Below are 72089 nucleotides of genomic sequence, written 5' to 3' on the forward strand. Positions count from 1 at the left end.
GACAGCCTTGCATCCCTCTAATAAAGATGCTTGTGATTGTGTCCCCTGAGATGATCTAGAATCATTTTCTAGTCACGTGATCATTAGTCACATCTTTACCATAGAAGGTACTATATTCATGGGCTCTAGAGACTAAGATATGGAACTGTTGTTGTTATGTGCCACTGAGTTGCTTCTGACTCATTGTGAGCCTATGCACAACAGGCCAAAACCCTGACCAGTTTTGTTCCATTCCTATGATTGTCATGTCTGAGGCCATCGCGGCCACCACTGTGTCATTCAATTTCCTTCATCATCATATTCTTTTTCTGGTGACTTCTATTTTCCCCAGTATGATGGCTGTTGCCATGGAGTAATCGCTCCTGCTAATCTGTCCACATAACCTTACATAGAGCCTCACCATCTTCTCCACTAAAGAGCTTTCTGTTGAAAGGGCGGTTCTGTTGGCAGTCATGTTAGTTTCAGTGCTCTTCACCAACACCACAGTTCAAGTGCATTCATTCCACTACAGTCTTTCTTACTCAGTGTCCAACTTTCATCTGCATCTGAGGTGATTGAAAATACCATGGCTTGGGTCAGGCGCACCTCAGTTTACGAAGAGACACACTGCCCTTTAGCACTTTAAAGAGGTCTTGGGCAACCGATTTGCCCAATGCAATGTCACAGGGCTTCTTGATTGTTGCTTCCATAAGCTTTGATTCAAGAAAGAGGAAACCCTGAACAACTTTAATTGTTTTCTCCGTTTATTAGAGAAAAATGTTACTTATGATGTAGGGGTGAGAATTTTTGGTTTTTTGCATTGAGCTGTGTGTGAGCTGTACCTACTCTAAAATGTAGGTTGTTTTTAAAGACAGTTCAATTGGGATATAATTCGCATATCATACAAGTCAATAATTCAATCATATCAAGAAGAGTTGTACCATCATTATTGTTATTAGTGCCAGAATAGGTTCTTACCCATCGTGGCGCCATGCACAACAGAACAAAACCCTGCCCAGTCCTGCACCATCCTCACACTGGTTCCTGTGCCTGAGCCCATTGATGCGGCCACTCTGTCAACCCATCTCATTGAGGGCCTTCCTCTTCTTCACAGCCCTGCCTCTTTACCAAACATGATGTCCTTCCCCAGGGACTGGTCTCTCCTGACAATATGTCTGAAGTATGTAAGCTGAAGTCTTGTCAGCCTTGCCTCTCAGGATAACTCTGGCTTTACTTCTTTCAATAACGATTGGTTTGTCCTTTTAGCCATCCATGGTACTTTCAATATTCTCCACCAGCACCACATCTCAGGTGCATCCATACTTCTACGATTTTCTTTATTCAATGTCACACTTTCACAATCATATGATGCAATGGAGAATAGTATGGCTTGGGTCAGGCACACCTTTGCCCTCAAAGTAACATCTTGCTCTTCAATATTTTAAAGAACTCTTAGGCAGCAGATTTACCTAATGCAATGCAGCTTTTGGTTTCTGAGCATTGACTGTCGATCCAAGCGATATGAAATCCTTGACAATCTCAACCTTTTCTCTTTTTATCGTGATGTTTCCTCTAGGTCCAGTTGTGAGGATTTTGGTCTTCCTTTGATTAACAAGTCTTCCTTGATTCCCGAGGCCATTCTCAGATTATTTGCTCAGCATCCAGGGTGCTAAGAATGGTGAAAGACTACAACCCTTATGTACAGCTTTCCTGATTGTAAACCAAGCACTATTCCTTTTTCCTTTCACACAACTGCCTCATCCACGGGCGCACTTCGAGGTGTCCTGGAATTCCCATTCTTCTCAATGTTACCCATAGTTTTTTATGAAACATAGTTTTTAGTCAAATGCGTTTGCACAGTCAGTAAAGCACAAGGAAACATTTTTCTGCTGTCAGCTAAGATCTAGCTGATGTCAGCAATGCTGTCCATTGTTCCATGTCCTGTTCTATGTCTTGGCTGAATTTCTGACAGCTCCTTATCTATGTATTACTGCAGCCACTGCTGAATAGTCTTACATGCAAGATTATGATCTTGTTTCCACATTGTTGGATCACCTTTCTTTGGCATGAGCCCAGGTATGAACCTCATTACTTGAATGGTCGGGGAAATGTCTTCCCAATGTCTTGGTTTATTTGAGTGAGTTCCTCCAGGGCTACATCAGTTTGTTGAAAGATTTCTGTTGCTATTCCATCTCAACCTTTGGAGCCTGCTTTTTCATTGATGCTTACAGTGCAGCTTGGATTTCCCCCTTCAATATTTGTTTTTGTTTTCTTTTTTCAATCAATTTTTTTATCATAAGCAATCTCTTGAAAGTGAATGAATGTCCACCAGTTATTTTTGGTACAGTGACGGTGTTGTATTCTTTCCATCACGTTTTGATGCTTCCTACGTTGTTTAATATTTTGCCCATGGAAGCCTTTAATATTGCAAATGAAGTCTAAATTTTTTCTTATATTTTTTCATCTTGTGATATGCAACATATATTCCTCCCTGTTGGCTTTCTAATTTAAGTACTTTGTGCATTTCTTTATAATCTTGGTCTTCTTAAAATGACCTTTGAAATATTCTCTTCAGCCCTTTCATGGCCTCATTTGCCCATGTGTCTTAATTACTCTACAATTGGGGGCAAGTTTCAGAGGCTCTTCTGGCGTCCCCTTGGATGTTCCTTCTTTCCTGTCCTCTTAGTGACCTTGTGCTTTCTTGTGTATGATGTTCTTGAGGTCCTCCCGCAGCTCATCGGGTCTTCTTTGATTAATATTCAGTGAGACAGAACTGTTACTGAGATGTTCTTAAAATTCAAGTGACATATAGTCAAGGTTGTAGTTTGGCTTTCATGGATTACTTTTAATTTTCTTTAGCTTCAGCCTGAACTTAAATATGACCAGTTAATTATCTGTTTCACAGTTTGGCCCCTGGTCTGGCATGAGAAGGAGCTTCTCAATTATCTCTTCCAATAGACCTTGTCAATTTTATTCTCTGATATCCTTTGGTGAAGTCTATGTACTTATATTGTTGAAAAAAAGTATTTGCAATGAAGACTTTATTGGTCTTGAAACATTCTATCATGCAATCTCCAGCCTCCTTTCTATTAATAGGACCATATTTTCCAACTATACTTTCCTTTTTGTTTCCAACTTTTGCATTCCAATCATCAATACTTATTGCTGGTGTGTGTGATCAATTTTAGACTGGAGAAGTTGGTAGAATTCTTCCATTTTTTTCATCACTACCTGTTTGTCAGTTTGTCATACTGTGGCAGCTTCCAGCATACTTTGTATGATGCTAGAAGATATTTCTTAAGTATTTCAAATGCCGGCAGGGTCATACAATGCAAATGGATTTCATGGGAGCTTCTAGACTTAGAACAGACTAGGAAGGAGGAACACATTGTCCAGTTCAGGGGGATTATCCATGAAACACTTTATGAGTAGCAGTGAAACATTGTCAGATATAGTGCTGGAAGATGTGCCTCTCTGGTTGAAAAGGCACTCAAATCATGACTAGGAAGATATGCCTCCTGTGTTCTTCTGGATAGACTAGAGAAAAAAATTCATAGACACACATCTGTGTATAAGAAAGAGGTTTGGATACAAGAGCAGTTGAACATTGAGAAAACATTCCAGCCCAGTCCAGATCAAGTCCATAAGTATGATATTAGACCATATATCCAACACTGATCTATAAAGTCCTCTTCAGACTCATAAAACACAGGCAATGATGCCAAATACAGGAAGATCAGAGGCCACGAATGAGAAAAATAGCTGTTCGTCAACTAATCATAACTCTCTCTTATGAAGAACTTATAAAAAGAGAAAGGTTCTAGTGTATAATAATTTTAACATGAACCTTGGAACAAGGAGACTTTAGCGCCAATCTTAAATCTGGCATTACACCTGCTATTAGATCTTTAATGAAGCATTTTGTTTATCTGAGTTGTACCCTGGGAATTTTGGATTAGCCCAATAATATCTTATCCAGCTATAAGATTGTATAATTGAATACATGTATTTACATTAAAATATAAATTACCTTGAAGCGATTTTATTCTAAAAGTTACATTTCTTGAAACATGATGAAACATGACGTAAGAGGTTTTTTTCTTTAGACAAATAAACATATTCAGGGCTACCAAAACAGTATCATATAGGCAAACCGGTTATTTCTTCAACATAAAGCCCTACTAAGGCCTCTCCAGCTTGGAAGCTCACCATGTATGTAAGTAAATAGGCCAACGTTTCTCAGAGTGATGTCTATGGGTAAATTCCATAAGTATAACCTCAGAGACTAGTCGGAAACAAACATTCCAGGGTTCCCGTCATAAACCTGTAGTATCAAGACTCATCACTGGAGTGTAGCAAGTACCGTAAAGTGACTCGCTTGCACAATAAGATTTGAGAATGACTGAAAAATGACTTACAATTACCAGTTACAATTTGTAGCTTTATTAAAATCCCAGATTTTAGAACAGACTATTTGCATCCCTATATGTTATCTCCATCTTCATTATGCTGATAAAAAACTAACACAGGAAGGATCTGAGTCTTTCTACATATTATTTAGAACCCATTGAGGGTTGTGCTCTTTAAACTATTCTTCTAGGAAAAAACATCATTTTGACCACATTACTCTTCTCTAGAGATGCTGTTATATGGTTACAACTCATAGTGAGACACTGTAACAGGACGAAACACTGGCTGGTCCTATACCATCCCCACAATTTTTAAAAAAATTTTATTTGGAGCTCATACAATTCTTATCATAATCCATGCATACATCCATTGTGTCAAGAACATATGTACATTTGTTGCCATCATCATTCTCAAAACATTTGCCTTGTACTTGAGCCCTTAATATCAGCTGCTCATTTTCCCCCTCCCTCCCTACTCCCCCCACCTCATGAAACCTTCATCATTCATAAATTATTTTTGTCTTTTGTTACACTGTCCAAGGTCTCCCCGCCTTCTTCTCTGCTGTCCCTCCCCCAGGGAGGAGGCTATGCATAGATTCTTGTAATAAGTTCCCCCTTTCTACCCCACATTCTCTCCACCCTCCAGGCATCACCACTCTCACCACTGGTCCTGAAGGAGTCATCTGTCCTGGATTCCCTGTGTTTCCAGTTGCTATCTGTACCAATGTACATCCTCTGGTCTAGACAGAATTGTAAGGTGGAATTGGGATCATGATAGTGGGGGGAGGAAGCATTTAAGAACTAGAGGAAAGTTATATGTTTAATCATTGCTACCCTGCACCCTGCCTGGCTCATCTCCTCCCCACAACCCTTCAGTAAGGGGTGTCTGGTTTGCTACCAATTGGCTTTGAGTCTCTGCTCTGAACTCACCCACATTTTCAATGATATGATTTTTAGTTCCTTGATGCTTGATACCTGATCCCTTCGATGGCTCATGGTCACACAGGCTGGTGTGTTTCTTCCATGTGGGCTTTGTTGCTTCTGAGCTAGATGACCACTTGTTTATCTTCGAGCCTTTAAGACCCCAGACGCTATATCTTTTGATAGCTGGGCACCATCAGCTTTCTTCACCACATTTGCTTATGCATATATTTGTTTTCATTGATCATATAAGGGATGTGGGTACCCATTGATATGATTTTTAGTTCTTTCATGTCTGATAACTGGTCCCTTCTGCCCCTTGTGGTCAGACAGGCAGGTGTGCTTCTTCCATGTGGGCTTTGATGCTTCTCAGCTAGATGGCCGCTTGTTTATCTTCAAGCCTTTAAAAACCCACATGCTATATCTTTTAATAGCCGGGCACCATTAGCTTTCTTCACTGCATTTGCTTATGCACATGTTTGTCTTCAGTGGTTGTATCAGGAAGGTGGGCACCCGCTGATATGATTTTTAGTTCTTTCATGTCTGATAACTGGTCCCTTCTGCACCTCGTGGTCAATCAAGCTGGTGTGCTTCTTCCATGTGGGCTTTGATGTTTCTCAGCTAGATGGCTCCTTGTTTACCTTCAAGCCTTCAAGATCCCAGATGTTATATCTTTTGATAGCCGGGCACCATCAGTTTTCTTCACCATATTTGCTTATGCACCCATTTGTTTTCAGTGATCATATCGGGGAGGTGAGAACACAATGATATGATTTTTTTGTTCTTTGATGCCTGATACCTGATTCCTTTGGCATCTCATGATCACACAGACTGGTGTGCTTCTTCCATGTGGACTTTGTTGCTTCTGAGCTAGATGGCCACTTGTTTACTTTCAAGTCTTTAGCATTCTAACTTCTAAAGACCATTCTGGCTGTACTTTCTCCAAGATATATATTTTTTCTTTCTTTTGTCAGGATATACCCACTGTCATTGGTTACACTATAATTGAAGTGCATCAATTATTCTCCAGTCTTTCTTATGCAATGTTCAGCTTTCACAGGTATACAGTGTAATTGAAAATACCATGACTTGGGTTAATTTTTTCTTCTCTTATCATGTTGTTGCTTATTCATCCAATTCTAAGGATTTTTGTTTTCTTTATATTGAGTTATAATCCATACTGCAGGCTGCAATCCTCAATCTTCATCAGCAAGTGCTTCAGGTCTTTTACAAGTTTCTTCAATTTCAACAAATCTCATGCTGTTAATGAGCCTTTCTTTAACCCTAATACCACATTCTTCTCTATATAGTCCAGTTTCTAAGTTTCGTTGTTTATCATACTGATTGAATAACTATGGACAAAAGAATAGAACCACGACACACACCTTTCTTGATTTCCAACTATTTGGTATCACGACGTTCTGTTCAAATGATTGCCTTTGGTCTATTCATAAGTTCTACAGGAGCACAATTAAGTGTGCTCCTATGTGTTGGAATTTCCGTTCTTGGCATTGTTATCAATAGTTTCGTGTGATCCATACAGCTGAATATCTTTGCATGGTCAAGGTTAATTGTTGTTAGATGCCAACAGGTGGCTCTGACTCTTAGTGGCACTATGTAGAACAGATGAAAACAATGCCTAGACAGTCTTACAATTGCTGTGCTTTAGCTCATTGTTGTAATCCCTGTGTCAGTCTAGATCATCCATCATCTACTTCTTCAATGACCCTCTACCAAGCCTGGTATCCTTTCCCAGGGACTGATGCCTTTGAATAACATAGCCAACATCTGTGAGATGACGTCTTTCCACCCTCCCTTCTAAGATAAATTCCAGTTGTACTTCCTCCAAGACTGATTTATTTGTGCTTCTGGTTGCCCAGGGTTGTGATGGGTGGATTTTTTGTGCCAACATAGCACCTGCAAGAAGATATGGTTAGAGTCTAGCTTGCTATCAATTTTTCTTTGAAAATGTTCGCATTCTTTTAGGTCACCGTTCTTTAGAATAGTACAAATATGGATGTCTTCCATCAGTAGGAGACAGGCTATCACTGGCAATGCTGTACTGCTGGATAGATCTTGAAATGTACGTTTTGATGATGAATGCAATGTAATTTCTCGTAAAATTGTCATTCATGGCTTAGTAAATCATGATTGTCAGATTCAATGTGGTCAATGCTAGTCTATTTCAGCTTACTAATCCTTAGGATATGGATCATTGTCTGTTACATTTTTTTTGTAAGTAGCTTTATTGGGACATAGTCCAAATATTATACAATTCAATTGTTCAATCATATCAAGAAGAGTTGTACAACCATTAACACGATTTTAGAACACTTCTATTCCTTGTTATTAGGTCCCCATTTTCCCCCAACCTCTCATGCCATAACCCCATTACTCTAGTCTATTGTATTTATTTTTTGATGACTTACAATTTCCTATATTCACAATGAGTACATTACACATTTGCAGCTGTTAATTCTTGAGTCATATCAGCAAATGAGGGTTTCTAAAGCTTTATTCCATCCACATTATCCCATCAACTTGAGGCAGTTTTTGCCCAATTTTATTTTCAGTTTCTTCTAAGCTGATGGGTTCATTTTGTGGCTCAGTAACAGATAGGGGTCTGCTGCCATCTGTTTCTTTACCTTATCCTGTCTTATCCCAGAAGCTCTGCTGAGGATCTAAAATCCCGATGGCATAGCTTTCAGCATCACAGTAACATGCATGCCACTGCAGCACAGACGGAAAGACAAGTGGTGAGTCAATAACCATAAAGCAGCAGCATCTCACACAGTGTAATCTCCGATGAATTCTCACCCGAGACTCAGTCTCTTCTCTAAAGTCAGGAACTAGTGCTGTTCACCTTCGCACATCCTGCAAAAGCAAAACCCCACAACAACAGCAAAGCCTCCCCTTGGCCATGGAGTTAATTCTGACTCGTGGCAACCCATGTGTTATACAGTAGAACTGCCCAACAGGATTTTCTTGGTTGTAATTTTTACAGAAGTAGTTCACCACCTCTCTTGGCAGTCCTGTCCCCCAAATACACTGCCAACCACAAATTGCCAACTCCTGAAAGCCTATGTAGAGGCTTGAAACTGTAAATCTTTAACATATGTGTGCGTGTGTGTATTATTGTGTTTTGGTGAGTTTACATAGCAAATTAGGATCCCACTGAACAATTTCTATTCAAGGAAATCACTTTTGGAGCAGGCAGCCTTATCTTCTTCGTATTGGTGGGTTCGGACCACGGCTTTGTGGTACAGCCTGCTATAGAAGCCACAGCACCAACATGGCTCCTTGGACAACTCATTATTTATAATGATGCAGTTTAGTTTTAAAGCTGTTTTTTTCTTTTCTTGCTTGTGGAGTTATTGAGTTATATAGCCCTGTGAAAACTGTTTATTTATAAATAATTTTAGGAAGATATTTGATCTTGATATGAAAACATCTTCATATTCTAAAGCCTAGAGTAGAAACAGCTAAACAAGGTAAGAGCAAAGCCTCCCAGCTCTTTTGATCACCTCCTGTGTTCTAGACTCATTGGCTTGTTTTCTTTCCAGTGGGCAATCCATACAAATCATATGCAGTCAATCAAAATTGAATTGATAAATTGCATGAGTCAAACTTTAAAGGGTCTTTAAAAAGTCAAGATATATTATGTTACCATTTATAACAATACCTATGTAATACTGAACTCATGTAATCATATTAGCTTATAATTTCATTTTTGAAAATCAAATATATTTCACATTATTTCTTACTGTCTAAATACCAGTGTAATTTGTTGCTATTGGATTCTCATATAAGCTTTCTTTTTTTATTAGGTTCGTGATATTTCCAAGAATTAAAGCTAGTCCTGAGGGAAGTTCATGAATGTTAAATGTTGCTCTGTGGTAAGTCCTCAGTCTTTTACTATTTTTGCTTAACTTAGTCAATCCTACTTCCAGGTAGGGGTTAGTTAAAAACAGAATTAGTGACTTTCATGAATGTTACAGCCCCTTGTAGGATATTTCAAGATATATTACATCTATCAACCACAAATACAATTTTGTTTCCATTTCCCCTTAAAAACGTTATTGTGGTTATAATAGAGTTATTGAGAGGAATTTTTCTGTTAACGTGAACATGTTGCTGAAATATATTTATATATTTTTCACAACACTATACTATGGAAACTTGCAGACATGTTGAAAGCTGAGAGCATATTATTTTGAAAACCCATCTATTCAGCATCGCAATGCTACCATCAACAAATTACTATACTTGCTAATTCTCCTCTCAAATCAAAGGAAGCTCACAGCGAGGAGGCTAATTCTGACACAGAGTTGCTGAGACTGTAAATCCTTATGATCAGACATTCTGATAGTTTTCCCAAGAAGTAGCTCATTGGTTTGAACTATGGTTAGCAGCCCAATGCCTAATCCACAGCACCACTAGGCCATTTTGCTTACCCACCTATTTACTTAATGAGCTTGGATTTTCTAGATGAACAATGAAACATTGTGCAAACAATCACTGTTCTCTTGCTAAAGTGTGACATCTATGTTCTAGTGGGTTGATTGGAGGAATGTTTCTTAAAATCGTGGTTACTGTTGACTTGCTCTCCTCAATAAGAATATGTCCGAGATTTACTCTATGGTGTCCTGGACAACAGCACACCGTAGTCTTTTTAAAATTAAGGAAGTATATTCATTCATAGCACTAAAATCTCTTTCATCATAAATAGATACAGAATGTTTATTAATTAAAGTGTTCCTCTTTTGATTTTTAATTGACTATTTATAAAATAGCTGTTAGAAATCTTCACTGTCTGAGCCCCTCTGCTTGGCACTGAATACATAATGACAAAGTCATGGTTCCTGCTCCCTTACAGATTAGACTATAGTGGAGTTATTAAAATAAATTATGAGTACAGATATTCTAGTATTAAGGCATTGTATATTAATTGACTAAAACCTACTTGGACTGAGTATTTTATTCTTCAACATATGCATGAATTATATTTCTAAATATATTGCATTTTTTCTATAAATGCAATTTATCAGTGACTTCAATTTTTTTTAATTTGCTTTTGCTAAACTTTTTTCCTAGTTCCATACACAAGCTATGCTTCATTTTATGATTTTTCTTCTTTTGTTAGTTGAAAATATGCATGGTATAACATTAGAATTATGTATTCTTTGGATATATGACAGAATTATTCCATACAAACTTCTGGTTTAATTTTTAAAATTCAGAATAATTATTTTCACAAAAATAATGAAACATTGTAAAAATGTCCACTTATTTCCTACTTCAAAGTATTATACCTCTTAATTAGTGGATGAATTGAAGAAATGCTTTAAAAAATAATGGCTATTGTTGGACTTGCTCTCCTCAATAAGAAGAATGTGCCCAATATTTACTGTTCTCAATATTTCATTGGTGATAGTATACCATAGCTAGGCTTTCTTGTTGTTGTTTTTAACCATCACTAGTCCGTCAGTTTGTCATACTGTGGTGGCTGGCGTGTTGCTGTGATGCAGGAAGCCACAGTATTTCCATGGCCTCATGTGCTTGTGAAAGTTGGACATTGAATAAGGAAGACAAAGAAGAACCAGTGCTTTGGAATTGTAGTTCTGGAGAAGAATATTGAAAGTACCATGGACAGCAAGGACACACTGGTCTGTCTTAGAAGTAAGGACAGAGTACTCCTTAGAGACAAAGAGGGAAAGGATTTGTCTTACATACTTTGGACAATGTCAGCGGGGATCAGTCCCGGAGAAGGACACCATGCTTGGTAAAGTGTATGGGTAGCAAGGGAGAGGAAGGCCCTCACAAGATGATTGACACAGTGGCTGCACCGTGGGCTGAGGCACAGGGACAATTGTGCGGATGGCGCATGGCTGTGCAGTGTTGGGTTCTGTCGTGCACAGGTTCTCTAGGGTTGTAGCTGACTGCATGGCACTTAACAGTAAGAAGCCTTTTAAAAATTAAATTAAGGGAGTATGTTTATTCATAATATTAAAAGGAAGCTCTTTGGATCTTAAGCGAGAGGATTATATGGGATTCAGTGTTAAAGATCATGAAAGTGTGCCCTTCATAAGACTGTGGCCCCAATGCTTTTCACTTTCTGCCTCTATCCTCAGTCTAGAAAAAGATGTGAGAAAAAAAGGCAATAAAATTCTCTATAAACCTTAAAAATTCTCCTGGATCATAGGCTTGGGCAAAACAACATTGATCTAATTTGATGAATTTTTAACTCATTTATGGTGACTTTGAACCTGGATTATTTTCTCTGGGGATAATTTAGTGAATGTGTAAACTGAATTAAAGGTCTATCTCAAAGGACTTAAATTTTAAAGAGCATATTTTATATTACAAACTTAATTAAAAGCTGAAAATGCAAATAAGCATGTGGCTGGAGAAACATGAAGTCTGTATATTAAATTAGGTTTTATCTTTCAGCCTGAACTGAAACAATTCCTGAAATGATGACTAACACCAGCTAAGGATCTGGCACAAGGGCAGATTACTTCAAAAGGTGTTATTTCTATATGTGATAATGGGGTCTGTCTCCACCCCCTACTTAGTTCAGAGAAAGTAATTCCTCTCATTGGTTACATTTCTTATACTGCAGAACTGAGAAGATAGAAATTAATGTGATAAGATAGCTGAGGCGTGAGTCCCTTCTGTTTGATTTCACATGAGAAGGCAGGAATGAAGTTATTGGGGGAGAGTCAAGGAGGTGCTGATTCAGTGAGAAGACAAATATTTCCTAAGCCCATGGAAAACCTCTGGTGGAATCCATTGGTTCCTTTTGTATATTTATATCCAACATTTCCTCGGTGGAAGACATTGCTAAAGATTCTATAGACATGACTGAGGATACTAAACAGACAACTAAACCATGCCCTCCCTCTTGGACCACAAATAAAGTGGGGGTAATTGTACAAGTGATTCTAGAAATAGGGAAGGGAATTAATACCTTGCTGATCTAGTTGCTTTCAGTAAGCAAACCAGGCCTGGGAGTCTTATAATCAATTGCTCAACCAACACTTGTGGAGTGTCCCCTTAAGCCAAGCATCGGGCTCTTACAAATCTTGCAAGTCAGCCAAGAAGAGGAAACCAAGGCGTCAATTATGAAATTAGAACCTACAACCATCCAACGATGTCCTAAGGCATCGTAAGTTCAGCTGAATGGGTTGCATTAACTATTTATTAGTTCACCGCTAGAACTTCGGAGGGAATGTATACGAAATGATGTCACAGAGTAAGTCCATTTCCCTTCACAGTGTTGGTTGATAGGATATACATGATGTAAACGTTTGATTCCTGCACACATTCCTGTCAAATAGTAGGATTCCTGTGGTTACATGGTGTGGAAAAGTTTATTCTTTTTGCAGGATCAGTTTAATAAGATGCCAGCCTTTCATTACATTTACTAAAGTTAGTGATTATTCCAGATGGATACATTATAAATTGTATGCTTCAGAACAACAGAAAGTGGACAGTAATTTAGATATTACAGGGATTTTTGAACTGTTTTAATTCATGTAAATATTTTTTCTTTAACTTACAGTTAAATATCTTATTAAATACTAATCATTTTTTACCTGCAAATTATGATTACTGTTCCTCAGACACTGGCTAGCATTCTGCAAACTATGATGATAACAAATTAAAATTCCTTGCTATAGGTTCACAACTGGAAACCTGACATGAAGGCACTTGAATGCATAATGCACATGATAAAGCCTTCTGAAAATCCTATCTAATTACTTGGTTAGCTTTAATTACCCTTCATGAAAAACTGAGAGTAAAGTTAACATTGCTATGAGAATGTTCTTTCTAGCATCTGTTGTTGTCCAGACTTCTAAAATTTTACTATATTGTTTGAATTACATGTGGCTATCTGCCACTGACAAGCCCTTGTGGAGTCGTGAACTAGGCTTTGAACTGCTAGTCACCAGGTCAGCAACTGGAAACCATCTGTTTCAGGAGAAAGATGAGGCTCTCTCTTCCCACAAAGATTTATACCCTCAGGAACCCCAAGGAGCATTTCTCCCTGCCTTACAAGACCACCAGGAGTCAAACTTGACTCAATGACAGTTGTTGGTTAGCGGTGACTTGAGGAATGACCAGTAGGATGACTTAGGACATTTTGACACAGTGAGGACCGAAAGGAAGAAGGACGTTGTAGTAGAGAATTTTTGGAATATTACTCTCTTTTCTGATGTTTGATCTCCGTCTTACAAGGAATAGGTCCCCAGTGTTGTACGAATATTAACACCAGTATTCTTTGTAATAGCCACTTAGTCAGTGGTAAAATGATATGCGCTTGTTGGAATCTTGTTCTAGGACATTTAGAATTGAGATATAAACCCTGGAAGGTATTTGCATGAAACTGAGGATGTACATCACCAAAAGTGATGAGAGCACTGTATTCTGTCATGTAGATAAACAAAAGGCGAATGGAAACATAAAGAGAATGAGAGAAATAGGGCAGGGAGTCTGGTGTCCTGCAATCCCTGTGTCTAGCTCCACCCAAATCAAGTAGATGCAGAAATGCTCACCCTGGAGACAAGATGAGAAGTCATGTTTATCACGTCGCAAAGAGTGGGCGAGAGGGGAGAGGAGGAGAAAGCTCGAGCTCTACAGGACAATGAGAAGACCATTGCCATAGGAACAGAGCATGAATGACAGAGAACCAAACTAGCAGATGTCCTTTACAGAGAGGCAAAACAAAACTCAAAAAAGGCCTTATGCTTCTGAAAAACTTTGGAAATGTTTTGAAAATCAAAGCAATGCTTTGAAAACCAAGGACATTTTTATGATCCTCTGATTAGCATGACTCACCTATAACATGAACAGTCTATAGAATTTGGGTTAAAATGTTTTTAAACATAAGGGATAAAGAAGATGATTTCTTTATTCTTTATATTAAGAAAATGATCATCATGAATATTGAGTTTGTGATCACTTGACCACAACTAGGTTGATATTTATCATACATAATGTATGAAAAAAGGTTCACTAGGAGGTTAACTATCAGGAGAGAGTTGCTGTTTATCAATTTAAGCAAATGCTTTATGAAAAAGTTTAGCAGTATTCATTTTTTCATGCAAATATTGCAAATTATTATGTTCTCCAGACCCACTTGGAAAATTAAAACAATGTATAGTAATATGAACCTATAGGGAGTATTTCTCCCACTTGTTTGAATTTGGTAAATTTTTACTTGGTGTTCTTCCATGTTTGGTTATCTGGCAAATTTAGGAGATATTGGTTTTAAACAATTATCAAATAATTTATGTGTAGAGAATAATTCTTGAGTTTGGGAGAGGAGAACATGTCCCCATCTTTTGCTTCTCTGGACAATTACTCACCAGTTTCCTTGATTCGTCATAAAAATTACCGTCTGCCTCCATGAGTATAGAGTCATGCAGGGGGAAGAGCAGACGTCTCTTGTTTGATAATGGTCTTTTGCTGGTTTGTTGACTCCTCGGCTTGCAAGAATGCTAGCAGAGCTCTAGGACCTCCACGGAGTCAGCCATGCGGACAGAAGACAATGGAAACAGAGGCATCAGTACATAGAGTTAAGAGGGGAATTTAATTTCCGGACTTTATTTTTATAGGCAAGGTCAGGGAATGACTAAGCATTTGGACAAAGCTTGCTTCAGATGGCTGCAGACCAGAACCAGCAGGGAGTTTCCTTACCTGGCTCCTTATGTCCTCCCACTCGGTATAAATACTCTGAGAACTTCAGTAGCTATTCTCACCAAATTTTAAGTAGGAAAGGTTGTACCTCACTCTTTCATTCATCCACTCCTTGAGAGTGCTGGCAACTTTCCCTGATGAACATCCCTAAGGAGACTTCACAGCTTGGTCATTCATGGGTGTCCTATGTGAAGCACTAACTGGGGGCGGACAATGAGAATGAGATAGGTCAAGGGAAATAGTTGAAGTCAGACTTAACGGATCCTGAAAGAAGAGGGGGTGGGGCATTGAGAAGGGGGTCATTTAGGAGAGTTGGGGAAATTTTCCAGGTGGGAAGAACCACAGGAACCAATACAGAACTTGGACGAATGACATTCTAAATCTCCATTGTACCTTCGTGTTTTACAGCTCAGTGGGACATGTGCCTCAAATGTAATGATCTCATTTAATCCCCACAGGCAAATGCTGTTATCACGCTCATTTTTGCTAGTGGAAAACAGGCTCCAAGAGGTCAATTAATTCCCCACTATTAGAAACATGGAGAAAGAGAATAGAGCTATCCCTTAGGTTACATCTTCCCAGTTAAATGAAAAGGCAAATCTCTTTGAGGAGTCATTTGAAATTCATCCTTGTCCCTTCCTCAAACAAGGACAGCAACATTGACACATTAAAACAAACATACCTCCGTTTCTTCATATGTTCGCTAAGGATTTTAGTGCCTGTCTTGCAAGGTTGTTGTGATGATTTTAGCTGTTATGTGCCCTTAAGTTGGTTCCGACATATAGCAGCAACTCTCTGTACAACAGATGGAAACATGGCCCAGTCCTCTGCCATCCTCATAAGTGTGGCATTGGAGCCCATTGTTGCAGCCACTGTGTCAACTCGTCTTGCTGAGAGCATCCCTCTTTTTCAGTGCCCTACTCAGTTACCAAGCATGAGGTCCCATTTCAGGATCTAGTCTCTTCTAATAATGCACCCAAAGTACTTCAGATGAAGTCTCAACACCTCACTGCTAAGGAGCATTCTGGCTGTACCTCTTCCTCGACAGGTCTGTTCTTTTGTCACTTCACGGTACTTTCAGCATTCTTCTCCAGCACCACACTTCAAATGCATCGATTCTTATTTGGACTTCCTTATTCCATGGTCAGCTTTCACATGCATATGAGGCAATTGGAAATACCATGATTTGGGTCACCTTAATCCTCACAGAGACAGTATTGCTCCTCAACCCTTGAAAGTGATATTATGAAGCAGATTTACCCAATGAAGTGAATCTTTTTATCTCTAGACTACCGCTTCCATGACAATTGATTGTGGATCCAAGCAACACAAAATCCTTGACAACTTTAATCTTTTCTCTGTTTATCACGATGCTGTTCCGTTTGTGAGGATTTTGGTTTTCTTTATATTGTGTTGCAATAATTACTGAAGGCAGTATAATCCTTGACTTTTATCAGAAAGTGCATCAAGTCCTCCTCACTTTCAGCAAGCAAGGTTGTGTCATCTGCATAGTGACAATTGTTGAGTGTCGTATTCAAACCGCGGTGCCACGTTCTTCTTCATATGGTCCTACTTCTCGGATGGTTCTCTCAGCCTCCAGATTGAGTGAAGTGTGCTGAAAGGATGCAGACCTGATGTACACCTTTCCTGGTTTTAGACGGTGAAGCATCCCTGGTTTTCTTTGCACAACTACCTCTTGCCCATCTATAGGTTGTGCACGCACACAGTTAAGTATTCTGGAAGTCCCACTCGCTTCAAGGACATTGATCCACAGATTTGTTTGTTTTATGATTCACACAGTCGAATTCCATTTCATAGTCAATAAAGTGCAAGTAGGTAATCAGAGAAGCTGGACTTTATGAAGAACCCTTGGATCCACTATCAATGCTCATGCCATCGAATTGGACAAATATGCTGCGGAAGACCACTTTCAAGTGTGGAAAAACAAGGATGTTACTTTGAAGGCGGAGGTGCACCTGGCCCAAGCCCCAGCATTTTCAATGAATCCATAGGCCTATGACACTGAATAAGGAAGATCAAAAATAATTTGTGCAATTGAAATATGATGCTGCAGAAGAATATTGACAATACCAGGGAGAGTCAAAAGAACACACAAATCTCTCTTGGAAGAAGTACAGCTAGAATGTTCCTTAGAGACAGGCATGGCGAGACTTCTCTTGCAGTGGACATGTCAGCAGAGACTCGTCTGGAGCAGCATGTCCTGCTTGGTAAAGCAGAGAGGCAGTGAAAAGGAGGAAGACCCGTGACAGGCTGAGTTGACACGATGGCAGCCACAGTGGGCTAACCCATAAGGAGAGTGCAGGACCAGCCAGGGTTTCATTGTGTTGTAGCTAGGGGGGCTCTGAGTCCAAGATGACTCATTGATACATGGAATCCTAGTGACTAAGTGGTTAAAGTGCTCAGCTGCTGTAAAATATTGTAAGTTTGCCCTCATCTACTGCACTGCAGGAGAAAGATATTGCCGTGTTTTTGCTAACCCTTGGAAACTCTATGGAAGAGTTCTTTCCTGCCCCTCAGTGTGAATCAGAATGAACTTGATGGCAGTTGGTTCATTTGACTTATTATTTATAAACTGTGTAGTGCAACCGTTCATTTCTTAGGCTCTCTCTGGTTCTGATGCAGTTCTTACCTTGATGGCCTGAGGATTCTAATGCCGGCTCTTGGAATCCCTGTCCTCCACCTCTCTGTCTAGCTATACACCAACCCCTGCTTTTTATTTTCATGCTTTTGTTTTAGGAGGTTCTCATTGTGGATTCGACTCCATACTAACATCTAGCAATGTCTCTGTTTTGCTAGCTATGTTCCTTGGGAATTGCATGCATTGTGCATGACGTTCATAATATTGTTTTTGGCTGCATAATGGGAGTTTTTTGCGCGGAGAGTCTTTATGTACAACCGAAGGAAAGGCTACCCAGTCTTGAGCCAACCTTAGAATCATCGCTCTATTTGAGCCCATTTGTGTTTCAGGCACTGTGTCCATCCATTTTGTCAGGGGTCTTCCTTATTTGCCGATCCTGCATATTACCAAGAATTGGTTGCTCCCTATAACATGCTCACTGTATATGGTACAAAGTCATCACATATTTTAAAATTTTCTTTCAAGCATTTTAAGGACCTAATCCAGACATCACAATATTCCACAGTTCAGTCGTGTCGAGCAGTGTTGTATAATCGCTACCACAATCAGTTTCAAAACAATCTCTTCCTTCTTGTACTTCTTGATATCAGCTCCCCCTTTACCCCTCCTACCTCCCTTGCCACACTCCCAAGGAACACTTATTCGAGTTATTGTCTACATATATGGGTGTTATAGACTCACCTATCCTGGGTTTCATATATCAAAAAACATATAAGAATACATACTAGAGAGTCAGTGACCTCTGATAACTTCTTTTGTGTGCCCCATAAGTTTGGGTATGATGTATTACCATTCTCCCTAGTTTCTAGGAACCTTCTAATTTCATTTCTTATTTGGGTTAATACCAAGTCTTTTTTTGAGTAGTGTGTTGTTGAGTCTCCATGTGATTGTCTTAATATTTTTGTTCTCACTATTGCTGATTTCTCTTTTTATGGCGCTGTGGTCTGAGAAGATGGTTTGAATGATCTCTGTATGCTTGAATTTGTTATGGTTTCCTTTACGACCTAGTATGTGGTCTATTTTAGAATGTGTGCATGTGCATTGTACAATAAGGCATAGGTTTTGGACTGTTGATTGGAGAATTCTTTTTTTAAAATAATTTTATTGGGGTCTCATGCAACTCTTATCACAGTCCATCCATCCATCATGTGTTAAGCACATTTGTACATTTGTTGCCATCATTATTTTCAGAACGTTTTCTTTCTACTTGAGCCCTTAGTATCAGCTCCTCATTTTCCCCTCCCTCACTAAGCCTCCCTTCCTTATGAACCCTTAATAATTTATAAATTAGTATTATTTTTTGATATCTTACACTGACAGATGTCTTCCTTCACCCACTTTTCTGCTGTCCATCCCCCTGGGAGGGGTTATAGATAGATCATTGTGATTGGTTCCCCTTTTGTCCCCCCACCTTTCCCTTTCACTCCTCATATGGTTACTCTCAATATTGGACCTGAGGCATTTATCTGTCCTAGATTCCCTGTGTTTCCAGCTCTTATCTGTACACATGTAAATGCTCTGGAATAGCCAGATTTGTAAGGTATAATTGGGGTCATGATAGTGGAGAGGAGGAAGCATTAAAGAACTAGAGGAAAGTTGTATGTTTCATCAGTGCTATACTGTACCCTGACTGGAACATCTCTTCCTTGTGACCCTTCTGTAAGGGGATGTCCAGTTGCCTACAGATGGACTTTGGGTCTCCACTCCACACTCCCCCTCATTCACAATGATATGTTGTTTTTTATTTATTGTTCTGGGACTTTGATGCTGCCTAGTACCTGATCCTATCGACACCTTATGATCACATAAACTGCTGTGCTTCTTCCATGTGGGCTTCTCAGCTTGATGGCTACTTGTTTATCTTCAAACCTTTAAGACACCAGACACTATATCTTTTGATAACCAGGTACCGTCAGCTTTCTTCTCATTTGCTTATGCACCTGCTTTGTCTTCAGCGATCATGTTGGGAAGGTGAGAATCATGGAATGCCAGGTTAATAGAACAAAGTGTTGTTGGGTTGAGGGACTATTTGGGTAGAGACTCAATGGCCATCTGCTACCTTAATACTAAACTTATAAATATACATGCATAGATCTATATATTGTATTTAGACCTCTATAAATGCTTTTGCCTCCTAGTTCTTTCCTTTATTTCCTTTTACTTTGCTCTTGTCCCACTATCACATTCAGCCTTCATTTGGGTTTCAGTAATTCCTCTCAGTTAATTGCCCTTGATCAAGCCCTATCAGGCCTCCTACAACCTCTTCACCATCAATTTTAGATCACTTATTCCCTTGTCCCTGAGTTTGTTAACACCCACTTCTTTTCCCCTGGCTCCCTCTTTCCCATGTCCCCCTGGAATTGTAGGTCCTGTTGTTTTATCCTCCAGATTGTTTAACCCACCTATTTTATCTAGATAGTCATGCAGAGATAATAATATGCACAAAAACAAAACAGAGAAAAACAAAGCAACAAAAGAAAAACCAACAACAACAAAACCAATGATGAAAAAGAAAAGCCTATAAACAGTTCAAGGACTGTTTGTTGACCTTTAGGAATATTTTTTGGTCAAGTCTGATGGGCTGCCACAGTGTGGCCCCAAAGCCCATTTTTTGTATTCCCTGAGGACTTCGTTGCTCTGCTCCCCTTGCTGTGTTGTTGCATGCCGTTAGTGTATTGCCTCGGTGTGGTGGGGTCAGATTGGGCACAACTCCTGCACTGTGTCTCCACTGTTGTCCCTGTAGGGCTATGGGTCAGTGAGGGAAGTTGTGTCTTGTAGTGGGACCGGACCTATGAACCTCTCTGTGCATTGGCTGCTCCGAGTGGGAATATCGTCATTGAGACTTGGTAGGCTAGGATGTGCTCTACTCTCTGTCCCTCCTCCATTTGCTCCTGTGGGCTCTGATCAGACATGTCCTTCTCCCTGTGCTGTAGCTTCAGAGCTGTCCTCTGAAGTGAATTCTTCTGCAGAGAGCAGGTTTGTCCATGTAGTTGGGATTTGAGCAGGCCCTTCAAACCTCTCCATTGCTTCTGAGCTCCGTGCTGGTATTTTGCATCCAATATCTTAGAGCACCGGGTTGAAGCCTGGTTCCTCTTTCCTGTGAGATATAAACAACACCCTCCCTTGGGTGGGTTAGTGCTTTTTGCACCCATTACCCATGTATTTCTTTCCCCCTTTTTAGTTGTCTACTTTATGTATATCTGGATTCGGTCTGACCTCTGCCATACTACCTGAACCTCACCCAGGAATGTATGTATATTGTAGCTTTTTCCCTATGCCCCTTTTGCATTTTTAAGCTTACCTCAGCGGACTCATGTTGTACTTGTCTTTTAGTGCTTGGCTTATTTCTCTTAGCATAATTTCGTCCAGTTCTTCCCATGTGGCGATGTGCTTATCATGCATCACTGCTTTTTAGGGATGTGTAGCACTCAGTTGTATGTATGTACCACAGTTTTTTAAATCCATTCATCAGTTGATGGAAATTTGGGTCTTTTTGCAATGCCTTGCAATTGTGAACTGTGCCACAATGACCATTGGAGCACAGATGTCTGGCCGTGGTTTGGTTCTCGCCTCTTCTGGGTATTTTCCCAGTAGGGGGATTGCTGAGTTATATGGTAGCTCAATTTCCATCTGTTTTAGATATCACCAGATCAATTTTCATAGTGGCTGTACATACCTACAGGTCCACCAGCAGTGGATGAGCGTTCCCATCTCACCACAGCCCCTCCAACACTTGTTGCTTTTCTGGTTTTTTTGAATTGGGCTATCTTTGAGGGTGTTAGTGGTATCTTACTGTTCCTTTAATTTGCATTCGTTTTTTGGCTAATGATCAGGAACATTTTCTCATATGGTTATTGGCCATTTGGATATCTGCCTTTCTGAAACTTCTGTTTAGGTCTTTTGCCCACCTCTTCAGTGGGCTTTTTTTTTTTCTTCTTCTTGGAAGCTAGCAGAGTATTGTAGATTTTAGTAAGAAGGCCTCTGTCTGATGTGTCATTGCTAAAGATGTTTTCCCAGTCCATGGGCTCTCTTATTACTCGCTTGGTGAATTCTTTTGATGTACACAGATGTTTTATCTTCAGTATATCCCACTTGTCAATTTGTGCCTCATTTGTATTTGTGCCCTTCCCTATTTCTGATAGCCTATGTATTCCCTGTGCCAAAGTTTTCAGATTTGTCCCAATTCCCTCATTGATGCCCCTAATAGTTTAGGGTTTTACCTCGAGGTCTGTGATCCACCTTGAGTTTATTCTTGTGCATGGAGTGAGATAAGGGTCTTGCTTCATTTTTCTGCAAGTAGATATCTATTTTTTCCAGCACCACTTGTTGAAGAGGGCATCTCCTTCCCATTTGATATTTTGGGGGGTCCTTGTCAAAGATCAGTTGCCTGTATGCTGAGGATTATATTTCTTGGTGTTCAGTGTTTTCCATTGGTCTAAGTATCTGAGCATTCTACAAATCTCTAGAAGCTCTTTGTGTTGTTCGGCCCCTCTGTTTCTTTATTGAGGTCCTATCCTGTAGCTCTAGCTTTCCTTAATGACGATGTATTGAAGTCTCCTACTATGATTGTAGATCTGGTGGAAATGTATGAGACTTAAGAAAGCCTTCGCTACATAAAATGACTGTAGCCCACATTATCCATGGCCATCATGCTGTTCAAGAAAGATTATGTTTTGGCGTCTGGAATGTATTTGCAGAGAAGAGATTATCTCAGTGTCATTATTGTTGTTCCATGCTATTGAATCATTTTCAACTCAGTGACCCCACGGTGGACTAGAACTGGCCGTTGTATTTCCTAGGCTGCAATCTTTATGAGTTCCCCTTTCGCCCAGGAAGTGCCAGGTGCGTTTGAACCAACAAGTTAGTAACAGTCATGTGCTTAACCATTGTGCCATGAAGGATCCTTATTATGTATCAGAAAAGCTGAAATCACTAGAAGCAAAAAGAAATGCACACACATGCAAATTTACTTCTTTACCCAAAGAAGGGAATATTAAGAACCTAGTCTAGGGAAGGTCAATAATAGCTCTCTTTAAAATGAACTCTATTGCGGGCAGTACTGGAGTCTTTCATCATCATTTAGCCAGGAAGCTCTTGATTTTTTAAAAATGAAGCCTAAACATTATGGAAATGTACCTGTTTTCTGAGTTTTCATTAAATTATACATGAGTTCATTTTTCATGTGGAAAACGAGCTCCAGAATTCACCGTGATAAATCATTTCCTCCTGTTTGGGAGTGGTGGAGGAACTTAGTTCAGTGCTGCTACACTGGTCCTGCTTGTCTCCTCTTTTATTCTAGAGTGGCTATGATTAATAGGATTACAGGAGAGGGATTATAAAGACCTATTTGCTTATCCTATCACTGGGGTCAAAGCTACAGCTCCTGCTCCAGGGTTTCCTTAGTTTTTAAACCTGCTTTGACATGCTTATAAAAATAAACTCTGCTATATAATTGCCCCACAGACTGTTGAACTGAGTGAAGTGAACTCTCAGAACCGCTTGTTATGGGAATGTGGGAAAATATTGACTGAGTAACATCTTGTATTGCTCTGAGATAATCAAGGTCACTGAACTGAATGAGGGAGGCCACTTCACACTTCGTTGTTCTTATTTGGTGCCATGAAGGAATTCCTGACTCATTTTCACCCTCTGTGCAATAGGACAAAGCACTCTCTAGCCTTGAGCCATCCTCAGAATTGATATCGATGAGTCCTTTGTTGCAGCTGTGTTAGTCCATCTCCTTGCGAGCCTTCCTCTTTTTCAATGACCCTTTACTTTACCCAGCATGATGTACGTATATTTATTTCTCTAGAAACTGCTCTCTGCTGATAACACATTCAAAGTATATGAGATGAAGCATTCTGACTGTACCTCTTCCAACATAGATGTCTTCATTCTGGCCCCACCCACTACCCTTGAGTCAATACTGACTCATAGTGACCCCATAGAGGAGCCCTGGTGGCCTAGGGCTATGTGTTGGGCTGCTCATTGCAAGGTCAGTATTTTGAAGCCACCAGGAAAAAGTTAGTTTTAGGACAAAATAGGTGCATAAGCAAATGTGGTGAAGAAAGCTGATGGTGCCCTGCTATCTAAAGATATAGCATCTGGGGTCTTAAAGGCTTAAAGATAAACAAGCAGCCATCTAGCTGAGAAGTAAAAAAGCCCACATGGAAGAAGCACACCAGCCTGTGTGATGATGAGGTGTCGATGGAATTGGGTATCAGACATCAAAGACCCAGAACAAAAAACAAAAATACAACAAACATATCAATGTGAATGGGGGGGGGCACGGAGTGGAGACCCAAAGCCCATCTGTAGACAATTGAACATTACCTTACAAAAGGGCCATAAGGAAGAGACGTGCCGGTCAGGATGCAGTGTAGCACCGATGAAACCTCCTTGCCACTATTATGACCCTAATTCTACCTTACAAATCCAGCTAGATCAGAACATGTACACTGGTACAGCTAAGAGCTCACAACACAGGGAATACATAACAGATAAACCTCTCAGGACCAGTAGTGATACCAAGAGGGGAAGGGAAAGGTGGGGGGTAGAAACAGGGAACTGAACACAAGTATCGATATATAATCCCCTCCCAGGGGGATGGACAACAGAAAAGTAGGTGAAGGGAAACAGCAGTTGGTGTAAGACATGAAAAATATAATAATTTATAAATGATCAAGGCTTCATGAGGAAGGGAGTACGGGGGAGGGGGAAAATGAGCTGATACCAACGGCTCAAGTAGATAGAAAATATTTTGAAAATGATGATGGCAACATACGTGCAAATGTGATTGGCACATGGTTGTGATAAGAGCTTGGTAGGGTTTGAGCAAGGGTAATGTACCAAGAGAAAATACTGAAACCCAAATGAAGGCTGAGCATGATAGTGGGACAAGAGGAAAGCAAAATGAAATAGAGGAAAGAATTAGGAGGTAAATGGCATTTGTGGAGGTCTAGATGCAGGTATGTACATATGTAAATGTACTTATTTATGATGATGGGGAAATAGATCTATGTGCATATATTTATAGGTTTAGTATTAAGGTAGCAGATGGATATTTGGCCTCCACTCAAGTACTCCCTCAATGCAAGAACACTTTGTTCTATTAAACTGGCATTCCATGATGCTCACCTTCCCCACACAATCGCTGAACACAAATGGGAGCATAAGCAATTGTGGTGAAGAAAGCTGATGGTGCCCAGCTATCAAAAGATACAGCAACTGGGGTCTTAAAGCATTGAAGATAAACAAGCAGCCATCTAGCTCGGAAGCAACAAAACCCACATGGAAGAAGCACACCAGCCTGTGTGACCATGAGCTGTCGAAGGGATCAGGTATTAGGCATCAAGGAACAAAACATCATATCATTGTGAATGAGGGGGAGTGCAGATTGGGGACTCAAACCCCATCTGTGGGCAACTGGACATCCCCTTACAGAAGGGTTGCAGGGAGGAGATGAGCCAGTCAGGGTTCAGTGTAGCAACGATGAAACATACAACTTTCCTCTAGTTCTTTTTTTTTTAATCATTTTATTGGGGCTCATACAACTCTTATCACAATCCACACATACATCAATTATGTAAAGCACACTTATACATTCATTGCCCTCATTCTCAAAACTCGCTTTCCGCTTGGGTTCCTGGAATCAGCTCTTCATTTTCCTTTTTACCCTCTCCATTCTTCCCCATTCCCCCCTTCTTCATGAACCCTTACTAACTTATAAATTATTATTTTATCTTATCTTACACTGCCCGGCATCTCCCTTTACCCATCCCCAAGAAGAGGTTATATGTAGATCCTTGTGATTGGTTCTCCCTTTCTACCCCTATTTCCTTCCCGGTATCACCACTCTCACCGCTGGTCCTACTGGTCCTGAGGGGTTCATCTGCCCTAGATTCCCTGTGTTTCCAGTTCCCATCTGTACCGCTGTGCATCCTCTGGTCTAACCGGGTTTGCCAGGTAGAATTGGTATCATGATAGTTCGGGAGAGGAAGGTTTAAGAACCAGAGGAAGATTGTGAGTTTCATTATTGCTACACTGAACTCTCAGTGACTCATCTCCTCCTCACTACCCCTCTGTGAGGGATGTCCAGTTGTCTACAGATGGGCATTAAGTCCCCATCATGCACTCCCCTCATTCATGATATGATCCTCCCTGCTCCCCACCCCCCCACCCCCCGCCACCTTTGGTGCTTGAAACCTGGTCCCCTCGGCCCTTCATGATCACACATGTTGGTGTGCTCCTTCCATGTGGGCTTTGTTGCTTCTGGGCTAGATGGCCGTTTGTTTACATTCAAGCCTTTAAAACCCCAGATGCTATATCTCTCAATAGTTGGGCACCATCAGCCTTCTTCACCACACTTACTTATGCACACATTCGTCTTCAGCGTTTATGTGGGGAAGGTGATCACACAATGATGGTTTTTGTTCTTAGGTGTCTGCTACCTGATCCCTTCAACACCTCGTGATCACACAGGCTGGCATGCTTCTTCTCTATGGGCTTTGTTGCTTCTGAGCTAGATGGCCGCTTGTTTTTCTTCAAGCCTTTAAGACCTCAGACACTATATCTTTTGATAGCCGGGCACCATCAGCTTTCTTCACTACGTTTGCTTATGCAGACGTCTGTCTTCAGTGATCATGTGGGGAAGGTGGGTTTCATGAAATGACAGTTTAGCTGAGCAAGGGGCTCTTGTATTAAGGGAATGTGCTTGAGGAGGCCCAGTGTTCACCTGCTACCCTACTACTAAACCTATAAATATATGCACATAGGTCTATTTCCCCATAATCATGAATATATTTACATATGTACATACCTGTATTTAGGTTTCTATGTATGTATGTCCACTCCTTTCTTCTTTTTCCTTATACTTTCCTCCCATCCCACTACCATGTTCAGCCTTCATTCTGGTTTCAGTAATTCCTTTCAGGTACCTTGCCCTTGGTCACTCCCTACTAGTCCTCCCATCCCCTCCCTGGCACTAGTTTTGAACCACTCGTTGTTCCCTTGTCCCTGGGTTGGCCAACACCTCCTCCCTTCCCCTACCTCCCACACTCTCATGTCCCTCCGGGACCATTGGTCCCGTTATTTTCTTCTCATATTGTTTGTCCCACCTATCTTATCTAGGTGAACCTGCAGATATAGTAATATGTGCATAAAATTGGGGATGGCTTTTACAGCACCAAAGTGGCACACAAGAACATGGCAATGATTGCAACACCGACAAGCTAACAAACAAAAAAGCCACTGACATACAAAATTTAAAAGAGTAAAAAAAGAAACAAAACAACAACAGAAAAAAAGAGAAGAAAAAAAAGAAAAAGAAAGAAAAGCCTGTTAGTAGTTCAAGGTTTGTTTGTTGACCTTTAGGAGTGTTTTCCAGATGAGTCTGATGGGGTGCCATGTGCTGGCTCCAAAATCCATCCTTTATATTCCCTCCAGGTCTCCTTGCTCTGCTTCCCCTGCCGCTCCATTGCACACACCCCAGTGTTTTGCCTCAGTGTGGTAGGGGAAGCTCAGTCGCACACCCCACATTGTGTCTCCGGTGCTGTCCTGTGTAGGGCCATGGGTCAATGCAGGATGTTGCATCTCGCTGTGCGGCCAGCTGTATGGTCCTCTCTGTACATTGGGCCCTCTGAGCCAGGCTATCATCCTCTAGGCTTGGTGGACCCAGGTGTGCTCCGCTCCGTTCTTCCTCCTTCTTTTGCTTCAGCTTCCTTCTGGGTGTGGTAGGTCAGTTCCTTTCCCAACCAGACGATCTATTTTCATTTTCTGTTATAATCCCTTCGATGGTGGGGGTCGGGCTAATTCTTGTTAGGTCAGGTGTATGGTCTAGTCTCTTTGTGGATTCCTCTGCGTGTTATGTTGCCCTCCTGGTTTGGCGTGTCATGGTGGGTTCTGTATGCATGTTCCAGTTCTGTGGGGACACAACCAATACTCTCCCCCTGGGTGGGTTAGTGCCCTGCTCTCCCTGTGCCATCAACTTAGTTTCTCCCCACCTGCTTCTCCCTCCACCTGCCCCCCTTCCCCTTCTTTATGTTAGACTCTTATGCATCTCCCTAGATTTGGCCTGCCCTCCCTCCAACTATCTATGCTTCCACCCATTTATTGTGAGATAGGTGTTTATTCTTCTATTCCTGGCATGCTGATTGTACTTACCTCAGGGGACTCATGTTATACCTGTCCTTTTGAGTTTGGCTTACCTTGTGTAACATGATTCCTTCCAGCTCTTACCACAAAACGACGTGTTTCATGTGATCATCTGTGCTTTTCGGTGCTGCGTAGTACTCCATTGTGTGAATGTCCAAGTCTTTGCGATTGCGAATTGTGTCACAATAAACATTGGAGCACAGCTGACTGGTCGTATTTTATTTGTTGCTTCCACCAGGTATATTCCCAGTAGAAGGATGACTGGGACATAAGGTAGATCAATTTCCATTTTCTTAAAGTATCTCCAGATTGCTTTCCACAGTAGCTGCACAAATCTACACGACCACCAGCAGTGGAGGAGAGTTCCTACTTCACCACAGCCCCTCCAACACTTGTTGCTCTCTAATTTGCTGATTAGGGCTAGCCTCAAGGGTGTTAGGTGGTATCTCATGGTTGATTTGATTTGCATTTCTCTTATGGCTAATGGCGTGGAACACTTTCTCATATGCTTATTGGCCATATGGGTGTCCTCCCTAGTGAAAGTTCTTTTCAGTTCTTTTGCCCACTTCCTTAGGGGGTTAACTGTTTTCCTCTTTTTTGCAGGTCATGATGGTGTTGTAGATTTTAGTAATGGGCCCTTTGTACAATGTGTCATTACTAAAAATCCTCTCCCAGTCTGTGGGTTGTCTTGTCACCCTCTTGGTGAAGTCTTTCGAGGTGCACAAGTGCTTTATTCTTATTAAATCCCATTTGTCAATTTCCAGTTCACCTGTGTGTGTACCCTTCCCTATTACAGTGAGCCTATGAGTTCCCTGGGCCAGTGCTCTGAGGTTTGTCCCAATTTCCTCCTTGATGGTCCTGATGGTTTGGGGTTTAATGTCTAGGTCTGTGATCCACCTTGAGTTTATTCTTGTTCATGGGGTGAGGTAAACGTCTTGTTTCATCTTTCTAGATGTGGATATCCATTGTTTCCAGCACCACTTGTTGAAAAGGGTATCCGCTTCCCACTTGATGGTTTTGGGACCCTGTCGAAGATCAGTTGTCTATATGCTGATGGTTTTATTCTTGGGCTTTCTATTCTTTTCCACTGGTGTGAGTGTCTGTTGTGCCAGTTGTGCCGTGCTATGGTGCCATGCTGTTTTGACCACTGTAGCTGTGTAATAGGCATTAAAATCGGGTAAGGCAAGTCCTCCAACTCTGTCCTTCTTTTTGAGGAGTTCTCTGCTAATTCTGGGTTTCTTCCCTCACCATATGAAATTGGTGGTCAGTTTTTTCAATTCTTTGAATAAAGTAGATTGTGTTTGATTTGGTATAGCATTGAACTTGTAAAGTGCTTTAGGTAGGATTTTCATCTTTACTATGTTAAGCCTTCCAGACCATGAGCAGGGGATGTTCTTCCATTTGTGGGGGTCGCTTCTAGTTTCCTGTAGTAGGGTCTTATAGTTTTCCTTGTATAGGGCTTTAGTATTTTTTGTTAACTATCTTCCTAGGTATTTCAGTTTGTTCTTAGCTACTGTGAAGGGTACTTCCTTCTTAATCCCCTTTTCCATGGCCCTGTCAGATGTGTATAGCAAACCTACTGAGTTCTGTGTATTGATCTTGTATCCTGACACTCTTCCATATTCCTCTATTGCTGTAAGTACTCCAGCTATGGAGTTTTGGGGGTTTTCAATGTACAGGATCATGTTGTCTGCAAATATCGATAGTTTCACCTCCTCCTCTCCATTTGGATTCCTTTGATGTCCTTCCACTGTCTTAAGTTGTTAGCCAGAACCTCCAGAACGATATTGAATAGAAGTGGGGACAGGAAGCATCCTTGCCTTGTACCCTTTTTCAGTGGGATTGTTTTTGCCTTTTCTCTTTTAACTATGATGTTGCCATTGGTCTTTCATAGATAGCTTGTATCAGCTTGAGGAACTTACTTTCCAATCCTATCTTCATGAGTGTTTTGATTAGGAATGGGTGTTGGATGTTGTCAAATGCTTTTTCTGTATCGATGGATATTATCATATGATTTTTATCATTTTTCTTCTCGATGTGGTGTATAATATTGATGGATTTTCGGATGTTAAACCATTCCTGCATGCCTGGAATTAATCCTACCTGGTCGTGGTGGATGATAATGTTTTACATACTTTTGTATTCTATTGGTGAATATTTTGTTAAGGATTTTTGCATCAATGTTCATTAGAGATATTGGTCTGTAATTCTCTAGACCTAAGAGGTCTTTGCCCTGTTTGCGTATCAAAGTAATGCTGACTTCGTAAAATGAGTTTGGGAATTTGCCATCTTTCTCTATGTTATGGAGTACTTTGTGGAGGATTGGTGTCAACTCTTCCCTGAATGTTTGGTAGAATTCTGCTGTGAAGCCATGTGGCCCCGGGGCTCTTTTTGTTGCTAGGCTTTTGATGATCCTCTCCAGTTCTTCTTTCGCAATGGGTGTGTTGAGGTTCTTGATCTCTGTCTGAGATTATCTAGGGAGAGACTGTTTTTCCAAATTTATCCATGTCTTCAATTTTTCTGAATTCATTAGAATACAGACATTCATAGTACTTTGTGGTTATCCTTTTAATCTAACTGGGGTCTGATGTTGTTTCCCCTCTTTCATCCCTCATCCTGGCTATTGATATTTGCTCCTTTCTGTTCTTGGTAAGTTTTGCCAGAGGACTGTCAATTTTGTTAATTCTTTCATAGAACCAGCTTTTAGCTGCATTTATATTTTGCATTGTTCTCTTGTCTTCCCATTGATTTAAATCTGCCCTGAATTTTATTATTTCTTCTCTCTCGCTATTGGAGGGGTTGTTCTGCTGGCTCTGTTCTAGTTTTTGGAGATTTTGTGTTAATGTATCTGTCATACACCTCTCTTCTTTTTTCATATATGCATTTAATGATATCAAGCTACCTCTGATAACTGCCTTCGCAGTGTCCCATAAATTTTGATATTTTGTATTCTTGTTCTCATTAGTTTCTAGAAACTTCCTAATATCCATTCTAATGTGAGCCTGTACCCATTCATGTTGCAGGAGATCATTGTTCATCCCCCAATTGGTTGTCCTTGATTTTCTGGGCATCCTCATTAATCTCCAGCTTTATGGCATGGTGATCTGAATAATATCTATGTGTTTGAATTTACTCAGGCTTGACTTGTGTCCTAGCATGTGGTCTATTCTTGAAAAATATTCATGTGGACTTAAGAAGAATGTGAATTCCTTTGCATTTGGATGGAAAGCTCTATAAATGTCTATCAGGCCCTTTTGCTTAATTACATTATTTAGCTCTATGTCCTCTTTGCTGAGCTTCTTTCCCAGTGATCTGTCTTTCTCTGATAGTGGAGTGTTAAAGTCACCTGCTATGATTGTGGAGTCCGTGGTTTCTTTTTTCATCTTTTTAATAGTTTGACGAAATTTGCCGCTATTATTAGGAGCGTAAATATTCAATATGCTAAGTGCTTCTTGGTTTACTGAACCTTTGAGCATTATGTAGTGTCAATCTTTGCCTCTTTTTATGGTTTGGATCTTGAAGTCCATTTTGTTGGGGATTAAGATAGCCACCCCTGGCTTTTTAGATTTACAATTTGATTGGTAAGCTTTCTGCAAGCCTTTTATTCTTAGCATATTCTTGTCTGTGTGCTTAAGATGTGTCTCTTGCAGGCAACAGATTGATGGATTATGTTTTCTGAGCCAGTCCTCAAGTCTTTTTCTTTTAATGTACAACTTTAGTCCATTGGTATTCAGAATTATTATCACTATCTGTGGATTCATAGTTGTCATAGCCTGTTTTGTGTTTTGGTCTTTACGTATCTCACTTCATATCAGTGTACTGTGGTTGTGTAGAGAGTTTCTATCTTGTCTCCTTTTCCATCTGAGACTCTGTTGTCCTGGTAATTGTTGCTGGCCTGTTGGCTTCTAGATTAAGGTGACCAGATTTTAACATTGGTTAAGCGGGACACCATTAATAAAATTCATATCCTGGTGAAATAGGTACATGGAAGCCAAAAACATTATACCCTTGCTTGTCGTGCATTTTTCCCAGAAATTGGGACTTTTTAAAATGCCATGGGACACAGGAAAATTGGTTAAAAATCGGGACAGTCTCGCCAAAAGCAGGACGTCTGGTCACCTTATTCTAGATGGAGATGGGCTGTATGGTCATCTCCTGTTTGTTCTTGCTGGAGGTTGATCCTCTGGCCATAGTGAGTCAGCCAGTATCTTCCTCATGATCGGGTATCTTGCAGCATAGTTTTTGATTATTTCCTTGTCCTGGAAGACCCTTATCTCACCATCTATCTTAGTGGATAACTTGGTAGGGTAGAGGATTCAGGGGGAGGCGTTTTTTTCTTTTAAGTTTTGTAAGATGTTGCTCCTTCGCTCCTCCTCTTCATGGTATCTGCTGATAGGTCTGAGTATATTCCTACCTGTGCTCCTTTGTATGTGACTGTCTTCCTTTCTTATGCTGGTCGTAAAATTTTCTCTTTTCCTTTAAGTTGGATATTTTTACTACTATATGTCTTGACGTGTTCTTCTTGAGGTCTAGTCTAGCTGGTGCCCTTTCTGCTCCCTGTATGAGTGCCTGGTTCTCCCTTGTTAGGGTGGGAAAGTTTTCTTCCAGAAATTCCTTTGCTATCTTGGCTATCGACTTTTGTGTTGTGTTGTACTTCTGTAGCCCGATTATTTGAATATCATTCCTCATCATAGAATCTGTCATTGATCTCAGGCTATCTTCTGTTTCTTTAATTTTCCTATCTGACTGTCTTTCTCGCGTGCTTAGGTGTGTTTGAGTGTCCTCGAGATCACTGATATGGTTCTCTGCCTCCTCAAGCCTAATAGTAAATTCTGTGACCTTGTGAGTGGCTTCTGCTACCTCCTCTGTTAGCTCCTGCAGTTCCCTTTGGTGGGTGAACTTCATCCCCTCTATTGTGGACTTCATCTCCTCTATCATTGCATCCTTATTCTGGGTTGCTTCTCTCTGCTCCTGTATTACTGCGAGCAGACGTCTGTATATTTCCTCCTGTGGCAGATCTGTATCTGTTTATTCTATGAGAGATGTTAGCTCTGCTACTATGTTTTGTCTCTTTGTGTTTTTTGTTGGGAGTGATGTGGTCTGTTGATTTTTCCTTGATCCTTTCATGGGCCCCATGCTTCTGGGGGGCCAGGGTACCCTTATCTGTGTTACTGTTAGGGCTTCTTTCAGGTGACTGCCCATGATCTACTATAAGGATGGGTCAGAATGCTGTGTAGGCAGAGTTCCCCGACGGCTTAGTGACCCGCAATGGTGAGATGTTTCAGCGACTGGAGTGGGGGCTGGAGCCTCAGTGAGTGCCCCCACGCTGCTTTGGCCTGGCTTTTCAGGGTACCCTTAGCAGCCCTTTTCTTTGTTTAGTAATAAAAAATAAGAATTTAAAAGGTTAAAAATTACAAAATAATTTTAAATAAAATTTTTGGAGGAAAAAATGCAGAGAGAGGAAGAAGGAGAAGCTATAAAAAAGAGAGAAAAAAAAGTGATAATAGTGGGAATGGAAGGAGAAAAAAAGAGATGGAAGGAAAACCTATAGAAAAGGGGCAGAAGAGAAGTCATAGCAATAATGAAAAAGGAGGAAGAAAGAACAGAGAACACAGAAAGTAAAAGAAAAAGAGAAAAACCAGCAGAGATAATTATATATATATATATATATATATATATATATATATATATATATATATATATATATATATTTAAATTTCACCCCCTTCATTTCCCACTTTCTAGTGATGCCTTATAGAAGGCGGAGGTGGGCCAGGCCTTGCTGCCACAGGACGTGATGCTGATCTGGGCTCCAGAGCCGGGCTATGTCGGGGGAAAATTCTCTTCAGATCAGCTAGCCCTCCCAGGTCCCTACAGGCCTTTAGAGTTGAGCCTGTGGGTAGAGGCTACACAGGCAGGAGCAGCCCCACAGGGGCGGGCCTCCTGCACCGGCCAGAAAAGCCTGGGGCTGCAAGGTGTGCTGAGGGAGGCACAGGCTGCAGCGCCCACCTCCTATGCCGGCTGGGAAAGGCTGCCGCAGGCTTAGGCGCTGGCGATGGGGACCCTGCAGGGCCTCGCAGTGGTGAAAGCTGGCCGGGGCGCACAGATGGCTCTGGCAGGGACTGGAAAGCCATGTCCTAGGCTCCCTAGCAGGCAGCCGCTTATCGCTGGAGCCGCTGGCTCTGTGAGCGGAGGAGGCTCCTTAGCGACCTGGTCTGAGCCGGTTCAGACAGCTGTGGCTCTGGCGGGAAACAGCGGCAATGACGCCTGCCCCACCCTGGGAGGACTGTGGCACCGAAGGCTCAGAGCTCGGAGCCACTGGCCGCTGGAAAACCCACAGCGCGCGGGGGAGGGGAAAACCGGTGGCGCAGGCAGCCTGGTAGCTTGGGGGAAACACAGTGTCCATGATAGAAGCCGGGGTGCGTTCCGGCTGCCGGCAAGTGCACAGCTCTTCTTCCAGGGTCGGGAGCGGAGCACGAGCTATGCTGATGGGGGCAGACAGCCGGGCAAACAGGGTGCAGGTGGAGGGGTCCCAGGCAGCAATGGGGTGGATGGTCCCCCGTGGGGGTCGCCCAGGCAGCCCCGTCTCCTGCAGTCAGTTACGGGGCCTTGAATGAATGGAGGAAGGGACGCGGGCTCAAGGGCAGATCGCTGCCAGATGGGGAGAGAGGACCCATGGGAAAGGGCAGCTTCTCTCCTAGTGGGGTCCTGTGAGTGGGCAGCTGCTGTAGGGGTTCCCCCACTGCTGCACGCATCTTGGCAGAGCAGGCAAGTGACTCTGGGTGCGGGATCCAGGTCTGGGGATGGAGCGGGGCTATAGCTTGTTGCGGCTGTGATGGCGGCAGCCTACTGACCCGAGATGTCCCACGAATTGGGACCTGGATCACCGAGGCCCCGGCTCAGGACAAATGTGTGGTTTTGGGTGGCGTGCTGTCCTGGGGGGATATTTTACTCACCAGGCTCCTACCACTCGGCTACCTGGATACCAAACCCTCCTTGTTCGAAAGAGCTCTCAGAGTATGTAGGTCCCCTGGTTGGCCATCTTCCCAGAAGTCTCCTCTAGTTCTTAAATGCTTCCTCCCCCCACTATCATGATCCCAATTCTACCTTGCAAGTCTGGCTAGACCAGAGGATGCACACTGGAACAGATAAGAACTGGAAACACAGAGAATCCAGGACAGATGAACGCCTCAGATCAGTGGTGAGAGTGGTAATACTGGGAGGGTGGAGCGAAAGTGTGGTAGAAATGGGGGAACCCATTATAAGAATCTACATATAACCTCCTCTCTGGGGGATGGACAGCAGAGGGGTGGGTGAAGGGAAACATCAGACAGTGTAAGGTATGACATAATAATGGTAATTTGTGCATTATCAAGGGTTCATGAGGGAGAGGGGAACGGGGAGAGAGGGGACAAATGAGCTGACATCAAGGGTTCAAGTAGCAAGCAAATGTTTTGAGAATGATGATGGCAACAAATGTGCAAAAGTGTTTGACACAACGGATGTATGTCTGGATTATGATAAGCATTGTACGAGCCCCCAATAAAAAGATTTAAAAAAAGAGGTGTAAGGGCCCCCAATAAAATGATTTTTTAAGTTAGTTTCAGAAACCCACAGTAGCAGTTCTACTCTGTTCCCTAGGGGTGTTATGAGTTGGAATTGACTTGATGGCAGTGGCTTTAATTATTATTTAGCTTAATGACCCCATACAGAGTTTCCTCGACTGTATATCTTAATAGGAGCTGCTGACGGTCTTGAACCCTTATGGTTAGCAGTCCCCTGCACACCTCAGGAATCCTCCTTCTCATAGCCCAGATTACGTTTTGCTTTCCTTGCCCGCACTGGAACTCGAAGGCATCAATTCTTCTTTGATCTTCCTTATTCAATGTCCAATTTTTACATGCTTATGAGGCTATAGAAACTACCGTGGTTTGGGTCAGGTGCACCTTAGTCTTCAAAGTGGCTTTTCTTGCTGTTTAACACTTGAAAGAGATCTTTTGAAGTCCAGTTGCCCATTTCAAGATTTCACTGGATTTCCTGACTGCTGCATCCATCGGTCTGATTCGGAACAGAAGCGTGAGAGTGGAGTGGATTGATCAAGAGGTGGATGAAATGGCAAGTTATTTGGATTCAGTATTGTCAATAATTCCAACATCAGAAAGTAGACAACATAACACAATGCTAAACCCAGATTCTAAATGAGCCAACAGCCTTCTGAGAAAATGAGATGCTTTTTAAAACCCAATGATCAGTTATAGCTTTAATTCACTGTTATTTTCCAAATAATTATTAATACATTCTTGAATCACTTTTGCAAGTTGTTGTTGAGATGTCTCTCTCTCTCTCTCGGTGTGTGTGTGTGTGTGTGTGTGTGTGTGTGTGTGTGTTGCCCATTTCTCTCTGTGCTTGGAAGTTTGCATTTATCCAAAGCAAAATGTGCATTCTTAGCATAATCTTATCTACATTGAGTTCTAACACTTTATGGAGTATTAGTGATTTCAAAATCAGATCACATAAGAAGGTCCCTAAGATTGTATGAAGTCTTTTTCATAAGCCTCAGTCCAAGTTTTACTTTGGTCCTCTGAACACGCTTCAAGATGTTTACTACTATGTTGTATTTCATCTAGACTATCTGTTTATAAATGTAAACAAGTGTGCCCCTCAGGGACCTCTCTCTGCAGTCATCTTGCTTCGCTGATGCTCTTCTCTTCGTTATTATGAACGGAGATCATTTTCTGCACCAGGGCTTATCTGTTACACAGCTGCTCCATCAACTTCATTGGTCCTCAGCTGCTTACTTTCTTTCCTGATTTTTTTTTGCAGTAGAAATGTTCTCTTATATGGGAAAAGTCTATATCTCATTTAGCAAGACGTCACAAAAACGTTGCACTTGTTGCAGTTATGGAGTATATGTTATCGATATAGGGCTCATTGAATCCTCCCTCACCATATTTAGGCTAGGAGAGTAAAACAAACTACCAAAAGTAATTGCATATTCAAGATACAAGGAAGAGGCCACTTTGCTTATTCATCTCCTGAGGGTCCTTTTTATATTCAATGACCTGATGTCCTTCTCCAAACACTGATCATGCCTGGTAACATGCCCAAAATATGATGTGAGATGAATTCTTCCCATCTACAAAGGGCTATTTTGTCTGTTTGTCCTCCAGGACAGATGAATTGTGTTTTGGTATTTGACTCAGTTCACGGAGCAAACTACCTAAGTACTTGCAACAGTCCTGGCATTCATTGTAGGCAGTGAGGTAAGGTACCCGTGGATACTTTCAGGTAATCAAAAGTAGCACAAGCAGAAACTAGAACATCAAACACTTGACCTGGTAGTGATGTAAGGGATACTGTATGTACTATCAGAGAATGACTACTATTGCAAGCAGAAACTCTAACCTCAGTAACACTCCACCGATGTCATGGAAGAAAAGACCTTTCTGAGCTTCGCTCCACCTTGGTCATGCTCCCAGTCACAGTCATTTCCTCCCTGGTCTTCAGGGACCATTTTAGCCTTGGGCCTTACAGTTGCTTTTTCCTTTGCTTTAAACATCCTTAGAAATCTGGAGAGTGTCCCTTTACTCCCTTCGAACATTCTATCAGACCCCACAGCTCCTTGTGGCTTTCCTCCCACATCTCTTAGGAAACCATAGTCCTCCAATCCACTCACTTCTCTTTTTCTTCCTTGTCTTGTTTCTTTTTAGCCTTATCACTGTCTGCCATTTTATATACCTAAGTTCTATGTTGCTAATTTTTTTTTCTTTCACCAATGAAAGTTTTGGAGCCTGGAGATGGTTTGCTGTTCTTACCGCTGCCGAGACTCCCACACCAGAGCAGTTTCTGAGGTGCAGTGTTCACTTAAAAATGTTGAATGAAAAAATAAACAAGCATATATCCAGGAATGGTTTGGAGGCTCACACTAAATCCCAGCTCTAGATTAAGAAACATTAGTTCTTATATCATGGCCCTGCTTGAAACTCGCCTTCAGCCAAGGAAGACAGTGGAGATGGGTGCTATAGCAAAATGTGGTGAAGAAATTAGATGGTGCCCGGCTATTAGATAAAATAGCATCTAGGATCTTAAAGGCTGTCTCTGAACAACAGTCATCTCAGTGAGAAGTCAACTCAGCCCACAAGGAAGAAGCACACCATCACCAGGATTGTGAAGCATATAATGTGAAGTTGATTGCGGTAGTAAATGTACAATTCTGCTGGATGTGATTGAACTATGGGGTGACTTGATATATGCATTAATTTCAATTAATAAATTGAAATTTATTAATTATTAATTTATTAATTAATTTATTAATTTATTATTTATTAATTGAATACAAAATTGAATACAATACAAAAATTAATTAGTATGGTATAAATTTAAAATGTTGAATGAATAAATGAGATCTCAACACACTCAAAGGGATTCTAAGTTACTTGAAAATTTCTATCTAATCTGTTGAGGTAGTTAGCTTATTGTGCCATTGTGGCCAATAAACACAAGTGGGATTAATTGAAGGGTGGAGAGATAAAAGGCTCGGTCAGCCTCGCCTCTTGTCTCTTGCTCTTTGATCATCGGACCAGTTTGCGGCTGCCTTGCTTGTTCTTTGCCTCAATTTTCAAGCTACACTACCCATGGACTGTGTCGCTCTAATTTGAGGATCCTTCAAGACCTGCTTCGCCACACCATTGGAATTTACATCTCTTGAGTTGGGAACTGTCAGACCCTGTCATCTGGCTGACCTTTGGTGACCTGACTTGCTGTTTGCTGCCTATGCCTGGATAGCCTGAATTGCTCTGCCGAGGACTACTCGGTGTCTCTCAAGACTTGAAGGACTGCCAGTGTCTCACAACTGTCTCAGGGGAGTGAGTTGCATTGAGCCATTTGTACTGCTTTATAATTTAATTAACTATTTCTTATGCTATATATCTATCTATCTGTATGAATATATATAAAATTATTAGCAATCTGGCTTTGTCTCTAGAGAACCCCCTCTAACACATTTGTCTATATGACAAAGGTAGTATCATAAGAGAATATGTTCGGTTAAATAACAAGATCAACTCTTTATGCCCATTGGTAGGCATTGGGTTAAAGATGAAAAACCAAAACAAAATTTCTTTTATCCACCTTTTTAAAAAGTCTTGCAAGAGTGGGCTAACACCTTAATTTGGAGAGCATGCATACTTTTCTCCTGTTGTGTCGGGCCTTCAGGTGAGACAGAGTTAGCAAGCTCCATTTTTATATCCTGTTACAGTAGAATCCTGCTATATGTTCTGTTAACATATTTCTTAATAACATTCTACTGAGCATCACTTGTGTTAAACTGAACAAGACACTGGAAATTCAAGAAATGTCACTTCCAAAAATGTGCTGAGATAAGTGGAAAATATGTTCATTTCTATTGCTTACACCTTCTACTCTGCAACTTCCTAATGGTGGGCGGAGAAGTGCTACCTTGCTTGGCAGTTCCTCTGCTTTCCTGTAAATGTACATCAACCCAGAGATGGGTCTTGCAATGATCCCAGAATCAGTGTGAGGGTAAGTTTCCTAGCAGGATACATTTATTGAATAATTACTAGGTGCTTGACATAGTTTAAGTACTTTATGTACAATACCTAGTAAATCATTATACATATTCTATGCATTAGAAAATATTGTCCCATCATAGTCTATAAAAAAGTTTCTGAATCAGCTGCATTGGGCTCAAACTATACTTCTGGGTGGATGTTAGTAAATATTCATAGCTCCTTAGGCATCAAGGTCACATCTGTTAATGAGGATTAAAAAGAAAACTTCCAGTGGATTTAAACCAGATCAGAAGCATCTATTTAACATGTGACCTGAATAATCCAGACAGGATTTTTAGTGCTTTGTTAATTAAACTCCAAGGCCTTTTCCTGGGATTCCTACTATAGAAACTGAAAAAGTAATGGCAGTGACTTATGTTCTCCTTTGGACTTGTGCCAAGTTTTGTCCTAAGGGTATACCTGCCTTGTGCAGGAAGGTCTCTAACAATTAATCTGGATTCCTTAATTAGACTCTTTTCTAGCTGATGCTTAAAAATAGGGAGTCCAACAAAGGTCAATTAAAAGATATCAAAAAGAAGTCCAATAAATGTAAATGCTGTTTGAACTTTCTTATATTCCCCAATCCCCCCAAGTCTACTCTTAATGCACTCTCTGAGATAAGGTGTAATCATATAATAGTCTAAGAAAATAACACCTATCCTTGCTTGTGTTATGTTTGTTGACTAATACTACCATCATAGTCCGAACAGAAAAAAGAGGACTGTTTTATTTAAGTGATTCAAGAAGAATGTCATGATTGTTATGTGCCTTTGAGTCGGCCTGACTCAGTGACCAATGGATAAAAGAAAGAAACACTGCTTGATCTTGTTGTCATCACAAATATGGTTTTGTTAGAGTTTATTATTGCAGGAAATTTTTAAAATATATAATATTGATGGCATTGGTCAATAATTTTTACACTCTGTTGGGTCATCTTTCTTGGGAATGAGCACAAATATGGATCTCTTCCAGGTAGTTGGCCAGGTAGGTAGTTTCCAAATTTCTTGAGATAGAATTGTAAGTCTACCAGCACTGCATCAGATTTTTGAAACATTTTAAGTAGTCTACCCATTCTGGGAGCCTGCTCTTTGCTAATACTTTCATTACAGCTTAATCATCTGCCCTCAATACCATTGGCTCTTGATAATATTTCACTTTCTGAAATTGTTGAGCACCAAACAGTTCTATTTGGTCCTGTGCCTGTGTATGCCTGCCGTCTTTTGAAGTTTCCTGCATCATTTAATAATTTACTCATAAAATTATTCACAATTGCAATTCGAGACGTGGATTTTTTCTTTAGCTGTTAAAGCTTAAGATATGCGGAGACTATTCTTCACTTTGGGTTTCGCAACCCCATGTCTTTGCACATTTCATCAACACATTTTACATTGTCTTCTCCAGTTACCATTGGTGTTTTCTTATCAGTTCCTTTACGTCTTTATGATCCCTGGTCGTGTAGTGGGTGCATGTTAGGCGACGATCCACATTGTCGGCAGTTCCAAACTATCAGTGACTCATGGGACAAAAACCGGGCTTTCTACTCCCGTAAACAGCCACAGTGTCAGAAACCCACGGGGGTCGTTATCAGTCGGCACTGACTCAATGGCAGCGAGCTTGCTTCGTGAGCCCTTCAATTTGCTTTTGCTTGCTGTTCATAAGCACGGTTTCGAGTCACTTCTGACGCCCATTTTGGTCCCCCCCCCCCCGTTTTTTCGTGCCTTCTTAATGATCTTTCCCTTCAGAGATAATATTCTGGATTTCACCTCACAGCTTGTCTGGTCGTCAGTGATTCCTGCTCCTTGACGGCTCTGTTTCTGAGATGGTGGGGTACACTTATGAATCCAGGCTCAACCGCCCCAAACTGTCAGTGGCTCTGTGGGAGAGGGCAGGCTTCCTACTTCTCTAAAGTCTCAAGCTGGACAAACTGAAGTTGCAATATTGTACAGTCTCTCTAAGGAGATAGCGGTATATTTTCCATAGCTTTCTTTTCTGGGTACTTTGCACTAGTGGAAGGTAGGCAGGGTGGAAAAATCCTGGCATCTTTTCATTCATTCAGGAAGCTGATGAATGCAGGGGGAAGTCAAGGCTTGTATCGGCCTGTTGGTATGACTGAACAGAAGATCCAGCTTTCCCTTTGCTATTTACCAAATTTTGGGACCTGTTGCCCAGTTCTGGTGGATTAATATTCCACAATTCTGCCTCTTTGAGTATGTGCCAGGTTATTTTGGTGTCTCAGCTTTGCTTTCTAGATTTACTGCCACCTCGTGCTTGCAGTGTTGGATGTAGATTTAGCCTGCTTTATGCCTGCAGGCCATCGGAAGCTCTTATCTACCTTTATCTTTGTCTTTCTATCCATGGTTTTAGAGATGCCTCAGAGCCCCATGCTAGTGCAGTACACACAGGCATAACCTTACCAAGGACAAGCATAGGGCACCTGAATTCTGTACCGATAGGACAAACATTGTAAGTACAGTGTTTTTCATATATATCCATGTGCAATGGTTGAGATTTTTTTCTTTTGGCAATAGTCATTGTCAAAATGTCAAAGTTTGATCAACGTTCTATCTTTGCCTAGGACAAGCTTTAAGCACTGACATATTAGGGAACCTAGATTTCTTGGTCAAAATTAAACTGTACACATTCATGAGTAAATGCATATATGTTTGCTTTTCAGGGCAAGATTTGTAAAGTGGTAAATGAAACATACTGCTTATCTCTTTATAAAGGTTAGGAATAAGGCACGGGGAAGTGGATTTAATTGATATTGCTCTTCTATCCCACCAAATGACTGGAGAGGAGCATACATATAACACAAATGGGACGAAAACGATGGGATTGGCCTGTTTGGACACTCAGCTTGTTATAAAGGGAACCATCTCAGAAAAAGGAAAGAAAAAGCTCATGACCATTAAAAAAAGAGAGCAGAGCATCTTTGAGACCAATCCATGGAGAAGTGGGGATGGCAGCAGAGACTAGGAGGCAGAGTTGAGGACTTCCGAGCCTATCAAATGAATGAAAATGGAATGTCTTCAGTCAGGAAGTTGATTTATATAGTCCCGTTTCCAAAAGATATTGAATGTAAGTAACTGACTAATCCACATGCTTCTTTACGGTGCATCCTTAGGTGTAGATAACAAACCAAAATTTAAACTTTATTGCTGTTAAATTATTTTCTTCTCTGAATTTGGGAGGAGGGGGTAGGGTGGTGTTTCAGAGTCGAGGAAAATGTTGAAGAATATTTGGATAGCAAATCACAATTTCAACATAATGAACATTTAAAAATCATTTAATCTAAACTTCACATGATTCTTGAAAGTATTTCTCTGATAATTTTCCAAACTTGTCAAAAATGCTTAAACAATAAAAAAATCTTGTGATCAATGAATGTAAAATTTTGCCTATTCAGTTGAGTTATTTTCACTTATAACTTTTCTTGCTGATGTGTGAGCACCTACACAGTGGGCATGTCTGAAAACTGCTTTACATGATTATGACACAAGTCATCAGTCATCATGCTCCACCGAGAGCTGGGAATATCATGATTCAAAAACAAACAACGATTATGCCTTCGCAAACTGAATAGTTTGGTGGGACAAAATGGGCACAGATCTTCGAAAATTCATAAAAATGTTTTATTATCTTTGTGTTACTCGGGGTTCTTTAGAGAAACAAATCCACAGAAACTCACATATAAGAGGGAGTTTTATATAAAGGTTAAGTGCACATCAAGAAAACATCCCAATCCAGTGCTGCCCAAGCCCACAAGTCCAACATTAACCCATATATCCAACACCAGTCCACAAAGTCCTCCTCCGCCTCACAAAACAGACACAATGATGCCGAATGCAGGAGGAAAGCTGAATCAGTGAACGTGTAAGCGTCTCAGCGCTGGCAGGGGTCTCCACGCGGCTGCTCCAGCACCCAGGGCTGCACTGGGGTAGGTCCATGTGGCTTCTCCTCCGGGATGTCTTGCAGGAAGTGAGCCTTGCAGAGTAAAGCAGGGACCTGACTAAGGCAGCTGCACCCTGGTCCGACCATTGCAAGGCGAGGCTCACCCAGCCGTTTATCCCTCTGATCTTCAGTTAAACCCACATGTGTTTATTGGCCAGGTTTGCACAATAAACTAACTATATCAATCTTTTTATTCCATTGTCCAATAAACGTTCAGAATTTCTCTCATGTTGCTAAAATGAGATTGTGGAGGTGAGAAGGTAGGAGTCAAGACTAAGACACAGGCTGAGCTTGCCATAGAATCATGGATACTAGCAAAAGACTCGAGACTCTTGGTCAGGGCTGTATACATCACAGGAATAGCAACAGCAGAGGATGATTATTTTGTTGTGTATGTTCCCCAAACCCTATTACCTAGTGGCAATATAAAGATGATGTAGTGTGACCTACAATGGAAAAGAACCCTTACTTATAGTGCTGGATAGAAAATGAGCACTCTCAGAAGCAGAAAGGGGGACTTTTACAACTAGCAACTGAAAAGAGGCAGAAATGGAGTGTGTCTTGAATCGTGAGATACCTGTTCATTGAACTTCCTTGATCTAGAATCTAGGAGACCGCCTTGGCACCAGAGGGGTGGCTGCGGAGCAGCAGTAGTGGAACCAGGAGTCATCATGAGATAACAGTGCATTTCCCCACCACTCCACAAGCCAGCAACAACAGATAAAGGAAAATTTGGAGAAACCCACCACCTACCTTTATATATTTTTTCCACGTCAACTATCCTATTGTTTACTTATTTATTCACTACCCAATTTCTTTTTAAATCATTTTTTGGGAACTCATACAATCCTTATCACAATCCATACATACATCCATTGTGTCAAGCACATATTTACATTTGTTGCCATCATCATTCTCAAAACATTTGCCTTGTACATGAGCCCTTAGTATCAGCTGCTCATTTCCCCCCTCCCTCCCAACTCCCCCCTAACTCACGAACCCTTCATAATTCATAAATTATTTTTATTTTGTCATATGTTACACTGTCTGATATTCCCCGTCCTCCTCTCTGCTGTCCCTCCCCCAGGGAGGAGGCTATACGTAGATTCTTATAATCAGTTCCCCCTTTCTACCCCACATTCCCTCCACCCTCCAGGCATTGCCACTCTCAACCACTGGTCCTGAAGGAGTCATCTGTCCTGGATTCCCTGTGTTTCCAGTTGCTATCTGTACCAATGTACATCCTCTGGTCTAGCCAGATTTGTAAGGTAGAATTGGGATCATGATAGCGGTGGGGAGGAAGCATTTAAAAACTAGAGGAAAGTTATATGTTTCATCGTTGCTACCCTGCACCCTGACTGGCTCATCTCCTCCCCACAACCCTTCAGTAAAAGGGTGTCCGGTTGGCTACCGATGGGTTTTGAGTCTCCACTCTGCACTCACCCACATTTATAATGATATGATTTTTTTTGTTCCTTGATGCTTGATACCTGATCCCTTCTACACCTCGTGGTCAGACTGGCTGGTGTGCTTCTTCCATGTGGGCTTTGATGCTTCTCAACTAGATGGCTGCTTGTTTATCTTCAAGCCTTTAAGACCCCAGACACTGTATCTTTTGATAGCCAGGCACCGTCAGCTTTCTTCACCACATTTGCTTATGCACACATTTTTCTTCAGCAATCTTGTCTGGAAGGTGTGCATCCTGGAATGCTAATTTAATAGAACAACATGTTCTTGCATTGAATAAATGCTTGAGTGGAGGCCCAATGTCTTCTGCTGCCTTAATACTAAACCTATAAATATATACACATAGCTCTGTTTCCCCACACTCTTATATAAATATATTTACATATGTACATTCCAGTCTTTAGACCTTTATAAATACCCTTTGCCACCTAGTTCTTTCCTCTATTTCCTTTTCCTTTCCTCTTGTCCCACTATCATGCTCAGCCTTCATTTGGGTTTCAGTAATTTCTCTCAGTTACATTGCCCTTGCTGAATCCCTACCAGGCCTCTCACACCTTCCTTGCCACTGATTTTGGATCACTTGTTGCGTCCCTGTCACTGGGTTGGTCAGCACCACCTCCTTACACCTGCTTCCCCCTCTCCTGTGTCCCCCCAGAACCATTGGTCCCATTGTTTTCTCCTCCAGACTACTCATTTAGTCTATCTTATCTAGATAGATCTGTAGAGATAATAATGTGCACCAAAAATCAAGGCATAGCAAGATAAGCAATGAATGAGAACACAGCGATGACAACAAAAAAAGGAAACCAATTACCCATAGAAGAATAAATTAATTAAAAGAAAAAAGTTTTAAAAGAAAGAAAAACCTGTAAATAGATCAAGGTCTGATTTTTGATCTCTAGGCGTGTCCTTCAGTCAGGTCCAATGGGGTACCATGCTCTGGCCCCAGAGTCTGTCCTTTGTACTCCCTGAGGGACTCCCTGCTCTGCTCCCATGGTTGCTCTGCCGCACGCTTTTAGTGGTTTGCCTCGGTGTCACAGGGTCAGTCTTGGCCAGTCCCAACACTGAGTCTCCAGTGTTGTCCCCCTTAGGGCCCTGGGCCATCAAGGGATGGTGTGTCTCATAGTGGGATCAGCCATTTTGTCCACTCTGTCCATTGGCTATTCAGGGTGGGAATATCATCCTCCAGGCCTGATGGGCAAGGATTTGCTCCACTCTCTCTTCCTCCCCCTTCGTTTGCTCCCATTTGTTCTGATCAGACATGCCCCTCTCCCCTAGCTGCAGCTTCAGTGCTGTCCTCTCAAGTAAATTCTTTTGGGGTGAGGGGCAGTTGTCCACATAGCCCTCAGGCCCCTCCACTGGCTTCCCTCTCCTTGCCAGCACACTGTATTCGTCTGGCACTGACTTTATATCTGGTCCCTCTTTCCCTGTGGAGACTCAAACAATACCCTCTCCTTGGGTGGGTCAGCACCCTATTCCCTCATCACATATCTCTTTTTTTTCCTTTCCACTTTCCTCCCTCCACCCCCTTTTTAGTTGTCTGCCATATGTACCTCTGGATTTGGTTTACCCCCTGCCATACTACCTGGACCTCACCCCTGGAGTGTTTATATACAGTAGATTTTTCCCTGTGCCCCTTCTGCATTTACCTTTCTGTTCTTTCATATATATATATATATATATATATATATATATATATATATATATATATATATATATATATATATATATATATATATATATATATAAACTTACCTCAGCAGACTCATGTTATACTTGTCCTTTTGTGCTTGGCTTACTTCACTTAGCATAATTTCTTCCAGCTCTTCCCATGTGGTGATATGCTTCATGCGTTCATCACTGCTTTTTAGTGATGCGTAGTACTCCATTGTATGTATGTACCACAGTTTTTTAATCCGTTCATCTGTTGATGGGAATTTGGATTGTTTCCAACTCCTTGAGATTGTGAACTGTGCCACAATGAACACTGGAGCACAGATGTCTGGCTGTGTTTGTTTCTTGCCTCTTGCCCAGTAGGAGGATTGCTGGTTCGTATGGTAGCTCAATTTCCATATGTTTTAGATATCACCAAATTGATTTCCATGGGGGCTATACATACCAGCAGTGCATGAGAGTTCCTATCTCACCACAGCTTCTCCAACACTTGTTGCCTTCTGATTTTTTGTATTGGGCTATCTTTGAGGGTGTTAAGTGGTACCTCATAGTTACTTTGATTTGCATTTCTCTTATGGTTAATGATCGGGAACATTTTCTCATATGTTTAATGGCCATTCGGATTTCAGACTCTGTAAAACTGCAATTAGTTTTTCTGTTATTGTAAGCTAGCAAAGTATTGTAGATTTTAGTAATAAGGCCTTTCTGTGATGTGTCATTGCTAAAGATGTTTTCCCAGTCGGTGGACTCTCTTGTTACTCTCTTGGTGAATTCTTTCGATGTACACAGGTCTATCTTCAGTATATCCCACTTGTCTATTTGTAACTCCACTGTATTTGTATCCTTTCCTATTTCTGAGAGCCTATGTATTCCCTGTGTCATGGTTCTCAGGTTTTTCCTAATTCCCTCATTGATTGCCCTAATTGTTTGGGGCTTTATCTCAAGGTCTGTGCTCTGCGTTGAGTTTATTCTTGTGCATGGAGTGAGGTACGGGTCTTGCTTCATTTTTCTGCAGGTAAATATCCATTTTTTCTATCACTATTTATTGAAGATGGCATCTGCTTCCCATTTAATATTTTTTGGGCCCTTATCAAAGATCAGTTGCCCGTATGCTGATGTTTTTATTTCTGGGTCTTCAACTGTTTTCCATTGGTCTGAATATCTGTCATTATGTCAGTACCACACTGTTTTGACTACTATGGCCATATAGTACATGTTAAAATCAGATAGAGCAAGTCCTCCCACTTTGTCTTCTTCTTGAGGAGTTCTCTGCTAATTCTGGGCTTCTTTCCTCTCCATATGAAGTTGGTAATCTGTTTACCAATTCTTTGGTATTCGTATCGGGATAGCATTGGACTTATATAGTGCCTTGGGCAGAACTGACATCTTTACTGTATTCAGTCTGCCAATCCAGGAACATGGGATAATCTTCCATTTGTTGAGGTCACTCTTGATTTCTTGAAATAGTGTTATATAATTTTCCTCATACAAATCTTTTGGTTTTTTTTTTTTTAGTCAGGTATATCCCTATGTATTTCAATTTATGCTTGGCTATTTTAAAGGGTACTACCTTTTTAATCATCTCTTCTGTGATTTTGTCTGATGCATAGCGATGTCCAATAGACTTCTGTTTTTTGTTTTTGTATCGTGCCTCTCTGCCAAATTCCTCTATTGCTTCCAACACTCCGCTCATGGAGTTTAAGGGATCTTCGATATATAGAATCATATTGTCTGCAAATAATGATAATTTTGCCTCTTCCTTCCCCAGCTGAATACCTTTAATATATTTCCTTTGTCTTCTGTTGTTAGCTAGGACCTCCAGTATGAGGTTAAATAGGAGTACACTACCCAGTTTCTTGAAAGAATATTTGCTTCCTTTATTTACTCGCCTTTACTCAGTCTACATCTACTTCATAATTACACCAAAATCAATAAAAAAACAAGCAAACAAACCCCTCCTCAGATCTAATGCAATTTCAGTCTTTTCCCCCTGATTCATAATGTCATGTGGACCATGTTGTTAGATGTCATTGAGTCAGTTCTCACCCCTACGACCTGTTCACAACAGAATAAAATGGCACATGGTCTTGCACCATCCTCCCAATAATTCCCATGCCTGAGCCCATTATTGTAGCCACTGTGTCGATTCATCTCATTGAGAGCCTTCTACTTTTTAACTGCTCCTCCACTTTACCAAGCACCATGTCCTCCAGGACTGGTCTCTCCTGACAGTAGGTCCAAAGCATGCATGTCAGATTACATCTGCCCATTCTTGCCTCTAAGGAGCACTTTGGCCTTACCTCTTCCAAGACAGATTCGATTATTCTTTTAGCAGTTGGTGGTCCGTCAATATTCTTCTCCAGGTCCACAATTCAAATGCATTGATCCTTCTTCAGTCGTCCGTATCAGTGCCCGACTTTCACATGCATATGCGGCAATGGAAAGCACCATGGCTTAGGTCAAGAACAGCCCTGCTTTTCAGTACCCGAAAGAGAATTTACACAGCAGATTTACCTAATACTTGAGCTCTTGACTGCTTCTTCCATGAGCTCTGATTGTGGATCCAAGCAAGAGGACACTCTGGGCGATGCCAATAGTCTCTCCGCTGGATGTGACCTGTGAGCTGCGCCATGAGGTATTTGGGTTCCTTTACATTAGAGTTGTCATCCATACTGAAGAATGCAATGCTTGATCTTTTTCAGCAAATGCTTCATGTCTTACTCACAGCAAGTAAGGCTGTGGCATCTGCATATCACAGGTTGTTAATGAGCCTTCCTCCCTTCCTGATGCCAAATTCTTCTTTCTGTAATCCAGATTCTTTGATTATTTGCTCAGAATAGAGTGAATAGTATGATGCACCCCTTTCTTTATTTTAAACAATGCTTTATTCCTTTGTTCTATTTAAGTAATTGCCTCTTGATCTAAGTAGAGGTTTGGCACGAGCTCCGTGAAGTGTTCCGGAATTCTCCTTCTTCTCAAGGCCATCCAAAGTTTGATATGCGCCACAACGTCAAATGTGTCTGTGTAATCAATTAAGCACAAGTAAACATCTTTCTGGTATTCTCTGCTTTCAGCCAAGATCCATCTGACACCATCAATGATATCTTTTGTGTCATGGCCTCTTCCAAATCTGGCTAGAACCTCTGGCAGCTGTCAAGGTACTGCTGCCACCGTTGTTGGGTGCTTTTCAACAAGATTTTCCTTGCATATGATATCAGTGATATTATTCTGTGCAGTCTGTGCAGTCTGCTGGGTCACCTTTTTTGGGAATGGGGACAAAGATGGATCTCTTCCAGTCCATTGACTATGCAGCTGTCTTCCAAATTTACGGGAACAGATGAGTGACTATTTCCAGTGAACTTGTTGAAATATTTCATTTGCAACTCCATGAATTCCTGGAGCCCTAGTTTTGGCTCAGGCTTTCAGTGCAGGCTGGACAGCTTCCTTTAATGCAATTGGTTCTTGCTCGTATGCCACCTTTGGAAATGGTTGAATGTGGACAGTGACTCTGTATTCTTTCCATCTTCTTTGGATATTTTCTGGATCATTCAGTGTTTTTCCCCTAGAATCTTTTACTATTGAAATTCAAGGTTTGACTTTTTCTGGAGTGTATTCTTTTTCATTTTCTAACTCTAAGTCTTTACACATTTCTTTTTTTTCTTCATATGTTTGAAATGAAGTTTCATGTCACTGAAAACTCTGAGCCATTTGTTTTATTTTCCTTCCTTTTTTAGCCATTCAAATTAATATTTAGATCACATGGGGTAAAGAATTTGGAGGGTTTTTAAAAATTAAATTAAAAAATTTAAATTATTTTTTCTTTGTTATTAAACCCTCCGTGTTTTTTTTGTGCTGCCCCCCCCCCCCATTCCTTCCCCTCACTGTTTCCACCCTGGTCACTTTCATCCTTTTAGTCATCAAAGTTTCTATGGTGTATAAACCACATTTCTTCCTCTTTCTTTTTCCTTATAACAAAGGTGATATTAAATATTTATCTTTGTAAGATTGACTGAGTTGCTAAGGATGAATGTTCTCATATCTTATGATTTTTAATAGACTAGTCTTTTTAAAAATTACTGATGCCTAAAAGTCCATAAGATGAATGCACCAGAGCTTGTTTGGTGTTTTTCATGGTTTTGCTTACATGGAATTACAATATTTCACTTTGTCTTCCCAAGCTGCTTTCATTTGTTCTTTGTGGCACAGGAATACAGTTTAAGCCTATTTCTCATTAACTTTTGTCATAGAGACTTGAAGTATTTCTGGATTAGTGGATGTGTACCTGCTATTAGTGGATGTGTACCTGGATTAGTGGATGTGTACCTGGATTAGTGGATGTGTACCTGCTATTAGTGGATGTGTACCTGGATTAGTGGATGTGTACCTGCTATTAGTGGATGTGTACCTGGATTAGTGGATGTGTACCTGGATTAGTGGATGTGTACCTGCTATTAGTGGATGTGTACCTGGATTAGTGGATGTGTACCTGCTATTAGTGGATGTGTACCTGGATTAGTGGATGTGTACCTGGATTAGTGGATGTGTACCTGCTATTAGTGGATGTGTACCTGGATTAGTGGATGTGTACCTGCTATTAGTGGATGTGTACCTGGATTAGTGGATGTGTACCTGCTATTAGTGGATGTGTACCTGCTATTAGTGGATGTGTACCTGGATTAGTGGATGTGTACCCATTACCATTGAGGTGATTCTCTTAGAGACCCTAGAGGACAGAGTCACGCTCTCAAATATTTCCCAGACTGTAAACTTTTGCGTGAGTAGAAAAGCTCATATTTTTCTCACTGAATGGCTCATGGAGTGTCTCATTTTTGAAATGCTGACTTTGCAGTTAGCCGCCCAATGTTTCACCCACTGGGCCTTTGGAGAGCTTGCTCTTGAGGACAGGAAGATGCTTATTCTTCCTCAACTACTCACTAGGAACAGCCTCAGCAGATGATTGATTGTGTTGTTTAATAATTGTCAGAAATTTTGGCTTAAGATCAACTATCCTAAATCTGAAAGCATCATTTCTTTTGGCAGTTATTTCTCATCACTTAATTAACTTGTATGCAACAGTCTGACAGAGCAGGGCAAATCGTTCAATTACCTGAAAAGAAATTTTGTATCTAATTGATCTTGAAGGACTCACCAAGAAGTTACTAGGCATGAAATTAGATCTTCTATGGGCTTTTATTGAAAATTCATCATAGCAATAGTGAAGTATCATTAATGATCATATTGAAAAATTGTCGTGCTAAACTTCTAGTCATCCTCTGTAGAGGACCGAGTCTCATTCATCTGTACACCAGAGCAGATCACAACTTCTTTTCCAAGGCTAAGCCTAATCCTGCTGTAGGTGCCTATATCTCTTCATGAAGTCAAGTTGTTATGGTCTCCTGTACTTGTCCTAGACTTGTTCTCATGAATATGGCAACCATACTCTCCACGTGTTGAAAGTCAAAAATGTACATGTCTTCTTTTAATACATAGCATAAAATATTATAGCTAGTAGTATCTTATAGACTACAACCCCAAATTAATCTCCCAATTTCCTTCCAAACTTGGATCACATCTGTTTTTTGATTTATTTTTTATGGCATATAGATATTTTTAATCTGGACATGAACTTTAAAGAGCAGATAATACATTTTTAATTTAAAAATCTATACCACAGAGGTCACAAGAAGGAAAATTAAAAGCATCTAAAATTATAGCCCTAAGGCATGAACTCAATAAATCTCTTAATGCTATTCTTTCCATTTTTTCTTACTATGCTTTTTTTTTTTAGTAATTAAATCATTTTACCGGGGCTTGTACAACTCTTATCACAATCCACACATACATCCATTGTGTCAAGTACTTTTGTACATTTGTTTCCCTCATCCTTCTCAAAACATTTGCTTTCTACTTGAGCCCTTGGTATCAACTCCTCATTTTCCCCCTCCCTCCCCACTCCCCTAACCCCCATGAACCCTTAATAATTCATAAATTATTTTTTTTCATATCTTACACTTTTTGACATCTCCCGTCACCCACTTCTCTGCTGTCTGTCTTATATACATTTAAGTCAGATATTTAGAAACCAGCGTACATAGACTGTATCAGTATTCTCTTTATGAACATTCACAAAAGTAATTTCTCTAGTATTTCAAGCTATGTTTTTTCCTGATTATATATATATCCATATATAAATTATATGAGTACTATGCTTTCTACTCCCATAAACAGTTACAGTCTCAGAAACCCACAGGGAAGGCTGTGAGTCATCACTGACTTGATGGCAGTGAGGTTGTTTTTTTTTTTCGTGAATGTCTTTGCAGGAGAAAATTTAGGGTTTCTTCTTCCTTAAGCAGGGACAGTCTCAGGAACAACAGGGGTTGTTCTACCATCTGCATGGTCACTAGGAATGACAATCTACTTGATGACTGTGAGTGGGATGAGGATATTTTATACAAACACCAACACATACTGCATACCCATGCAGTGTGTGTGGGTTTTTCACTCTCTGATTTGATCAGGAAACTCAAAGTCGTATTTGTCACCAAGGTTTAACAAATGAATAAGACCTTGTGGCTTGATTTGTCTTTTCTAATCTTTTTAAAAATGAACTTGTTTGGCACTAAAAGCTCCACTTCTATTCAAGTTTTAATTTCCTCCTTTTTATTTAATCACTTAGTATCTGGACTGAGGGATAAAGAATCTGGAGGAATTTTATTATTACTATTTTAGTTTTTACAGATGCACACTATACATAGTTTTACAGCCCTTCTCAACAAGTGAAATAAAAAATATCTCCTTAAACCTTCTCTAAATATCATTCCCTCCACACATCCTTCTATTCTAATATTCCACTGGTCTCTATTTTCATCTATTGTTTCATGTCTTTGTATTATGTGTACCATTGTATGGGATTTTAAGAAAAGATGTAAGAACAATAGCTTAATAGTTTTGTCTTTAGCTTGGAAGCCACGTCAGTGATTTAAAAATAACAACAGCAGCACCTGCAACTTCACGTCCACCTACAGGGAAGGCCTCCTTGGGGAACTTCACGTCCACTCTACAGGGCAGGCCTCCTTGGGGAACTTCACGTCCACTCTACATGGAAGGCCTCCTTGGGGTGGAAACAGGACTCATGAGAATTCAGTGATCTCCTGGCTTGTTTTTTTTTTCTCTTCATTTTCTTGTGAATATCAATATTGTTGTTTGACTAAGGGATTTTAGAATTATCAATGGAGTAATTTTATGAGTTTTACAAATTATATATAATTAACAAATACTTTAAAAATATCACTTTCTCCTCCACCTCTCCTGCTTTTTGGATCAGACACAAATCCACAGTATATATTTGGTTGTGTATTACTCTCACTGAATGGACACTGTAGATTTTTAGACTCATTTAAAATGATGAATTACATCAAGAAGAATTGTGATGTGATTGAACTGTTGAATTGTATAATATGTGAATTTTATGCTAATAAACTGTTGGGGGATGGAAAAGAAATGGTTATAATTATAACTTGTTTGAGATGAAAGATTTAGCTGAATATAAAATATAGTAATTTGTAGGAACAATGGATAATTCTAGAAACCTTGTTTTTAACATCTACTTCTTCTGTGAGCCATGCACGCTCCTCATATTATTCTCCCAATTCCTAATCCTAGTTGTGTACCATCATAATTTTACAAGATGTTCATAAATGTCCTTTGTGAACTAAAGAACTTACGTCATGGCTGCATAACCTCTACAGATCATGAGCCGACACTAATTGTAATGGGTGGGAAGAGGGACACAACACTTATAGGTATAACAATCCTGGTTTGCAAGGGAGACCCCCTAGTGGTAATCCACAGTGCTTCTCAATGTGGACAATAACACATGCTAAGGGGCACTGAGATGCTCCTACAGATACCTACACTTTATACCAGATTATGGGATATAATACAAAAGTTTCTCCTTGCCAGTGGGTATTAAGTAATTTTTTCTGAAAAGGGAGCCTTGGACCAGATAAAATTGGTAGCCTGTGCTAGAGAGGCCTAGGTAAACAAATAAAGTGAGAAAAAATGGAATTTGGTTCGGGTCTTAGCAAGTTAATAATTATTGATTTTATGTTGCCTCCAAGTATGAAAAGAAACCTAATGAAATGGAGGGAACTATGGAGGTCTGGTTGCATAGGGGCTGAAAGTCAGCAGTTCAAAACCACCAGTAGCCCCATGGGAGAAAGGCAGAGCTTTCTACTCCTGTAACAGGTTACAGTCTCAGAAACCCATGAGGACAGTTCTACTCTGTCCTACGGAGTTGTGTGAGTCAGACTGGACTTGAAGGCACTGAGTTTGTGGGGTTTTTGGTGCTCCCACCCCCCCACAAAATTTCAGATGGTCCTTTGGGCATAACCATAGCAACTTCTTTAGTCCTTGCTCAATGATGCACAGTTCTGACTTTTATGTCGTTCTAATAATTCATACCACACAGAGAACGATGACCCCATTCACTCATCAAAACAATGATGTCTTTCTCTTTTTTTATTTGACTACATAGGACAGAAGAGAAATGTCCCATAGAAGTTCTTTCAAACATTTAAACAGTTTAATTAACATATAAGTAACAGATCACATAGTTTGATTGTTTAAACATATTTAAAACTTGCAATCATCACTACCATCTCATGTTGGCCATATTCTTCTTACTTGTACTCATTAGCTCTCCATTTCGCACCCCACTTCCCTTACTATCACCTCAAGAAACTGCTAATCCAGCTTCTGTCTCTATAGATGTACCTATCCTTCATTTCATATAGGAAAAATATTAAAAATCAAAAAGAAAACAACAAACAATAACAAAATAAAATGGGGAAAATCTCAGTTGAAAAGATAGCAGAAAAAATTAAAACCAGAACTTATTTAAAATGAGTCAAAGGATGAACAAATGATAAAATATTAAGTTTTAACCAAACTTCATCTGCATTAGATCACTTCTCAATGCACTCTGTCTGATAACAAAGCTGCTCACATCCTTAGTCAATGGTCAGAGGGGATTTACCAGAAGCTTAATCCAGGTGTTTAGATGGATTTTTGGACTATTATCCGAAGCCTTCTTCAACCTGGGTAGTCAAAATTTAAGCTCTAATCCTTCCTCCAATCTTGGATTTTATTATTTACAATTCTTGGATGACATAGGCTGAAAACATTTTTCCAATAAAGTGTACTTAGTAAATATTAGGGACAAAGTTCAGCATAGTTTTCAGACTAAGAACAGAATACTAAGAAAAAACAGGCGGTCTACTTCTGAGAAATTAGTCACTGAAAATATTTATGGAGAGCTGAAGAACATTGTCAGACACAGTGCCAGAAGATGAGCCCTTCAGTTTGGAAGGCTCTCAAAATATGACTGAGGTAGAACCTTATTAAAGTTGAGTTGATCATAAACATCTAGATGGAATAAAACTTTTTGGGACTTTCATTTGCTGATAGGGTATTACTCAAAATGAGAAGAAGCATTTGTACACCTCAATTACTAATTGGAACTTGGAATGCATCAAGTAAATATCTGGAAAATTGGAAGTCATCAAAATTTAAATAGAATGCTTAAAGATCAACATCCTAGACATTAATGAGCTGAAATGGAGGGGTGTTGGCTGGTTTTCATCAGATAATCATATGGTTTACTATGACAGGGATGACAAATTAAAGTGTAATAGTGTCTTATCCATTAGCCAAAGGACATTTCAAGATCTGTCTTGTACGATGCTTTCTGTGATAGGATAATATCTATACCAATACAAGGAAATCCAGTTAATACAGCTTTTTTCCCTCAAAACCATTTTATTTGGCGTTAATACAGATATCACATCAATCCATTGTTCAATCACATCAATAGTATTGTACAGTTGCTACCACAATCAGTTTCAAAGCATCCTTTTCCTTTCTGAACTCCTTGATATAGCTTCCTTTTACTATACCACCACCACCACTACCTCCATCATCACCACCACCATCACCACCACCACCACCTCCACCATCACCACCACCACCACCACCTCCATCATCACCACCACCACCTCTACCACCACCACCACCTCCACCACCACCACCACCATCACCACCACCACCACCACCACCACCACCACCACCACCACCACCACCACCACCACCATTACCACCACCACCTCTACCACCACCACCACCTCCACCACCACCATCACCACCACCACCACCACCATTACCACCACTACCACCACCACCACCACCAACACCACCACCATCTCCACCCTCCCCCCCAAAACCCTTATTCTACCATCTGTCTCAATACTGGGTTTCATATGCTGAAAATGGAAAAACATACTACAAAAATTTAAGAGGGTGACCCCCAATGACATAACACATCTGAGATACACCCAAATATGAACAAACAAAAAAATACAGAAAGTATCGAAAGCCAGATCAGGCCTAATGTGCATCAGAAGGGGGATCAACTGAAAAGGTTTTAACCTTTCCTTCCAGGTTTCTCATTTTGATCTTCTACAATCATCTCTCCAATGTACTCTATTTTATAACTATTTTCCTCTTATCCCTCTATTATGAATAAAGGGAAATCACCGGGGGCTTATTTCCTATGTAGATCTCACAAATGTATCATAGGCTCCCCCTGTCATCTATAGCCTTCCGCATACCAAATTCTCACAATTTAGGCTCTAGTACTATTCTCTCCTTCAACTTTGGATTATATCATTTATAATCCTTGGTGGTTAATATGAGTATTATTGAAATTTATGCACCAATCACTAAAGCTAGTGATAAATAAATTGAATAATTCTAATAACTTCTTCAGTCTGAAATGTATCAAACATGTAATTAAGATTAATGACAAATATTGGCAATTGGAATATAAAAGCCAAACCAAACTCACTGCCATAGAGTCAATTCTGACTCATAGTGATCCCATAGGGTATGGTAGAACAGCCCCAGTGGGTTTCTGGGACCGTAACTCTTTATCAGAGTAGAAAACCTTATCTTCCTCCTGAGGAGCAGCTGTTGGTTTTGAACTGCAGGCCTGGCTGTGAGCCAGCCCAACATGCAATCCATTATGTTACCACAGCGTCTTGGAAATAAAGACAAAGAAGTGATAGTTGAAAAATGTGGCTTTGGTGATAGAAATGAAGCTGGAAATTGTGACTGGACTCTACAAGAACAATGACTTCTTCATCACAAAAGTTTTTTCAATATGTGACTATATGCGTGGACTTCTCCAGATGGAATACATGGAAGCCAAACTGAAGATGTAGAAGAAACAACGGAAAAGCTCTTTATAGGCAGCTCGAGGGAGGCCAAGCCCTGACTGTGGAACAGGCTGTGAATTGCTCATTTGTAAGTGGAATCTGCAGAAAATGAAAACAAATCCAAGAGAGTTAAATATGACCTTGAGTAGATAATCTACTTGAAATTTGAGAGTATCTTAAGAATAGATTTAATTCTTTGAACACCAAGGACAGGAGGCCTGATGAGCTGTGGATGACGTGAAGAACACCACACATGAAGAAAGCAACAGATCATTAAAGAGATAGGGAAGAAGAAAAACACAAAGTGGATTTCAGAAAAGACTATGAACCTTGGCCTTGATTGTAGCATAGTTAATGCAAATGGAAGAAATTATGACATAAAAGCTGAACAGTTAACTTCCCAGGGCAGCTCAAGAAGACAGCATAAAACACTCTCGGGAAATATGCAAAGACTTAAGATTAGAAAACCAAACTGAGAGTAAATGCTCAGCACCTATGGTCATTCTTGGAATCAGGAAACCCTTTTCTCTGTTTTGTGCTTTGTTTCTTGTTTCTGCTGCTAACATTTCTCTGCCACTTCTCTGGAGGAATGTTCTGTCACTGGAAGAGGTTCAATGCACAGGAATCTCAGTGTCTGAAGAATGTAAGCTGTTCCTGGCTCATCTTTACTGATGATTACCTTTGTCTGAGTTCTCTAGAGAAGCAAAACCAATGAAGCTTATATATGTATATAAAAAGAAACTTATATCAAGAAAATGGCTCACATGGTTATAGAAAAGTAAATTCAACCTTGGGAAGTTTCCAAGCCCACGAGTCTGATAGTAAGCTGGAGGGTTCTCCTTACTTGTAGTTATGAAAGTTGATGAACGCAGGATCATCGGGAAGATGAGCTAGTAGCTGAAGAGGCCAAGTAATCCAAGGTCAGCAGAACAGATGCTAGGCCACTAATAAGACCCAGGAAAGACAGGCAATATGGCAGACCCTTGGCTCAAGCCCAATAGAACTGTAGGTTGGTGAGCCAGGTGCAAGATACAGACCCAGAAAAAAAGCAAGCAAGCTTTCCCACAGTGTCCTCTTATATTGGAGACAGGTGCCATCCCTGAGGAAGAAAATGGCTAACATAGTTGTAGAAGCAGGCAAGCTCAAGTCTAGACATGTTCCAAGTCACCGAGTCAGGTGTTAATCGGGAAACTTAGCATGATTTTTGTAGTTGTAGGTGTTAGTGAACTCAAGACAAGCTATGGTCAAGGGTAAATGCATTCCACCCTAATTTTACAAGTGATTGTCTGCTCATAGATGATCCCATTAAGAAGTAATTACAGTGCTTTAGGTCATGGGACTACTAGGTCTTCACTACCGAAACACTGAGAATTGTGACCCAGTCAAGTTGACAGGAAGCCAAACTATCACAATGGCAATGAGATTTTTGCTCACCCCTTGCCACTTTTGGTACTGAAACGGTCTATTTTATATTCAACAGAATGGTAAAATTGATTAATCTCCATGTTAGAATTCCAAGCTTTTACAATCATAGTGAGTTTCATTAGCACTCCTCACAGCTGAATCATAGAATCCTGTAAGCATCTGCCCCCGTCTTCTCTTACACAGAGCCGCCGGGGTAAAAGCCGTTTGTCAGAGTTACAAAAGGCAAAGTTAGATGAGCCATATATTAATTCACTGTACCATAGACACCTTTTTGTATGATGTTCTTCAGATTGTTTCCTGACCAGATTCTAGATTTATAGCATGCCGTTGTTCAGATATTTCAATTTAAAATGTCATCAATTCAAAAAGAAGGCCATTGCATAAGTCCAGTGGAAGCAGTGTCTTCTTCCCAGAACAGTGTTTGAATTGATCTTCATTGTGTTACATTCAAATATTAGCACTTTCACTTGTTTGAACTGATGAATGCTCAGAATTTCTAGTGTCTTTTTATCAAATTATTCTGAATTTTCCATCAGTGAGCAAATCAAAAAGCATAAAACAAATAATCTCTAAGAAAATTATCAATGCTATTGGAATAGGACAACAAATTCACTAATAATTTGCTAATCAATAATGATTTATTTTAACTCTTCTCGATTATGTCCATGAAGAAAAAACCTTTATGTATTGAGTTTTCAGAAACAATATCTAAATGGGTATATTTTACTCAAATTGCACTTCAAGGGACTACTCCTTAAAATACAGAAATACTTCTTATATCTTTAAGTGACTCAAAATTGAAAGCAGTAGACTTAAACTTATTTAAGGGAAAACAAATTTAGAAAATTAAAGAACAGCTGGCTGATTTTACAACCAACTATAACCTATTTGTGCTGTCATGGTTTCATAAGATATATGGACTCTTTTAATGTTTTGCTCCATTTACAAAAAGCACAGAAAATGTTTCTAAAGAAGGGTTTCATGCATTAAATTTGCTTTCTAGCCAAGCATTGACACAAACAGACCTACCACAGATGTATAATGGCCGTCCTGTAGAGTTTAAAATAGCCTGGGCTAGAACACTTAACATAGATCACAGCAAATGACCTATCAATTGTCTCATTTCATTTTAGAAAAGTCTAAGTTATCTAGCATTGCATATTTTATTTCTGTACTGGCCTTTTCCAGAAATGGAAGCTATTAAATTACCCAAGACTGGAAGCCTTTCTGTGTTGCATATGCTTTGATGTCTGCTATAGCCAGGCATGCTGAGTTTTCTCAGATGCAACGGTAAACCTCTGTATCTGGCACGCTTTTGCTCTTTTCTGACACAATGAAAAATGTTTCGCAAAATTTTATTCCCAATTAGTTCCAAAAGTTCTTTTATCTTGCTTGTGGTTTGAAATACAATGCTGCATCTTTGCAATGTTTTTGAAGCCCCTAACCAGTCCTAAATATGACTTCAAAGAATGGCATTCCCTACTTTCCGAAGCATGGCCGTGCGTGGGAAGTTATCACTTGTTCCCGCAGTCTAGACCATAGCTTTTGCCATGAATGTTAAAGGAAGAATGGCATTGGAGTGATGTCTGCCCCCCCTCTGGATTCACAAGGGAGAAGGAAACTTAAACATGTCTAATCTTCTAAACTTCCTACCAAGTCTGACATCAAATGTCCCTCCCTCAGCACTTTCTACTTTGCAGATGGGTTTGAAAATTTACAGGCAACGGTGACACCTGTGGGATTTGTTATGGAATCGAACATGTTGCAAATGCTCCAAATACAATTATTCCGCTGTGTCTACAGGTAGCTCTCTCTGGTCTTTGCCCTCTCCACCACCTGGCTCATTGACCTCTGCCTTGTTCCTGAAATGGTAAAAAGTGATTTCACAGTTGCCAAAGGGCATGCCATTCATTAAGCCTCTACTAAAGGCACTCAGATTTAGCTCCGCGTTCAGCAAACCTAGCACCTTCAAGAGCTAGTGGCTGCAGGCACTCCATTCCAAAAGCCAGCCTCTTGCAAGGACGATTCGGCCTTATTTGCTCCTTGGGCTGAGAAGGCCACCACTCTGTCTCACTCTCAGCCTCTGGCTCTGGCTTCTACTACTGCTGCTCGTCTGCCACCCCTCTGATATCACATCTGCCTCTTGCATCAAACAGGTTCAGTATGCAAGGGTTAAAGACATGCTGTATTCCTGGCTCCTCTCTCTTGCTGGTAGTGACACCCCCCCCCACCCGCCTCCTGCTTCTGAAATGGCTCACTTTATAACTGGCAGTGTGGCAATGGCAATCACCCCAGTTAACAGTTACTCACGGCTAAGTGGCACAATCCTTGCGCATCTTCCACCACCTTGTTGTTACCCAGACTTCTCTGAAAAAAGTCATTTGGTGGGAGGAACACATATTGTGGCAAGAATAGCCATGTTAAATGATTCACTGAAGTGTGATGGGTCACATGCGCCTTGATTATTCGCACTTCAGAAAATAATTAAAATCCTCCGCTTCCTCTAAGACTCCCTCACCTTAACCTTCACTAACCTTCACTTTAACCTGCTCCGTGAGGAGGACTTGCCCTTTGTTCGCAGCATTTAGTGTCAACGTGGGTCTGTTTCAAAGGAGGTGATTACAAGGTGCAGTTTTGGAACCGTGTGTCTAAAAAGGCTGTTGTTTGGTGCCATCGGGTCAGTTCCGACTCGTAGTGACCCGATGCACAACAGAATGAAACGCCGCTCACGCAGGTGCCATGCTCACATTGTTCTGTTTGAGCCCGTGTCGCAGCCACTGTGTCGCTCCATCTCCCTGAGGGCCTTCCTCTCGTTTGCTACCCTCTGATTTATCAAGCATGATGCCTTCCCCGGGCCCCCAGGGATTGCTCTCTTTGATAACATCAGCACACAGGCGGTGGAGTGTCACCACCCTTGCCTCTAAGGAGCATTGTGCTTGTACTTCTTACAGAACAGATTTGTTTGCCCTAAAAATCCATAGTAGCTTCAATAGCTTTCCTTAGTTCCATAATGCAAATGCACTGTGTCTTCTTCCGTCTTCCTGATTCAATGTCCAACTTTCATATGTATATGAGACGATTTAAAATTACAAGGTTTGTATGAGGAGCAATTTAGTCTTCAAAGGAACACCCTTGCTCCTCAACAAGCTAAAGAGATCCTGATTAGCAGACTTACCTAATGCAATATGTTGTTTGATCTTCCATGAGCATTGATTGTGGGTTCATCCAAGATGACATCTTTGAAAACCTCTCCTCACCCCCTTTGATGCTGGTGTCACCTATTGGTCCAGTTGTGAGGATTTGGGTCTTCCTGATATTGCGTTGTAATCCAGACTGAAGGCTGCCGTCCTTGATCTTCAACAGCAATTGCTTCGTGTCCTCCTCATTTTCAGCCTGCCAGGTTATGTCACCTGCATAGCTCAGGTTGTTAATAAGTTTTCCCTCAATTCTAATGCTAAATTCTTCCTCGTAGAGTTAGAATCTTGGATTACTTGCTCAACACTGTGTGGATCATGAAGAGCTATGAGTAACATGAGGAAAAATGGGAATTCCAGAACACTTCATTTTGCTCATGCACAACCTGTACCTGGATCAAGAAGTAATCATTCCAACAATTCATGGAATACTGCATGTCTTAGAACGAGGAAAGGTGTGCGCCAGGGTTGTATTCTCTCATCGTAGTTATGGCAATTGGTAAACTGAGCAAGTAATCTGAGAAGATGAATCATATGAAGAACTCAGCATCAGTATTGGAGGAAGACTTATTAACAACCTGTGACATGCAGATAACACAACCTTGCTTGCTGAAAGTGAGGAGATGAGTCCATTGCAGATGAAGATCAAGAACTGTTGCCTTCAGAATGGATCCAAACTCACTGTGAGGAAGACCCATCTTCATCTTCACCCATTTCATCTTCACAACATGAAATTGTCCAGGTTTCATCTTGCTTGCATCTATAATCCGTACTCATGGAAGTAGCAGCTAAGGGCTCAAGGATATATTGTATTAGATACATCTGCTGCACAAGATGTCTTTAAAGTGTTGAAGAGCAAGGGTATTAGTTTGAGGCCTAAGAAACACCTGGGCCAAACCATGGTATTCTCAATTGCCTCATAGGCATTGGACACTGATTCAGAAAACAGAGAATTGATGCATTTGAACTGTGTTGTTGGTGAAGAATATTGAAAGTGCCATGGACTGACAAAAGAACCAACCAATCTGTCTTGGAGGAAGTACGGTAAGAATTCTCCGAGGAGCAAAGGTGGTGACTTGGACTCACAGACTGTGGCCTGTGAGTTGTCAGGGAAGCAGTCCCCAAAAGGTGGGCATCATGCTAGTGAGGTGGAGGGGCATAGAAAAAGAGGAAAGTCTTAGATGAGAGGAATTGGCTCAATGGGCTCAAACAAGACTAATGGTGAGGGTGGTCCAGAACTGGGCATAGGGTTGCTATTAGTTGGCACTTACTCAGTGGCACCTGACAACAGCAACAAACATATTTCTGGTGTTCTCTCTCTTCTTTCAGCCAAGATCCATCTGAAGTTAACAATGATTCTTCTTCTTAGCTTCCCTGAATTTCTGGCAGCTCCCTGTCTATAAACTGCTGCAAATTTCACCTGATATTCATGACATTGTTCCTTAATTACTTATTCTGTTGTATCACCCTTCTTTGGAATGGGTACAACTATGGATCTCTCCAAGTCAGGTGTCCAGGTAGCTCTCTTCCAAATTTAATGGCAAATGTTAGTGAGTGCTTACAGTGCTCCATCAGCTTTTTGAAACCTTGTAATTGGTAGTATGTCAATTCTTGGAACCTTTATTTAGCTAATGCCTTCAGGGTAACTTGGACTACTCTGTCAGTACCATGATTTCTCAATCATATGCTACCTCTTGAAGTGGTTGAGTGTTGACCAGTTCCTTTTGGCACAGCTACTATGTGTATTCTTTCCATCTTCTTGTGTTTCTTCCTGCATTGTGTTAGACTGGATTGACTAAAGAAACAAATCCAGTGACATTCATATATATATATATAGCAAGAGCTTTATAACAAGAACTAATTATATGTCAAGAAATTAGCTCAGCCCAGTCCATGCAGAATGCAGGATGAATCATGCAGCATACTGGAAGATCACAGGCCGGTGGGTACAGAGTCATGTGGATCCAAAGTCCGTGGAAACATGACAGGACTCTGGCAGCTCTCAGGGTGGCCAGCAAGCAGGAAGGTGAGTGGGGGGAAAGAGAGGAGGAAGGCCATATCCCCAAGAAGACAGCATTAAGCTGTGACTTTATTGATAGGTTTGACTTCACCCCTAGCAAAGAGTGTCTAGTTGACATAAAATAATCTTACTATCACATGCATCATTCAATATTTTGCCCATAGGATCTTTCAATATTGTAAGTTGAAGCTTGAATTTTTTTCAATTTTTCCCATTTAAGGTAAATATACTTTTTAGTTGTTGTTTTCTAACTCTAGTTTTTTTCCACATTTCATTATACTTTATTTTGTATTCACAAGCTGCTCTTTCAAATTTTCTGTTCAGCTCTCTAACTCAATATTTCTTCCACTTGTTTTACTTATTCTATGATCAAAAAGAAGTTTCAGAGTCTCTTCTGACATCTACATTGATGAATTCTTCTCCCTTTAATGACCTTTTCATTTCTTCATGTGCTTGATGTCAGTTCTTCCATCATTCATGTTCAATGAGGCAAATCTGTTCTCGAGATGTTCTTGAAATTCAGGTGGAATTTATTCAAGGTCGTATTTTGGATCTCATGGACTTGTTTTCAATTTCTTTAGCTTCAATTTGAACTTACCTTTGAACATTTGGTGGCCTGTTCCACAGTCAGCCCCGCCTGGTTTTGTTGTTGATTTTTAGCTTCTCTGTTCTGTTCTTTTTTCGCACACATGTAGGCCATTTGATTTGCTATTCGCGAGGTTTCCTGACCATGTACAGGTACTATTAGTAAGGTTTTCTGGCTCCTTCCTCAGAAGTGTACAGTCCATTCCATTTTCTTAGTCAGGAAGCTCGGCTGAAACCTGTTCATCTGAGGTGATCTTACTCTCATTTGAAATGCCCATGACATAGCTTCCAAAATCACAGTCGCACCCTAGCCAGCCAGCACAGTATGACAAACTGACAGAAGCGTCATGGCTAAAAATACTGGAATCACAAATGATTCATGGTCACTGAGAATAATAGTTACCCAATCTGAGCGGATAGGAGTGTCCCATGGATTTCAGAGACCGTGAGTTTTTACGGGAGTAGAAAGCTTCCTCTTTCTCCCACAGAGGAGCAGGGGGTTGGAACACTGACCTTGCAATTAGCAGAGCAACACCTGATCACGTCGCCACCAAGGTGTCATCATGATAAAACTCTGTTGGCAATTGCTGCCTCTTAGAATACCATTCTAGGGAATTTTACTCTTAATAAGATGAAATGGGAAGGAAATATTATACTCGTCTGCTTCCCTGAATCTCATCGTTTCTTCCTGAATAAGACTGATGTATAGTATGTGTATAATGAAAAGCTGTAAATGATATAAAAAGTTAATCACCTCTTTAGAGGGTACATGGCATCCGCACAGCTCTGAAAGAGCAGGATTTTGTTGTTGTGCTCTGGAGACAAGTCTGGTGGGAGTTTTCTTACAATGGGGCAAAAGCAAATATAAAGTTCTACTCATTAAACCATTTCTAAATCCCAATAGTGAACGATTAAGAGAGACATAATATATAGGGATACTTTCAGTCACATTTTACAGAGGAAAATGGATACTTTGCATCAAAACCCATGTAGTAAATGATAAAAAATGAAATTATATCTCTGAGATATTTCATTTCTTTTGAGAGTTAACGTAGCTCATAAAGTAATGGAAATTGCTCTTTAGTTGAATTGTTATATAATTTGCCATCTTGACAAAGTTGTGAAAAATGAAAATAAACAGCTATTCTTAATGTTTTACAATTCTTGAGTGAAATACAAGTTACATTACCTGAAAACAGAGTGGCTTTCTTTTTTCTTTTTTTGCTTTATCATTTTATTTGGGGCTCATACAACTCCTACCACAATCCACATATGCATCAATTGTGTAAAGCACATCTGTACATGCATTTCCCTCATCACTCTCAAAACATTTGCTCTCCACTTAAGCCCCTGGCATCAGCTCCTCATTTCCCCCTCCCTCCCCACTCCCCCATTCCTATGAACCCTTGATAAGTTCTAAATTATTATTTTGTCATATCTTGCCCTGTCCAATGTCTCCCTTCACCCACTTTTCTGTTGCCTGTCCCCCAGGGAAAAGGTCACATGTAGATCCCTGTAGTCGGTTCCGCCTTTCTAAACTACCCTCCCTCTTACCCTCCCAGTATCGCCACTCACACCACTGATCCTGAAGGGATCATCCACCCTGGATTCCCTGTGTTTCCAGTTCCTATCTGTACCAGTGTACATCCTCTGGTCTAGCCAGACTTACAAGGTAGAATTGGCATCATGATAGTGGAGGGGGTAGGGGGTGAGTATTTAGGAACTAGAGCAAAGTTGTATTTTTCATCATTGCTACATCTCACCCTGCCTGGCTCATCTCCTCCCCAAGACCCATCTATAAGGGGATTTCAGTGGCCTACAAATGGGCTTTGGGTCTCCAATCCGCATTCCCCACCGACCCCCCTCATCATTATGATAAGATTTTTTGTTCTAATGATGCCTGATACCTGATCCCTTCGACACTTTGTGATCTCACAGGTTGGTGGGCTTGTCATGTGAGCTTTGTTGCTTCTGAGCTAGAGGGTCCCTTGTTTACCTTCAAGCCTTTAAGACCTTCAGCTTTCTCACATTTGCTTATTCACCTGCTTTGTCTTCAGCGGTTGTGTCGGGAAAGTGAGCATCATAGAATGCCAATTTAATAGAGGAAAGTATTCTTGCATTGAGGGAGTACTTGAGTGGCGGCCCAATGTCCTTTTGCTACCTTAATACTAAACCTATAAATATAGGCACATAGATCTATTTCCCTATCCTCATATATAAATATATTTACATATGTTCATGTCTTTGTCTAGACCTCTATAAATGCCCTTTCCTTCCAGCTCTTTCCTCTATTTCCTTTGACTTTCCTCTTGTCTCACTATCATGCTCAGTCCCCACCAGGGTTTCAGCAATTCCTCTTGGTTACATTACCCTTGATCATGCCCTACCAGGCCTCCCACACCCTCCTCATCACTGATTTGGATCACTTTTTGTTCCCTTGTCCCTGGGTTTGTTAACACCACTACCTTTCCCCACACCTTCCCTTCCCCCATGTACCCCCCAGAACTGTCGGTCCCATTGTTTTCTCCTCCAGTTGTTCATCCAGGCGATTTCATTTAGACAGACCTGCGGAGGTAATAACATGCACAAAAACAAGACAGAGCAAAGCCAAGCATCAATATACAACAAAAAAACAACAACAACAAACCAATGACAAAAAAACAAAATACAACATGAAAGAAAAGCTTGTAGTTAGTTCAAGGATCATTTGCTGGCCTTTAGGAGTGTTTTCCAGTCCAGTCTGTTGGGGCACCACGTCCTGGACCCAAAGTCCACCTTCAGCATTCCCTGGGGACCTCGCCGCTCCATTCCCTTGCTGTTGTGTTGCACCTCTTAGCATTTTGCCTCAGTGTGGCAGGATCAGATCGGGTGAAATTCCCACACTGTGTCTCCAGTGCTGTCCCCCGCAAGGTCATGGGTCAGTGAGGGGCGTCATGTCTCATAGTGGGGCTGGCCATGTGGTCCTCTCTGTGGACTGGCTGCTCTAATCGGGAACATCATCCTCACGGCTTGGTGGGCCAGGATGTGCTCCTCTCTCTCCTCCTCCCCCTTCATCTGCTCCAGTGTGCTCTGATCAGATATGTCCCTCTCCCGGAGCTGCAGATTCAATGCTGTCTTTTGAAATACATTCTTTTGGGGAGAGGGACAGGTGTCCACTTAGTGGTTGGGATTGGGGCCCTCCAGACCTTTCCATTGTTTCCCTACTCCATGCTGGCATGTTGCATTCACATCTTGGAGCACTGGGTTGAAGTCTGGTCCCTCTTTCCCTGTGGAGATATAAACAATATCCTCCCCTTGGGTGGGCTAGTGCCCTGTGCCCCCGCTACCCATTTCTTTTTTATGATTATTTTTTTCCTTTCCCCACCTCCTTTTTGTTGTCTACCACGTGTATCCCTGTATTTGGTCTGGTCCCTGACATATAACCTGGCCCTCACCCCAGGAATGTTTGTTTACAGTTGCTTTTTCCCTATGCCCCTTTTGCATTTTTTTTTGAAAAGCTTACCTCAGCAGACTCATGTTGTATTTGCCCTTTTGTGCTTGACTTACTTTGCTTGGCATGATTTCCTCGTTTTTCCCATGCAGCGATGTGCTTCATACGTTCATCACTGTTTTTTAGCAATGCGTAGTACTCCATTGTATGCATGTACCACAGTTTTTTTCAATCCATTAACTGTTGGTGGAAACTTGGGTTGCTTCCAGCTCCTTGCAACTGTGAACTGTGCCACAGCGAACACTGGAGCACAGATCTCTGGCCTTGGTTTGTTTCTTGCTTCTCTGGGTATATGCCCAGTAGGGGGATTGCTGGGTCGTATGGTAACTCAATTTCCATGTGTTTTAGATATCGCCAGATTGATTTCCATAGTGGTTGTACATACTTACAGGCCCACCAGCAGTGTATGAGAGTTCTTGTTTCCCCACAGTCCCTCAACACTTGTTGCTTTCTGATTTTTTGAATTGGGCTACCTTTGAGGGTGTTAGGAGGTACCTCATTGTTATTTTAATTTGCATTTCTCTTATGGCTAAAGATTGGGAACACTTTCTCATATGTTTGTTGGCCAGAGAGTGGCTTTCAAAGATAATTGTTATACTGTTATTTCTTAGGCTAACATAATATTCTCCAATATTTTTTATTGAGGAAGATTATATTTCATCTAAATTAGTATTCTGCCTTGTTTTTGGATAATAGTTCCTTAAACTTATTTCTCTTTATTGTTTTGTTGTTATTTCCCATGGAATCCCCCCAGATGCCTGGTGACTTTATATATTACAGAATGGAACCTTGATCCTGTACTATAGTCATGATTACTACTATATTTGGTAGCAATCTACCTAAGGGTAGGTGTCTCAACCTCAGTACTGTTCAACATTTTCAACTGCTGTACTTTATTAGGAACTTCGCAGCATTCCTGATCTCCATCTACTGTCAGCTGCACCTTCCCTGCCACTGTGTCACAAAAGTGCCTGCAGACATTCCCAAACTCCCGTTACACACAGTTTCCTCTGGTTGAAAACCATCGGAAATAAAACCATAACATTATTCCTGATGCAAAGTTAAAAAATATCTAATCCTGTATTCCCTGTTCATTTGGAATAACTTTAGTTCATTCATGCCCTAAATGTGAGATAGAACTTCTAAGTTTAGTTTATGAAATATTTTACCCATGGTTCAGAGTTCCTTAAAGACATACATTTTAAACATCATTAAGACAACAGCACAAGTATAACCCAAAAGAAGAAACTGTCTTCTGATGATGCATTAATGAGGCAATGCTATCATGATAATGACTAAAAGCCATTAAACTTTTAAAAATCTGTCTTGTTAATGTATATTTTTTTCCAAAAAGATAGTGAAGATCAGTGATTGCAGCCTTCATGTGGATAGCAAATCCATGTAAAGAAAATAAAAATTGTCACAGCGGCTTCAATAGGTAACAGCATGATAAATGGGGAAACGATTGAAGATCAAGGATTTCATCTTACTTGGATCTACATAGATGTAGCAGTCAAGAGATCAAGTGATATATTGCCTTGGGTAAATTAACCCCATGAGATTTCTCTGCAGTGTTGAAGAGCAAGGATGTTATTACTTTGAAGACGAAAGTACGCCTGACTAATGTATGGTATTTGCAATTGCTTCATATGCATATTAAGTTGGACATTGAATCAGGAAGACTGAAGAAGGGTTAATACATTTGAATTATGGTGCTGGTGAAGAGTATTGAAAATACCATGAACTGCCAAAAGAACCAACACACCTGCCTTGGAAGAAGTACGGTTAAGATACTCCATAGAAGTGCGGATGATGAGATTTACTTTCAAGTACTTTGGACATGTTTTCAGGAGAGACTCCAAACCAAATCAGACACACTGCTCTTAAGTCAATGATGACTCCTAGCGACCCCTGTGGGTTTCTGAAACTGTAATTGTTTCCCAGAGTAGAAATCCCAGTTTTTCTCCCAAGGAGCTGCTGGTTTCCAACTGCTGAGCATCCTGATCTCAGCCCAGCTCGTCCCTGGAAAAGGACATCGCACTTGATACTATAGAGATGCAGTGGAAAGGGGGCGGAACTTCAATAAGCTATATTAATACAGTGGTTGCTTCAATGGGGTCAAACATAAGAGCAATTGTGAGGATGGCACATGACCAGGCAGTGTTCTTAGTTGTTCTCCGTCAGAACTGTCTTGATGGTATCCAACAACAACAACAAAATTACCCATCTCAAGGATATAGAAAATGCACACATTTGAAAGATTTTATCCAATACCAGTAAAATAGTAAATTGATCCAAAGATTTCATAAGCTAAGTATTTATAGGGAATTTAATAAAAAATGTCACATACAAAACTGGTGAATGGTTTAGAGTGTAATTAGTGATAAATTTTGTTGCCACAATTTTCAACAAATCAAAATTATTTAAATCTCCACAAGATAAAAACCAACGAGTTAACAAAGAACCTCAGTAAGTTCAGAGTTTAAATTAATTATCTTACAAACCAAAGCGACACTCACTGCTAGTGAGTAGATTCTGACTCATAGCCCTCATCGGACATCGCAGAATTGCCTAATGGGTTCTGAGATTGTGAATCTTAATAGGAGTAGGAAGTCTCATCTTATAGAAGTGGCTTTGAATCGCTGACCTTGTAGTTAGCAGTCTTTCACAAAAGAGAGATATTTATTCTTCTTTTCAGGGTAATGTGCCAACTCCAGAACATTTCTGCTCCCTTACATGGAAGACCTTGCTCCTCCGTTTCCTCTTTCTCCGTACCCCCAGGGGCTACAGATTTTCTTGTATAATACTTTATGCAAATTTATAGAATATGCAACAAGTAAATAGTCTACAAACAAGCTATGTTCCATGCCCTAAAATGAATCATCTCACTTCCTTGATTTATTGAATCCCAAACATACAATATTGGACAGCAATGCTAATACCGCTAACATCACAAATCACACATGCAAACTAATATGTACTAGTTAAACAGTATTGCTACGATGGTTCCAGTTCATATATGCACACGTTTATTCCAAACAAAATATGTTTACACATGTCTCTGCTATCTAGGACATGGCTACAGAAAAGGTTTCTCAGTCCATACGTATCTTAGTTTTATTTGGGTGCCTTCAGTACAATGGTTACTCAGAACAATGGCTTTCTATGACATCTGCTGGGTGCAGTAAATGCAAGGCAGACAGTTCAGCTCAGAAGGTCATTACAACTGCACTATAGGCTCCCCAAGGTTTACTCGATTTTCTCAAATGACACAGGATAATGTGTGAACTAAGTATGAAAAAGTTTGAAGAAACGGCAAAACTATATTGGTGAGGGAAAGACCAGGAAAGTTATGCCAAGGTGTTTTTCTGTGCCCCCCCACCCCCAATAATGGCAATGCACTTGCCATTCTTCAAGGTAGCAATTGAATTTCCTAGAAGAATTTTCTTGGGAAACCTTACCCCATCCACCTTACAGCCCTGGCCTTGACCCCTTCGTGCTTCTTTTTGTTCTTTAAGCTCAAATAAATTTTAAAGGAACATGATTTGAGAATTTTGCTTCACTTCAGGAGGTCCAAACTGGTGGTTTGATGTGATGCCAAATGAAAGGTTACATGAG

Source organism: Tenrec ecaudatus, chromosome 2, assembly GCF_050624435.1.
Source record: "Tenrec ecaudatus isolate mTenEca1 chromosome 2, mTenEca1.hap1, whole genome shotgun sequence".
Classification (NCBI taxonomy): domain Eukaryota; kingdom Metazoa; phylum Chordata; class Mammalia; order Afrosoricida; family Tenrecidae; genus Tenrec; species Tenrec ecaudatus.